Source organism: Hippocampus bargibanti, linkage group LG14 (assembly GCF_051943395.1).
Source record: "Hippocampus bargibanti isolate YZ-2025 linkage group LG14, ASM5194339v1, whole genome shotgun sequence".
Lineage (NCBI taxonomy): Eukaryota > Metazoa > Chordata > Actinopteri > Syngnathiformes > Syngnathidae > Hippocampus > Hippocampus bargibanti.
Genome location: NC_142747.1, coordinates 577336 through 635664, shown reverse-complemented (window position 1 = coordinate 635664; position 58329 = coordinate 577336). Strand labels below are relative to the sequence as shown.

Sequence of the window (58329 nt, the reverse complement as noted above, 5' to 3'; positions counted from 1 at the left end):
TTTTCCCTTACAAAATACAAAATAATCTTACACCGTATTTTTTTCCCAAACGTGTTTCGTTATATCATTCTGTACATATTCCAAATAAATGATGAAATTGCAAGTGTTGCTTAATTACTACATGAACAAAGCGAAAGTAACACCTGTGATCGGAATGATGCAATGGGAAATCCCCAGGCGGCAGACGCATGCGCACAGTAGCATCAAACCGCTAGCTTCGTTTGCTACGAAACAAACGATAGTAAGATAGAGGCTACCGCGGCAAAGTCGTTTGACTTGATTGATTTGCCGTTTGGTGATAGTCGGTGTATGGTACCCATAATTGACAAATTTGCTTTTTTCCGTACAGATTTTCTTGTACGTCGTACATGTCTTAAAAGACAACCGACATCACTTTTTTGTTTCCTAACTGACATCAGACAAACGTTTTATAGCAGGGGTGTCAAAGTCATTTTTTGCCGCGGGCCACATTGTAGTTATGGTTTCCTCTCGAGGGCCGTGTGAATTTCTCCACTGTGAGACTAATAAAGGCATATCCAATCCAATCCAATCCAATATTACATATAGAACACACAGCAAATTAATGAATAACTCATTTTCAAATCCGAAGTCAAGAATAATGACTTTCATTGTGGTTGACATCCAAAAAGATGAAATTTTGGCTCAGATTTTAGCAATCATCATGGAATTTAACAAGTTTGATTTGCATTCGCAGGCCGAAAAAAAATGATGTGGCGGGCCGGATTTGGCCCGCGGGCCTTGACTTTGACACCTGTGTTTTATAGCATCTATATATTTTTAGTGAAATGCAAGACACCAATAAAAATGATTTAAAGTGTGCCGAAACAGCAAAAAATTGAAACAGGAAGTGGCCAGTTTCAGAAGGTCCCGCCCCCTTGTTCGTGGTGTCACGCCAAGACATCTTGCTTTGCTCGAGAATCGAAACAATGGCTTCAGATTCAGAGAACATGATTTCTTGTTACTCATCCAGTTATGAATATGATTCAAATAGTTCTGAAGAGGAAAGCATACATGTTTGCAATCGATTAAAGAATTTATTCTGTGCCATTTTGAGGTATCTGGGAGGGGGAAATGTAGCACCAAAAAGAGGCAGAAAATGGCGACAAAGCTCCGTGGAAACCGACTGATTTGTTTCCTCACAATTTTTGTCAGCGAATATCAAATAGATGCTTGGTGTAACACACAAGGATTCACCATTGCGTTATTTCTGTGTTTTCCTTCTAATCTCGCCATCAACACGAGGTTTTCAGACCAAACAAAGTACCGCAAAATGCAACGACGTGATACAATGTGTCCTTTCTCGGTCAGGGGCGTTCCTTCAGTGACGTGACATGAGGACTCGTCACCAACTCAAAAACAAGACGTCCTGAATATTCAGCGCGAGTCTTAAAAGGTAAAATATAGTAGCTATATGCGGTGGAATCTTTGTAAAATACGCTCAGTAGAAGTCATTTGAAGCCATTTTACAAATTATGGACACAATTTGTCCGGAGACGTCGGTTATCCTTTAAATTGCATAATAAACGTACTTTGTACGGCAAAAACGTGCAGGTTGGCAGGTATGGAACTTGGAGCGGTGATGGAAGCCCTGTAGCAATGTGGTGCCCATCTTTCAAACTTAATTTTTATTCTGTGGCTTTTGACTGCGTGTGATTCGATTTTGAGTTTGACTGTTTTTGTACTTTCTGCTGTCTTTTGTCTGTTGTTGTATTGGGTAGTTTTACTCCAGGTACAAAATGTTGTATACAGTGGCAGGTGTTTTAAAGTGCTCTAGTAGAGTTGAGAATCATTGAAAAAAGTGCATCCTTGCGGTGGCTAAAAAGCCGACACAACTCGTCAAAAAGTTAGCTCGCTTTTTTTCCATTTTGCCTGCAGCTACAACAACAGCCAGCAATGCAACATGGAGAGCAGGCGGCGCACACTTCTACTTCACTGCCAAATCCAAAGAACTCAATTATTTCACGTGACACCTTTCTGTCAAGGTGAACTTCCTTTTATGGCTTTGCAATCGACTGGAACACACTTGGGAGAGAAAATGAATGGCCTCCAAAGACGGAATGAACCAATGAGGTGGCTTCTGATGATACATTTCATTACAGCTGATGGTGACATGGGGAGACATGGCAAATATGGCGCGAGAGCGATTATAGTGGGGAAATGTAACCCAGTGATGAGAGTAGCAGTCTTCTGATTGTTTTTTACGATAAAGACTCCGCCAGTTATAACAGCAACTCGTTCAGTCTCTCTCTGCGTGATGGCAAGAATTCAGACTGGAAATTGTGCAAAAATAATGTCGCAGAGATCACTTTTCTGGCAACAAAATTGCTACTTTTCCCCCCCATTATTAACACGTCATGGCTGTGATGCGTTTGCGGTTATTCACATCTGTGTCACGGTTTGCGAGGTGGTGATGGCGGGTTCGGATCCCAAAAAGCAGGCAGGAGGGAGCAGGAGGTTGTTTGACAAATTGTATTAAAATAAAGTCAGCAGGAACAAAATGTAAAACATCAAAATGATCTGAATGGAAAAAATACAAAGTAGCAAAAGAAAACCAAGTGTAAAAGTCCGCCAAGGTTAAACAAACACGTACACGATGCATGCTGCAACCAAGCAGCAAACAAACAATGAATCGGCACCGGATGATCGTGCCAGGTGTCCTTTTAAGTGTTATTGATTATAACGACCAGCACCTGCGAGGCTGCCGGCAGGGCTGACGTCGCTACCCGCTGGTCGCCAATCTGATCGGGACGACCAGCACCTGTGCAGGTGCAGGCGGGGCCGACAGCGCCCCCCGTTGGTCGCCAACCAGATCATGACAGTACCCCCCCTTCAAGGGGCTGCTTCCAGAAGTCCCAACAGTCTCCCAAAAGGTCCACTCGCCAGGGAACGGTCGGTGGAGTGGGCAACCGCTGCCTCTCCAGCACACGACGGGCGGCGGCCCGATGGGAACGGGACTCGGCCTGGGGTGGACGAAGACGCGGCACGGATCGTCGTGGGCGTGAGTGCGATCCCTCTCGCACGTTCACGCGACGGCGCATGGCTCTGCGTGGACGTCGAACTGCCAGGCGCAGAATGGCACCCCGTACAGCCGTGTGGGACCAGGTCTCGGCCGGACGCCGACGTGGGCGTGAACTGCCCGGCTCCGGGGGAACGAGACCAGTCCAGAGCCGCTCCGGGATCCAGCGGTGAGTGGGGTCTCGGACTGACATTGACGCGGACGTTGCACGGCTCGTCGTGGATGAGACTCAATTCGTCATGCACGACGACAGCGTGTCTGGACGTGGGCGTGCAATGCCAGTCACCCAGGGTCACCATGGACGGCCACCTGGAAGGAGGTCTCGGCCGGACGTTTACGTGGACGTTGCGGCTCGTCGAGTGACGCGATTCAAACGCGACGAGGCTTGCGCTAACGTGGACGTAGCATTGCCAGGCACAGAGTGGAAATGAGACGGGTCCGATGTACCTGCGGGATCCGATGGTTGGCCGATTCATTCTGTCACGGTTTGCGAGGTGGTGATGGCGGGTGCGGATCCCAAAAAGCAGGCAGGAGGGAGCAGGAGGTTGTTTGACAAATTGTATTAAAATAAAGTCAGCAGGAACAAAATGTAAAACATCAAAATGATCTGAATGGAAAAAATACAAAGTAGGAACAGAAAACCAAGTGTAAAAGTCCGCCAAGGTTAAACAAACACGTACACAATGCATGCTGCAACCAAGCAGCAAACAAACAATGAATCGGCACCGGATGATCGTGCCAGGTGTCCTTTTAAGTGTCATTGATTATAACGACCAGCACCTGCGAGGCTGCCGGCAGGGCTACCGTCGCTACCCGCTGGTCGTCAATCTGATCGGGACGACCAGCACCTGTGCAGGTGCAGGCGGGGCCGACAGCGCCCCCCGTTGGTCGCCAACCAGATCATGACAGTTGGGTCTGGAAAAAAAGCCTCAAATTGTATTCAGCAAATATCCAAGCACTTTTTGATGTTTCCCCTCAGGGACATTTGGCCAGGCTGCCATGTGGCGCCTCCGCAGCGCGTCTGCCCAGAAGCCATCCTGATCAAATGGGAAAGCAAACAAACAAGACAAAAAACGTGTAATTCCTTTAAATCCTTTGCTCAGTCATGCTGAAGGAGGCTTTGCATAGTAGTGGTGGTAAAAACAGTGCCATTAAATGTGGAAATCGCAGCGTGTTGCATCACGGGGGAATGCATACAAAATTGCATTTTGCACAGTCCGCTGTGTACAATGCCAGTGAAGCGCGATAGGCTGCATCATCCCTCCCGGAAAGCTTTAAAAGGCGCCACATTCTTATCTTCACCTTGGCTCCCCCCTTTCCACCCTCACTTCCTCCCCCTCTTCCAGGAAGTCACTTGTCATAACGTTACTACCCAATGTATTTTTACTGGTGGTAACTCATAGCAACCATTGATTTTTTTTGTGTTTTGGAAAAGCTAATGAGCATGCACTCATTGCGCTGGAAAATCAAATTGACATGATTTATTTCTGGAGCTGTAGGAGAACAGGAATATTCAGCTCTCGGTATGATGCAGTGCAGTCTGACACCATTGTAAATCACAATAATGATAAGAAGAAGCTTCCAGGTGTCCTTAATATCATTTCTCCTATTGATATGGACCAAAATGGCATGAATCCACCTGACTGCCCAAAGATGGGATCGGCTCCCTCGAAGAGAGGCCGTTCGGATCATGGATGGATGAATAAACACCTATGGAAGGCTGACCTCCTCCCCCCCCCCCCAGAGGGTAGTGAGTCCATGGGGAGAGAGAGTCACATTGACGTTTTGGGCTGGGCGCACCCAGGATTCAGGCGGCGGGATAAACTAGCTGCATGTCTGTGGCCAAGGATGGTGTAGGATTTTCCGGAAGCCAAACAAACAACAGGAGACTGTGGTCGCTCTCCTGAAATGGCCTTGATGGCACATGTTGCCATTCCCGATGCGTATCTTGACTCAAAATGTTTCTCTTTGCTCAGTTTGAAACGTTTTTGCCCGCTTTTTGAAATGTCTTTGTCACGATCTAGTTTACGACCAACGGGTGGCGCTGTCGGCCCCGCCTGCACCTGCACAGGTGGTGGTCATTCCAATCAGTGGCAGACTGTCACGTTCTGGTTGGCGACCAACGGATAGCGCTGTCGGGCCACGATTGCAGCTGCACAGGTGGTGGTCGTTCCAATCAGTGGCAGTTGAAAGGACTCCCGGCACGACCATTCTGTGTCGGGTCATTGTATGTGTTTGCTGCACCCTGTCAGGTTTGTTTCATCTTGGCATATTTTTACTCATGGTTTTCTTAGATACATTGTACTTTTCTGTTTGGATGACTTTGATGTGTTTGACTTTGTTCCGGCTGACTTTATTTTAATCCAATTAGTCAAATACAACCTGCTGTTCCTTCCTGCCTGCTTATTTGAGAACCACAACCATCACCACCTCACAAACCGTGACAGTCATAACTTCCTTTATTGTTAAAACATTCACGATTAATGTTTGAACAGCGTTTTTTGGATGATTCCGACTATTTTTGTGACATTGCATGAAGGAAAAAAATAGAGTAATTTGGTTGTCACGGCACGTTGTTACCAACAAAAAGATGTCATTTTGTGCCTAGCGATGAAGCGACCGAGCTGTGGCCTTAAAACCGATAAACACTTTAAGGCAAAAATTAGAGGTTCAATTTAGATCGTTCGTATAACAGCCTGCTTAGGCATCATAGGATTAGTAATGCTGATGAGGTAATACCGGAGCAAGTGGGGCAATCAGGCCAGTCGTTTAGTCAGCACAATAGGAGACGCAGAGATTAGCCCTCTGCTTGTCACGTTTTGCGAGGTGGTGATGGCGGGTGCGGATCCCAAAAAGCAGGCAGGAGGGAGCAGGAGGTTGTGTTTGACAAATTGTATTAAAATAAAGTCAGCAGGAACAAAATGTAAAACATCAAAATCAACTGAACAGAAAAAATACAAAGTATCAAAAGAAAACCAAGTGTAAAAGTCCGCCAATGTTAAACAAACACATGCACAGCATACAATGCATGCGATTGCAGACAAAGCATGCAACAAACAATGAACCGACACCGGATGGTCGTGCCGGGAGTCCTTTTAAGTGTCACTGATTAAAACGACCAGCACCTGTGCAGGTGCAGGCGGGGCCGACAGCGCCACCCGTTGGTCGCCAACCAGATCATGACACTGGTCCCCACAACCTGAGAGCAGGGACCTGTCAGAGCAGTGTCCGGCATCGCCATGTCTGGACAGTAGGGTTATATATATAAGGCCGATACTACACTACCAGTAAGACTTTAGTTCGCTGAAGAAGCATCTTGGATAAAAAGCGAAACGTCTGACACCTTCAAAGAAGTACAGATGACGGTTGAAGAAACCTTTTCATCCATCGATGGTCCATCGATGAAAAGGTTTCTTCAGCCGTCATCTGTACTTCTTTGAAGGTGTCGGACGTTTCGCGTCTTATCCAAGAAACTCTGCTCCCCCCAACCTGAGCGCAGGGACCTATCAGAGCAGAGTCCGGCACCGCCATGTCTGGACAGTAGGGATGTATATATATATAGGGCCTAAACTACCAGTAAGACTGTAGTTTGCTGACGAAGTTTCTTGGATAAGAAGCAAAACGTCCGACACCTTCAAAGAAGTACAGATGACGGCTGAAGAAACCTTTTCATCGATGGACCACTCCTGTACGACTGAAAGCTTACACAAACGTATCGATGTAGATTGTTCAGTTAGCTTTTGTTTGATGATTAAGAAGCGATTCTAAGGTTTCTAACGCTAGTTTCAATGTTTATGTTGTCCTAAAACTCAATATTCTGTCAGTGGTTATCAATAGAGGAAATGATATTCAGGACACCTGGATGCTCAGTTCAGACCCTCCAGAGGGCGCCCCCGAGCCACGGTGCTCGAGTGACAAAGCCTCCTCCCACCACGAGAGAAGAGAACTGGCTGAGCGAGCGAAAGCTTGCAGAGGTTCTTCCTCTCTCCTCACCTCAATCCCCCGTTTGCTCGTCAAAGTGTTCGAGAGCTGCTGCGACGTCGCGTCTCATGTACCTTGTGGCCGCGCTGAGATAGCCCCCGACACGCCGAGCTTCCCGCGTGGAGCCGGGGCTGGTGTCACCGGGCCTCGACCAACCGAGACCACAATGCTTGGGGATAGGCAGTCGTACGTCGCCGGCTTGCAGTTGCTCTCCCTCGGTGAGTTGTCCGCCTTCACTTTTTTGGGGGAGAAACGATGCTTTTCTCTTTTTGTTTACATCACACCGCAAAAAAGACGTGTAACTTCAACGTAAACGTTCCACAAGTGTTGGCTGACAACTTACCGATGAAGTTTGCAGGATAAATGCCGTAACATTGAAAAACGACCGAAATGCCAGTGGGGGCAAGCAACGGAGTAGGAATACCGTACTTGGAATACCGTACTTGATTGTACAGGAGTAATTTCGTTGAGGTTTTTGTAAATATTTGCCTGATGACATTTGGCTTTTGAATAATAATAATAATAATAATAATAATAATAATAATAATAATACATTTCATTTATAAGCACCTTTCAAAACTCTCCAGGAGACACTGTAAAGTGTCCTTGAAAGTCTTGAAATAGCGTGCAGTTTATAGTTTTTATGCCAGAGTCATTTTGTGAAAGGGTTGCATTTCCATGCCCGACTGTATTTGATTTTGTAGCCCCTGACTTGTCTGTAACATTTCGGGCGAGCTGATGTATTTATTTCCCGCAAATATTCGTGCTTCATATTTCGAGTTTCAATATAGAATAAATAGTAAGGCAATATATATATATATACAGTAGATGAAAGATGTGGCGGTTCTTTACAGAGTGTTTATTTTGTTACAAAACAACATGGCTTTTTTTCAAAGGGAATATCTGCTGAAATAAAAAGAGGCAAAGATTGTGATTGTTTTTAGGGCAATAAAATCATCAACAAAAGAATTGTATTGCAATTCATATCGTGTGTCATATTGAAGTGTACGCAGCAGTAGATAAATTTCCCCATTGTGGGACGAATAAAGGTATTCTGATTCTCCCGATAAACCGATAAACACGTTAAGGCAAAAATTAGTGCATCCAAAAGATAGGCTACCAAATGAAAAACAAAGTCATGTAGTTTATTCCATACATTGTAAGAATGAAAATTGTAAAGAGCAGTACATTGGGGAGACTCAACAAATTCTCCAAAGAAGACTTTATCAACATCGCAGGGATAATACTAGTGGGCCTCAATCGACAGTACATTTGCACCTAAAAGCTAGCAACCACTCATTTGACGACAATGAGGTTAAAATCTTAGCGAAAGAACATTCTAAAAGAATTCTCTGAGGTCCTCACACACCTCTCCACCCTGTCACCGAATATAATTATTCTCGGAGACTTCAACATCCACATGGACAATTCCACTCTTCCCCTCACTAAAGACTTCACCTCCTCACTCGACAGCCTTGGTCTGCACCAATTCTCGGATTTTCCCACCCACATAAAAGGCCACACCCTGGACCTCATCTGCATGTCTGGCCTTACCCCTAAGAATTGCACAGCTAATGAAATCCCTATAACAGACCATTTCCTGGTTTCATTCAATGTTTCCATCACTCTCTCTCTCCCCAAACCACCCCGTGTCATCACATATCGCAACATCAAGGACATCAACGTTGCCACCCTTGCTGAGATGATTGCCACCCTGACTCTGGACCACAACTCTTCTCCTGATGAACTTGTCTCCCGGTACAACGCGGACCTCACGAACACCCTCAACGCCCTTGCTCCTCTAAAGTCCCGGTCTGTTCAATTTACCCGACCTGCACCCTGGTTCACCCCCCATCTCCGCTCCATCAAGACAAAGACTCGCCAACTTGAAAGACTTTACAGAAAGTCCGGGCTCACTATCCACAAGGACATGTATGCAACTCACCTTACCCTTTATAAGGACTCTATCTCACGCGCAAAATCGCTTTATTACTCTGGACTCATTGATTCAAATTCTGGTAACTCTCGGGCCCTCTTTTCCCTCTATCACAAAATCACACAATCTCCTATCTCTCTCCCCTCACACTTTTATTCCTCTGAGACATGCAACACTCTGCTGATGTTTTTTAGCGAAAAGATCAACAAAATCCATCAGCACCTCGGGTCCTCTGTCCGTCCCCCTTCTCCCAGCCTTTCTACTCCTTCCAAACTTTTTTCCGCTTTTGCACTCCCACATCCCTCTATAATCTCAGACATTATCACTAAATCCAAGAACTCCTCCTGTCAACTCGATCCCCTCCCCACTATCCTTATCAAGTCCTGCCTACCCTCTCTTCTCCCATTTATTTCTACTATTATTCACTCCTCATTATCAACTGGAATTGTTCCTATCCCACTCAAAACCGCAGCTGTCACTCCAATCTTGAAAAAACCTGGCTCAGACCCAAACGATTTCAATAACCTACGTCCAATTTCCCACCTTCCATTCATCGCCAAAATTCTTGAAAAGACAGTTGTTTCCCAGCTTCACTCACACCTCACTCACAATAACCTCTACGAACAATTCCAGTCTGGTTTCCGCCCCCGCCACAGTACTGAATCGGCTCTCATAAAAATCACGAATGATCTTTTTATGGCAGCCGATGCCGGTTCACTCTCCATCCTCATTCTTCTCGACCTGACCTCAGCTTTTGACACCATTTCCCACCCTATCCTTCTCGACAGACTTTCCACCCTAGGCATCAGCCACACCCCACTCCGCTGGTTTCACTCCTATCTCTCTGATCGCGCACAATTCATCCAAATCAACTCGTTCACCTCACGGTCCTCTCCGGTGTCCTCTGGTGTGCCTCAAGGGTCTGTCCTGGGGCCACTTCTCTTTATTATCTACCTACTTCCTCTTGGCAATATTTTCCGTAAGTTTGGCATTCACTTTCACTGCTTCGCGGATGACACCCAACTCTACCTCTCCAGCAAACCCGACGCTTCTCTTCCACCTTCATCCCTCTCATGTTGCCTCTCAGAAATTAAATCCTGGCTTTCCCATAACTTTCTCAAGCTCAACAGTGAAAAAACTGAACTTCTTCTTGTCGGTACCAAATCCACCCTCCACAAAACTAACAGTTTCTCCCTCACCATTGACAGTTCTACCGTGTCCCCCTCCCCTCAGGTCAAGAGTCTGGGTGTCATCCTCGATAGCTCACTTTCCTTTCACTCCCATATTAATAACATTACTCGGTCTGCTTATTTCCACCTCCGTAATATTAACCGTCTCCGTCCCTCGCTCACCCCTCACTCCGCTGCTATCCTTATCCACAGTCTTGTCACCTCCCGCATCGATTATTGCAACGCACTCCTCTTCGGTGTCAATCAGAAATTTATCCATAAACTCCAACTCGTCCAAAATTCTTCAGCCCGGATCATCACCAAAACACCCTCCTTTCACCACATCACCCCTGTACTCCAGCAACTCCACTGGCTACCGGTTAAACATCGTATCGAATTCAAAATACTTCTGTTTACTTTCAAAGCCATCCATAACCTTGCTCCTCCCTATCTTTCTGACCTGCTTCAAATCTCTGTTCCCTCTCGGTCCCTCAGATCCTCATCCTCCCTTCACCTCTATGTGCCCTCTGCCCGTCTCACCACGATGGGATGCAGAGCTTTCAGCCGCTCTGCTCCCAAACTCTGGAATTCACTCCCACCCAACATCCGTAATATTGACTCCCTCCCTATTTTCAAGGCTCATCTCAAAACCCATTTGTTTAAAATTGCTTTCAATGTCTAATTCTCTCTATTTTATTATTTATCATTTTACTTATGGTTTTATTGTTATGTGCTGTGTTCTATTGTTTTTATTGTGAAGTGTCCTTGGGTGTTTTGAAAGGCGCTTGAAATAAAATGTATTATTATTATTATTAGATGGTTTGAAAGGGGGGTAAAAGAGGCGATTCTTATAAAACAACAAAATCCTTCATTAAACCGGTCTGGTGGTGTGAGGTTCAATTTGGATCGTTCATACAATAGCCTGCTCAGGCAAAACAGGTTAGGCAACTTTCGCAAGGCTGATGAGGGTCGTTATGCTGATGAGGTGATACCGGGGGGAGTGGGTGTAATAGGCCAATCGTTAGTCAGGAATGTAGGAACAATCAGTGGGGCCACAGGGGGGGGTCCCGCGCCCCCCTCAACCTGAGAGTAGGGACCTATCATAGCTGTGTCCGGCGCCACCAGGTCTGGACATTAGGGATATATAAATGGGGCCGATACGACCAGTCAGACTTTAGTTCGCTGACGAAGCCTCTTGGATAGGAGGCGAAACGTCCGAAACCTTCACTTTTGTACAGATGACGGCTGAAGAAACCTTCTCATCGATCCTCTCGATGTGTTTTTTTTTTAGTTATTTTAAACTCTCCTTCACTTTATTCAAAGTCAATACCCAGGAAGTGTTTAAGTGGACCCATATCTTTCATCTTAAACCTTCTCGTCAACATTTCTTTTTCATCACTCAGTAGGGTATCGTTACTTGCCGCTATGATTAATCCACCCACACTAACAGAATGACTTTCTCATTTTCAGACTCTCTGCTGTAGACACAATGATCAGCATCATTTGGTACAAAAACATTTTCAATCACTTTGTTACTCATATTATCAAATATACTTAGCAGTACAGTGAACCCTCGTTTATCGCGGGAGATATGTCCCAAAAATATCCCGCGATAGGTGAAATCTGCGAAGTACAATGTAGTCAGCTTTTTTTTACACAATGCAAAACTGTACATACTGCAGAATGAAACAAAAAGTAAAACCTCTTTTTAGAGGTTTTATTGCGCCTAGAGTACACTATCTCCCGCACGATGTAGACGGGTCGCAGTCCACCAATCGGGGGGGGGGGGGGGGGGGGGGGGGGGGGGGGGGGGGGGGGGATCCTCATCGTGGGTGGCAGCCGGACCTAGATGGGGAAGGGACCCACGAACCGTGGTCCCAGTTTACCCGATGTCCCGGTCAACCGGAGATCCCCTGTGGACAGCCACCTCCTGCCCGACCTGGTAAGTTGGTGCCTGGCAGCGACGACGATCTTCAATATGTTGGTTCCGGGATGCCGTGCGCGACAGGGCGGCTCTGGTCTCCTTCTACACTCGATGGGACCGTCTCAGGTGGTGTTCGATGGACGGGACCTCCACCTGCCCCTCCTGGGTGGGGAACAGAGGCGGTGGTCTGCAATCCGGTAGTGGAGCCTCCGGTTGCAGTTCGATGGCACAGTCATACGGTCGGTGAGGTGGCAGGGATTGCGCGTTGTCCTTACTGAACGCCTCCCGCTGATCATGGTAACAACGCGACACGCCCTCGAGACATATCTCTTTGAGCACGCCGCCGCGGGAGGGGTCTCGCCCTGCCGTAGCTGACCGTAGGCAATTGGCATAGCAGTAGGGGCCCCAACCCTGTATGGGGGGACCCTCCCACGAGATGGAAGGGTCATGAGTGCTGAGCCAAGGGAGGCCCAGCACGAGTGGCACGTTGCGGGAGGGCATGAGCAGGAATTGGCGGTGTTCGGCATGGTTACCTGCTAACCTGAGTTTAAAGGGTGCAGTGATCCGCTTTACCCTAACAGTCCGGCGGGGTCCTTGAGTGCGGCGACCCCTGGGGTTGGCTCGATCGCCCCCGCTCCCCACCTGCAGCGGCTCGGGGAACTCCTCCTGGCGTCGTGCCTGCTCGTCACCGTCGGGTGTGGTCGTCCGCTGCTCGTTTACGGGTTCGCCGGACCGCTGGGTACTTTGCTCCCGCTGTCGCTCCCGGAGGCGATGGTCCAGGCAGATGACTACATCGATCATCTCGCTGAGGGTGTGGTGCCAGCATCGCGGGTGGTCAACTCTCCTTTGAGAGCGGTGCTCAGTCCGCGACGAAACACTCCTCTCAGCGCGGAAGTCGATGGAGTACTCAGCGGCCGAAGGCGTTCCTTGCACGCAGTCGTGGAGGAGTCCCTCAGACTCGCACTCTGTGACCGGGTGGTGGAACACTTGGCGCAGCTCGGCCACAAAGTCTGGGTAGGAACTGCAAAGTTCGGGCTGGGAGTCCCGGACGGCCAATACCCATGACTCGGCCTGGCTCGTGAGCAGGCTGGTGATGAAGGCCACTTTAGCCTCATCGCTAACGAAGGCGGAGGTTGTTATTCAAAAACCAGCGTGCACTGCATCAAGAATTGAGCACAGCGCCCGGGTTCGCCTTCGTAGCGTGAGGGGTGTGGCAGGGAGAGCTCGCGACTACTCACGGGGGGGAGGAAGAGGCCGTCAGGGTAGCGAGGCGTGTCTCGACCTCCTGTAGGCGTTGAACCAGCGAGGACGCGATGTGGCTCAAACGCTCCGCCTGATGGGCCAGGGCGGATTCGAATTTGTCTCCACCGGCGAGATCCTTGGTTGGCCGGTGTATTACGTCACGTCCGCTCGAGGAGTGGTGACGGGACTCGAGGGACGAAGAGAAAGTAGTGAGGGGTGGATCCGAAATACACGGTGGAGACGGTAAATTCCAGAGCGGTCTTTACTGAGACACATAAGGCAAACGGGCAGAACAGCGTAACAGACCTGCATACTGCCGGGTGACAGGGAATAACGGAGATTATACCGGCGTGGACCGAATGGAATGGGTGGCTTTTTTTTGGCCAGAAGGCACAATTAAGGGAATGAGAAACAGGTGAGTGAGTCCGGAGAGCAGGGAGGGGATGGGAGGGACCCGCTGCTGGCGCAGAGGAGGAATGTGACAGAATCTTTCTCCGAGAGAAGAACATTGTTAATCGGTAGTTGTTGGCACTCTTTCTTTTTTTTAGCAAGAAGATTTTTATAAGCCGGCCCGATTTCTAGAAGCAGAATGCTCCATGAGCTGTTCAAAGCCAGTGCGTTTGATTTTATTGTGCTTTGTTTGTTTGCACATTTGTATGCCACTAATAAATAAACAAACAAATAAATAAATTTCCCCTGAAAAACAATCTGTGATGCACTGAAGCCGCAATAAGTGAACCGCGAAGTAGCGAGGGATCACTGTATTCAATCAACATTTTTATTTGGTTTCGTGCTGTCAGATTTGTACTCATGTATCACGTGCTCCGTGCCTTCATAAAGCTTAGTGAAAGCTGCTTTCGGACATATTGAGTCTGCGGGCACACGTCTTGCTGCGGTTTGATTCCATAACCACAAATTGCCTGTCGCCTTAATGAACCCCCTCCAGACTCGACTCACGCAATACGGGCGGCCGGCCGGCCGGCCATGTGACCGTAAGACATGATGATGGCTCGTGCCTGTGCCAAAAGCTCATTTGTTTGCCACAGTCGTTCGTGTTTCAGTGGCCTCAGGGCATAGTTTCCCATGTGGAATATAAATGGCGGCGACGAATGTATGTGTCCGCTCGGCCCAAATCTGCGGCCACAGTTTTTTGTTTGCCTTTGGGCCCACTTTCTCCACGAGGTACATTTGAGAGGGGAGACTCTGAGAACACAATTAGAAGGAACAGCAGCAGAAGCAAACACCTGGGCCACGTTCCAACTGTGACTTTTCGGACTGCAAAAGTGATTGTGATGCTGCCATAAAAGCAGTTGTGTCAGCACAACATCAGTCTGTCAAGCAGACATAAAAGTCACCCAACAGTCTGCCTATTTTGGAACTCCGTCCATGCATTCATACACAAGAGTTTCTAGTGCGCCTTTTGGTTTTGAAAATACAGTACATTTAATCGAGGTTCGACTGGGTATATATTAACCAATCTGTGATGAATGATATAATAATAATAATAATAAATTTCATTTCTAAGCGCCTTTAAAAATTCTCAAGGTCACTTTTCAGTAACGGGACAAGTTTTTATGTGGGTGAGCAGCGGCAGCCACACGCGGCAGCCACACGCGCAACCCGGAAGTAACTGAAATAGATAGCTAGCTAATAGATAGCTAATAGACAGCTAGCTAGGTACCTGTATAACTACGTAATAGATAACCAGCTAGATAGCTAGCGCGCCAGCCAGATAGCTAATAGATGGCAAATAGATAGCCAGCTAGCTAGATAGCCAGAAAGGTAGAAATCATAATAATAATCATAATAATCATACTACTACTAATAATAATGTTGTTTTTTTTAAGTGCTTACGAACACGTACGTCACAAACAAGTGACTCATGCATGGTATGCATTCAATGCAGGCTTGAGAACCTGGAATGTGACTTGAGTCATGCAACAATTGAATCTCAAACAGCAAAAGATTCACTCAAAGAATCACATTCACGCTACTGTACAGCACATGTATTTGCATGCAAGCTGTAAGAATATATGATGTAATGTGAGAATATATAATGTGTGTCATGACATTATTGTTTGGTGGTAAAATGACATGCTGACTAAAGTTGGCTTGGATGGACAATGCGAAAGGGACTTCGCTTGTGCCCTTTTTTTGTCATTTTTGCACAACTGGCCCGGCCGGTGTGTTAATTCCACTTGGTGTTTCTCTCCATCCGAACGGGTGACTTTACCTCGGGCCTAAGCGCGGACACTCAAAGTGTTTTTTCAAGTCAAATGGAGCCTTTGAAAAATAGATGACATTCCCTCCCAGCGCGAGGAATCACGTCTGACCAGCAGCAAACACTCGCTTATAACAGCCGTCTCGGGCCTCGCAGGGAAATATGTATATCCTTATGAGACATTTTTATTACGAACGGCACGGCTGCATAATGAACATCAGCAGGCTTGTTGCTGGAGAACTGCTGCTTTTATGTCTTCATCAACACTCTCAAGTTCTCCCCTAATGGCGAGCGCAGCACGTTAGCTTTTTCAACATGGACGTCTAATAGAGGTCACCATTTTGTTGAACCAGTGTTGGCATAGAGTTTGATCATGGGGGTCCAATTATTATTATGATAAGTTATAGACGTTTTCTCCCGTGTCATCAAACTGCAAAATTGCCACTGTATATGTGCCGTTCATTTGTTCATTTGCTGTCACATTCGGATTCGGCAGCAGGTGGGGGGGGTCGCGCCTCCCTGCTTGTACACACCTGCTGCCAATCATCTCATCTAGTCACCGTGAACTTAATGGACAACCGACGTCTCCGGACAAGTTGTGTCTGTAATTTGTAAAATGGCTTCAAATGACTTCTACTGGGCGTATTTTACAAAGATTCCACCGCATATAGCTATATTTTACCTTGCGCTGAATATTCCGGAAGTCTTGTTTTTGAGTTGGTGACGAGTCCTCACCCTACGTCACTGAAGGAACACCCCTCACCGAGAAAGGACATACCTTGCATCACCCCAATGCATTTTGTGGTACTTTGTTTGGTCTGAAAACTTCGTGTTGATGGCAAAATTAGAAGGAAAACACAAAAACAATGCGATGGTGAATCGTTGTGTGTTGCGCCAACACTTCTACAGTATATTTGATGTTCGCTCACAAAACGTCCCAGGAGACATTTTCCACGGAGCTTTGTCGCCCTCTTCTGCCTTTTTTGGGTACTGTGAGTACTAAAGAGTTTGTCACTACATTTCTCTCCAGATGCATCAAAATGACCGGAATAAATTCTTTAATCCATTGCAAATGTATGCTTTCCTCTTCAGAACTATTTGAATGCTATTCATAACTGGATGAGTAACAAGAAAGCATCTTTTCCGAATCTGAAGCCATTGTTTTGATTCTCGAGCAAGGCAAGACGTCTTGGCGTTACACAATGAACAAGGGGGTGGGACCATCTGAAACTGTCCACTTCCGGGTTCAATTTGAAGTAGTTTTTGGACACTTTAAGTCATTTTTATTGGTGAAAAAATGGTGCCGGTTGTCCTTCAAAGGACAACCGGCAACATTTCTTTGTTTCCTAACTGACATCAGAAAAATGTTTTATAGCATCTAACATACCCAAAACACTTTAGTCAGATGCAAAACGCCAATAAAAATGACCTCAAGTGTCCAAAAATCTGCCACAAAATGAGCAGGGTAGATTCAGAAAGTCCCGCCCCCTTGTTCGTGCCGTCACTATTGGTCACACACTGCCTTGCTGCAGAATCAAAACAATGGCTTCAGAGACTTCAGATTCAGAGAAGATGCTTTCTTGTTACTCATCCAGTTATGAATAGCATTCAAATAGTTCTGAAGAGGAAAGCACACATTTTTGACATCGATTAAAGAAGTCCTTCCGTATAAATTGGAGCCATCTGGACTCCAATGTAGCGCCCAAAAAATGCACAAGATGCCGCACAAGCTCCGTTGGAAATGGGCTGATTTGTCCGCCGGGAATTTGTGTCAACTTACATCTTATTTATGCGTGTTACCGCAATTGGCTGCGACACACAACGATTCACCATCGCATTATTTATGTCGTTTTCCTTCTAATTTCGTGATCGACACAGTGTTTTCAGATGAAAAAAAGTACACAAACTGCATTGTGTGTCGCTTTCTCGGTCACGGGCGTTGACTCCGTGATGTCACTTCGGGCATCGTCATCTACTCGAAAACAAGACTTCCTGAATATTCAGCGCAAGTCTTAAAACGTAAAATATAGATATATGCGGTGGAATCTTTGTAAAATACGCTCAGTAGACGTTGTGTCCACAATTTGTAAAATGGCTTCAAATGACTTCTACTGAGTGTGTTTTACAAAGATTCCACCGCATATAGCTATATTTTACGTTTTAAGACTTGCGCTGAATATTCCGCAAGTCTTGTTTTTGAGTTGGTGACGAGTCCTCACGTCACGTCACTGAAGGAACGCAAGCATTCATTTGCTGCTGTGAAATGTAAATTTCTCCACTGTGAGACTAATAAAGGCATATCCAATCCAATCCAATTAGCAAGGATGAAGTGAGGAGGGCGCTGAAGAGGATGAAGGGGGGAAAGGCACTCGGGCCTGATGATTTACCAATCGAGGTATGGAAGTGTCTTGGAGAGGTGGCGGTGGTTTCCTGACTGGGTGATTCAACAAGATCTTAGAGGGTGAACAGATGCCTAAACAGTGGACAGTTGACCCCAAGTACTTAAAATCTTCCACCTTCTTTATCTCTTCTCCCCGAGGAAAGCATACGTTTCACTGTCCGAACACATTGAAAACATCATTTTATTTCGTTTCACTCTTAGTTTCATTATATTACGTCCAGATCACGTCACACCCACCAATGTTAATAAATGCTTTCCCAAACAGCGACGCCGCTCACGCCATCTTGGTGTGGGTCACAGGCCCCACTTAGTCCCAAGATTAAACAAAATCCTTGCCTCATTCATCATCTTTGCCTGGTTCTTACATTTCAGACCTTATAACGCCTCCGAATTTAATGTCGCGCGGCAAAACCGGGGCCAGGAACGGCATTTTCCAAATGCGCTGAAACAGCAGTGCGAGAAATTGTTCATTAAAAAAAGACACGATTCTGCTTTGCATGGATTGTCTCCAAAGGTAACCTTTGATCTTTCCCTGTAGGTCTCATCATCGTAGCCGCTGGCAGCTCAGCAGAAGGCTCCCAGGTAAGCGTTTTACTCCAGTGTTCTGCGAACAAATTGAACCACAAGGCTTGTGTTAATGCACCCCCACCCCACCTCCCGCTTGAGTTTAAGGCATCATGATTGGCTCACAAAAAAGCAACATTACCTATTCCTTGCCTTTCTAATTGCTGAATGATGAGCTTTTGGATCAAAAAGTTGCATTTTGCTTTGTGGGCCTTTCTCAAGCTCGGCCCACACCCTCTGTTTTTTGCTTTGCAGCTCAATAAATAATGAATCATGAACGCTTTTCTTCTTGGCCTTGCTGTGAGCGTGTTGACAAGGAGGCTTCTTGCAGGTTTGCTTAGCATGTCAGGACTGGAAAATGACTGCCCAGGCCTTCTCATCTCCCTCTGCCTGAGAGAAAATCTTTTTTTTATTTTATTTTTTCGGCCGGCATGCCAGCAATGTCTAAACGTGTCAACCAAATGTGAGGAAGGCTAGAATATGTTGTCAAATGGCATTGCAGAAGCTTGCGAAGTTTTATTTTCTGTATATGATTGCTGTCCATGTTAAAGAGCTTTGTTACAGCTTCGGCTGTTATTAAAGTGCTCTAGAAATCAATATTTCTTGTATTGTATCTAAACATAGCCAGTTTGTATACTAATCACCAAGGAGCTTTTACGTGAAATTGATGGAAAACGTAGACACTCCCCAATTTATGAACATTCGAGTTGCGTATAACAGTACATACGAATATTTTTGCTGGTACAGTATCTAAAAAAATGTTCGGACGGAGATGGTGTAAGTTATATTTTGTATTGCGCGCCTTTTTCCAGCTGAGCTCGCTTGCGATTGGCTGTGGACTGTGCTTCACGCACACTCACGCAGACAGACACATCAGAGGTGTCAAGGGCTGGATGTTTACGCGACGGATATTAAGGCTGAAGTGTTGCCAATGAGTTCATGCCCCGATCTGCCGAGCTCACATATGATTGGCTTCGTAGAATATGAAGGCGGGGAGGAAATCCCTCTTTCTAGTTGACACTCCTGGAGGACGTGATGCATAACAAAAAAATAATGGCTGTTGGCACGTAATTCAATACATAATTATGTGCCAGCAGCTTCAGTAATGTTACTTAAAGGACAACTGACACCATCTTTTTTGTTTCCTAACTGACATCAGAAAAAGTTTTTCCAGCATCTAAAATACTCAAAACACGCAGGCTGATATTTTTAGTCAAATGCAAAACACCAATCAAAATGACTTAAAGTGTCCCAAAACTACTTCAAAATGACCTCGGTGCGTTTTAGAAGGCCCTGCCCCCTTGTTAGTGACGTCATGCCAGGACGTCTTGCCTTGCTCTAGAATCAAAACAATGGCTTCAGATTGGGAGAAGATGCTTTCTTGTTACTCATCCAGTTATGAATATGATTCAAATAGTTCTGAAGAGGAAAGCATAAATGTTTGACATCGATTAAAGAAGTCCTTCCGTATCTTTTTGAGGCGTCTGGACTCCAATGTAGCTCCCAGAAAATGCACAAGATGGCGCACAAGCTCCGTTGGAAATGGGCTGATTTGTCTGCTGGGAATTTGTGTCAACTAGTATCAAATAGTAGTCTTGGTGCAACACACAACGATTCACCATTGCGTTATTTATGTGTTTTCCTTCTAATTTCGCCATCAACACGGATCAACACCTCCGGACAAGTTGTGTCCATAATTTGTAAAATCACTTCAAATGACTTCAACTGAGCTGATTTTACAAAGATTCGACCGCATATCTATATTTTTTGTTTTAAGACTCGCGCTGAATATTCAGGAAGTCTTGTTTTTGAGTTGATGACGATGCCTGACGTGACGTCACGTCTGGAACGCCCCTGACCGAGGAAAGGAATGGAAAACATATGGACAAACAGATGTATTTTAGATTATACCCGGGAGAGGCCACGCCATATATCTACGGCCTGCCAAAAATACATAAAGAAGGGTTCCCCTTTGTTTGTAGCATTGACTCCTCTACATACAATGTAGCCAAATATTTAAAAACTATCTTAGCTCCGTTGGTTGGTAACACAGAATATCACGTACAGAACACCACAGGGTTTGTAGAGAGGATCAAAGACCTCATATTGGAACCTGAGGAAACTTTGGCATCATACGATGTGACTTCTCTCTTGACATCCGTCCCAACCCCAGCAGCAGTCTCAGTGGTGAGGACGAGACTGCTGGCGGACGTTTCTCTGCATGAAAGAACCAAACAGGCCCTCACATCCTTCCCGGGGACAAAACCTAGACACTGGTTTAGATATGTGGACGATACTTTTGTCATAATTAAAAAACAAGATATTCACTCCTTCACAGATCACCTCAACTCTGTAGACATCAACATTAAATTTACTCGTGAGGACATTCAAGAGAACCAACTAGCCTTCTTGGATTGTAAAGTAATTATAAAAGAGGACAGAGCGCTAAAAACAGAAGTCTTTAGGAAGGCTACGCACACTGACCAATACTCTAACCACCCTTTACAACACAAACTAGGAGTTATCAGAACCCTCCAGCTTAGGGCTAAACTAATACCAACTAGCATTGAAGGTAGAGAAAAGGAGTCAAAACATATCAGGAGAGCACTCACTAACTGTGGGTACACTCAGTGATTGTTTAACAAATGTCAGAATGAATAGGGAATGAAACCAAAAATTCTCAAGATACAAAAAAGAGAGGAGTACCAGTACCTTACATTGCAGGAGTTTCTGAAAAAATTACAAAGAGTCCTTTGGCAACACAAAATTCCTACTTATTTCAAACCGATAAACACGTTAAGGCAAAAATTAGTGCATCCAAAAGATAGGCTACCAAATGAAAAACAAAGTCATGTAGTTTATTCCATCCATTGTAAGAATTGTAAAGAGCAGTACATTGGGGAGACTCAACAAATTCTCAAAAAAAGACTTGATCAACATCGCAGGGATAATACTAGTGGGCCTCAATCGGCAGTACATTTGCACCTAAAAGCTGGCAACCACTCATTTGACGACAATGAGGTTAAAATCTTAGTGAAAGAACATAGATGGTTTGAAAGGGGAGTAAAAGAAGCGATTCTCATAAAACAACTAAATCCTTCATTAAACCGGTCTGGTGGGGTGAGGTTCAATGTGGATCGTTCATACAATAACCTGCTTAGGCAAAACAGGTTAGGCAACATTCATAATGCTGATGAGGTGATACCGGGGGGAGTGGGGGAAATGGGCCAGTCGTTAGTCAGGAATGTAGAAACAATCAGTGGGGCCACAGGGAGTTGTCCTCTGCTCCCCCTAACCTGAGAGTAGGGACCTATCATAGCTGTGTCCGGCGCCGCCATGTCTGGACATTAGGGATGTATAAATAGGGCCGATACGACCAGTAAGACTTTAGTTCGCTGACGAAGCCTCTTGGATAGGAGGCGAAAGGTCCGAAACATTCAAAAGTGTACAGATGACGGCTGAAGAAAACTTCTCATTTCCAGAGCAACAGAGCATGTCTGTTTTAGTCACCGCTTGGTCTCGAGTTGTTCCGATGAAGGTTGCGGCCGAACGAGAAAAAATGAGAAGAGCCGCCTCCAACCAGCTGCACTCATCACCATTAAACTAACAAAAAAACCAAAAACAAAGTAATAACATCAATCAAACCTGATTAAATCCTCACCGTCTGCCGTTATGTGTTGATGCGCTTTGCTGCTATCATTTGGTCCCACAAGCAGATTTCCAGGAACAAGCGCTTCGGGGGCTTTGCTTGCGGCTCGTTAAATTTGTGTAGCGATGTTCCACCGAATGGGCGACGCTTCACAACGGCTCTTTGCAATGACAAAAAGTTCTTTGGAGTCGGTTGGCAACTTGAAAGTTATTGGGCATCGCCGATTGCGCCACCACATTATATGACTCTCGCGGCAAGGGCTACGCCGTGACAGTTTTCCCCACAAGGCCCCTGTGGTTGCCCGCGGCAACAAGGTCGATCGGACCGTCAACGATTTACTCCAGTCTGGTGCGTTTTCTGGCAGCTGAGCCGAGCGCACATCAAGTGACGACCAACATCGTCGACCTGCAGTCCGAGTCCAGGGCGATCCAGAGGGGGCCTTTGGGCCTCCTCTCGGGGTCCTTGGCTTCATTCACGTTCATATTTTTGCGGTTGGCATCCATATTTAGCAACGTGTATTTTGGTCATTTCATGATAGATATTCAACCTTTTTAATGACAGCGGCATGTCAATGTCAAATATAATTGTGTTCTTTGTTTTATGAATGAGCTTTAATTGGGCGGCGCTGGAACCGTTGTTCACCTTTCGGAGCTCGGTCATTTTAATAGCCTCCCTCATTTCACCCCAGGGATGAAAAGAAAGGACAGATTTCGGTTCATTTAAAATGATTATTAAAAAATAGCATGAATATCACCCAAGACCAAAAAGTTAACAGTATTCGATGATCGGGTGAGTTTTCTTGACTTCACTGCCATTCCATATTTATTCAGGAATTGAACATTTGTTCGGTCTTTCATTTGGGGGAGTGCCAATAAAGTGCTGGTCAGACCTCTGGCAATGTTTTCCCCTCCCATGAGGGGGCAGCAGGGATGCATATGGCCCGCAACCTTCCGCCATTGACGCATTTTGACAGCCGCTGGCGCAATTTGGTAACTCCAGTGCGCCGGCACGGGCGCGTGTCGATTACGATTGCCGCATTTTGCGACGTGATCTTCACCGCATCTGACGTACTCCTGTTACAAAAGCCTAATAAACACATTTTGTTAAACAGCAATTGAAAACTGTCCGTTTTTCTTCAGCGGTTTTAACTTTACTCGCCTGCCATCTTGCCTTACCGAGCATTTGTTTCAATGTGTTCCAAAGTCATGTTAGAGGATATTTCGGTCTTGTTTGCGATCCGCCGGAAACTGCCGAAAGGGCTAATCAAATATTAATTTACCCATGGTGCATTGTATTGTTTACATCGAATATGGCGGATGGTTGCTCTATGGAGCGTTCGAACATGAGTAAAACTCTAAAAGACGTTAAAAAGAGGCAGCAAACAAACATATCCTTGTTTTTTTTGAAGAAACAATCAAAGAAGTCTGCGGAGGTCGTGACCTTTTGTTGCAGCAAGCAGTTGTTAATAATTCAAGTTTAGTTGATAAAGGGAATGATTTCAGAGCTATTACAGCCCATTGTAAATTAGTTTCAATAGACATCAGGACAAAAGAGTTAATTCCTAAATTATATGGTGAGTGTAGTTTTGCTTTTTGAATGTTGCTGCGCCGATGACCATTTTGTATTTGGGAGCCTTTTACTGAGCGAGTTGCTTGTCCTGTAGCCACAAAGCGACATAAGTCTTCTTGCGCCGGTCCCAAGCCGGGATAAATACAGAGAGTTGTGTCAGGAAGGGCGTCCGACGTCAAAGCTTGGCCTAAACAAACATGCGGATCAAACCTCTAAAGATGGAGGTCACTGATTTGCTGTGGTGACCCCGTCAAGGGAAAAGCTGAAAGAAAAAGAAGAAGAGACATTAGGAAGAAATATTGTGCTAAGTCTGTTCTCTTTGTCTTCTCTGTCATACCGTACAACAGGGGTGTCAAAGTCATTTTTTGCCGCGGGCCACATTGTAGTTATGGGTTCCTCTCGAGGGCTGTTATGAATTTGGGGAAGCCATTAGAATGTTTAAATCCCTTCAAATATTACATATAGAGCACACAGCAAATTAATGAAGAACTCGTTTTCAAATCTGAAGTCAAGAATAATGCCTTTTATTGTGGTTGACATCCAAAAAGATGACATTTTGGCTCAGATTTTAGCAATCATCGTGGAATTTAACAAGTTTAATTTGCTTTCGCGTGATGATGTGGCGGGCCGGATTTGGCCCGCGGGCCTTGACTTTGACACCTGTGCCGTACAATGTCAAAATGGCGTAGGATTGATTGTGTCGTAACTCAAGAAAATGTAAAAATGTTTGTTTATTTTATGTATGAATACATTATTTGACTTGAATTAAAATTTAGTTTATATAGATTTTACTCAAATAATGGTTTTGCGTTTGTAATGTAGAAATATGCTCCAATCAATGTATTTTGGTTTATTTCAAACTGTTTTGTATACTTTGGCGATGTGGTCAAATGGGGCCCCTCCATTTTAGAAATGTTTAATTGCCCAGATGAATCCCTGGGACATCATTTGCGTTTTGTCCAGCCGCCCCCACTTGGACCTCATTTTATTCCAGACCCATATCATTTGGGAATTAACTTTTTTTTATCTGATGAAGGAAGATAGTCTAAGGTTTCTTACGCTGCGTTGAATGTTTATGTAGTCCTAAAATTCAATATTGTGGATCCTGGAATTTGAGTGACAATGACAAAAACCCTGGCACTGGACTGGACATATTTTTGCACGTCTGGCAGAGAATGAGTTAAAAACTCAAATCTATTGACTAATCAAAAAGAAATGGGGATAATCATCAATGATCCAAACAGTTGTTTATTGCATCGTTCACGTCTCCTTTCAAGTACTTCTCCAAGGCACTTTCAAATCAATAAAAGATGGTGTCTTTCCTTTGCATTTGAGCCCATGTCAAAAGTGGATTGACCTCGCGTAATTTTTCACTGCCCCCCCCCCCTCGCCTCCTTAATTGCATCCTCAATTTACCTTGACGGGATGCGCATAACTACACATGGTGCTTTCAAGCCGCTGCAGTGAAGAAGTGTGACGAATAATACAAGTGCCTCAAGTACATTCTGCTGAGCTGCATGCATAAATGTTCCAGGCCATAATTTGGCAACGCGCAAACGTTTTCAGCAAAAATAAAATGCATGGCGGAATGCTTTGAGCGAAGAACCAGACAATCTACTTGTAGCAATTCGCCAACAAATATGGTACGCGATGAACAAAACGATAACACCACAGATAGCAGTACTCAGACTCTAAAGGGAACCAAATCAACTGATGGTGGCCGGATGTTGTGATGTTGTTACCGCCATCGAGTGGTGGAATGCCTGAAACTCAGTCAAATGTCCAGTTTCTGCTAGCAAAACGAAACACACAACAAAATGGCAAAGAACGCCTCCGTAGTTCCTTCTCTCATCTGGTGCATTCTTCCGATTCTTCATGTCAACTTTTTGGAACGCCGGCGCTGCACAATAATTTCAACGTGTGGGTCATTTTATTCCTTTTAATGTTCTACGATTTTTACGCCACCGTATGGCAAACCTGCACCCTTGAGTTGGTCTCAGCATGATCGTGCACAACGCTAATGCGACCTGTCACATCTGCGGTGCGAGTGTGTCTGGTGTGTTTCCTCGGGGATGGATTGTAGCGCTCGGCATGAGCTTATGTACGAGGCACTTCCAAAGCAAAGGTTCGGCACTGGCCTTTTAGGGCATCTTGGGTGCTTGTGTAACACTTTTTTTTTTTTAAATGGAAGTGGAATATGGAGGAGTTTGCAAATCATCGGGTTGTAATTGCCTAGTCAGACCACACAGAATCGTCTCGAAACACTTGATGAGACGAGGAACGTAAAAGAACACACAGCCGTATTCCGTTTGGAGGGCTTAATTTACCGAAATTCTGAAACTACACAAAGAATACTCGGCAAAGGCTCAACACTAAGTACTATGAACCCACGTTAGTGTTGCGCTCTCCACTATAGTAAGGGAGATACGGTGTTGTGGGATCCAGAAAAAAACCACAAGACAAGCAATGTGATACGTCTTGACTCAACAGTGGTTTACTTCGAATGCCCCGATCTAATGCAAACGTACGCGCACAACAATTTCCGGTCCAACGATCTAAATCGGTCCGACACGAAACATGAACCGAAGCAGGCGTTCCATGTTTAAATAAACATTTTCGATATATATCATTTGTAAACCAATAGAACTACGCGAATGTAACCAAAATAGGAAATACGATAATTTACAACCTGTCACATACTCCCCCTCAAAATAGATGTTGTCCCCAACATATGTACTAGTAAATACATAAATACGCTGGACGACGTGCCCAAAACAATGACGCACGGTATTATGAACTGCATCCAAATATGAACTATAATAATGAACAGTTTACAGACTGGAACTCTTTTCATACATTCTGTTTACATTATAACAATCAACAATTCACAGACTGGAACTCTTTTCATACATTCCGTTTTACTTATACAGGGCTCATCGGGGTCTTCTTGTTTCCATCTCACTGTTCTATTAAACCGAAGTGTCGATTAACCATTTCTGTAGTATTTCGTGGCATAATAGGGGTGTGCGCCATACATCCAAGGCATTGTCTGTTCACCATGATATGGTACTGTCCCTACATTGTAGCAAGATGGCGAACCAAGGCGATCATACGTGAATACCTTGGGTCTCCTGTGTTCTCGTCGTGGCCGTTGATTTCCCCCAATATCAGGATTACTGGGGGGTGGCTGGGGAAAAGGGGGACACACTGTCACCGGTGGATCATTTTCCGGACCAATGTTGCCCTCCTGAGATTGGTCAACTTCCGCAGCTCCCGGCTCCGTCCCCGGCAGTTCATTCCCCAGTTGATTGTCATCATGGTGGGTTGTCTCCACAAAGCTCACGTCCCGCGGTTCTGGTGAGTCTGGTCGGGTGCTCTGGCGATGCAACACTGGATAATACTCATCCTCCTCATCATCCTCTTCCGGATCCATTTCCGGCATCTTGTTCGGTCGTTGCCGAGTGGACTTTTCCTTGGACTGGGACTGTAGTGAAGTCTCTAATGGCAAATGATCACATGGCAGCAAGAGATTGCGGTGGAGTATCCTAGATCTGCCCTTCCCCCTCTCAGGTTTCAGCTCATAAACTGGAATGTCTTGGCTGACTTGACGAACCACTGTATGAACAACATCCTCCCAGTGGTTTCTCAGTTTGCCTGAACCTCCACGTGGGGTTAAGTTTCGAACCAGAACACGATCACCGGGCAACAGGGTAGAATACTTTAGTTTACTGTCATATAGTCTCTTACTCCTGGCAGCAGCTTTGTTGTTATTTTCTTGCGTGATCGCATACGCTTCCTCCATGCCCTGTTTCCACTTCTTCACATAGTCCTTCTGGTTGGTTTCACCCTGGTTCGAGTCTGGATTCAAACTAAACAACATATCAACTGGCAAACGTGGTGAACGTCCATAAAGTAAGTAAAAAGGTGAGAACCCTGTCACCTCACTTTTGGTACAGTTGTAAGCATAAACGAGTTTGTTTAGTGAGTCCTTCCAGTTACTCTTTTGTTTCTCTGTCAGTGTCTTTAACATCTGGATCAGTGTTCGATTAAATCGTTCAACTTGTCCATTTCCCTGTGGATGGTAGGGGGTTGTCCTTGAACCCGCAACCCCACAATATTCCTTCAGTTGAGCAAAAAGTTGATTTTCAAATTCACCACCCTGATCATGGTGAATTCGAAGGGGGAACCCAAACTTTAAAGCATAGTCATTAAAGATTTTGTCTGCCGCTGTTTTGCCAGCTTTGGACGTTGTAGCATAAACTTGAGCGAAACGTGTAAAATGGTCTACTAGCACAAGCACGTATTCATAACCACCCTTACATTTGTCAAGATGCAAAAAGTCAACGGAGACAAGTTCAAAAGGCTGAGTAGTCACAATATTAGTAAGAGGGGCTCTGGTCTCACGGTTGGGCTTTTTGTGTTTTAGGCACACACACTCTCTCAGTACATAGTCCTCTATTTCTTTTTGCATAAAGGGCCAGTAAAAACGATCCCTTACAAGGGAAAGAGTCCTTTCTACACCATGGTGGCCCATTTCATCATGCAGCTCTTTTAACACTGTCACCTTGTGTTTTTCAGGAAGCAGTAGTTGGGTTCTGTTTGCCGTTTTTCTGTACAAAACACCTCTGTCATTAAAGTGTAGCTTGTCCCATTCCCTCACAAGACAAACAACTTGAGGACAATGCTTTCTTACTTCAGTACCTAGCGGTTTCGTCTCCGCCAGTTTGTATCTAATAATATGTCCTATAATGGGGTCAGTCTCTTGATCTAGCTTGATCTGTCCAACAGTCAATGGGGCTATCGGTGTGTTTAGTGACACCTCGGCACACATAGCTGAGATTCCCATAGACCAAGCTGCACTAGACTCGTTCTGTTGGTCAACCGCTTGTACGGCAGCACTCACAGCATCATATGACATTTCTTTTGTACATCCTTCCATATATGTTACCATATCAAGGGGCATCCTAGATAAACTGTCTGCATCAACATTTTCCTTACCGGGACGATATTTAACAGTAAAATTAAAATCAGAAAGTTCTGCGACCCACCTGCACCCAGTTGCATTTAACTTAGCAGTCGACAGTACATACGTGAGTGGATTATTGTCACTATACACAGTGAAGAATGGTGCATAGTACAAATAATCACGAAACTTGTCTGTGATCGCCCACTTAAGCGCCAAAAATTCCAACTTGCCCGAGTGTAAATTATAATTCTTCTCAGCTGCAGTTAATGTCCGAGAGCCATAGGCTATCACGCGAAGTTTGCCATTTTGTCTTTGGTACAACACAGCACCTAAACCCCGGTTAGAGGCATCTGTATGCAAAATGAAAGGATGCGCGAAGTCAGGAAAACCTAAAACTGGTGGTTGAACTAAACAGTCTATTAGCTGCTCTAACACTGACTGATGCTCATCACTCCACTCAACACGTGTGTTGGAAGACACACTGTTATGTCTCACTTTCCATTTTTGTCTTTGATGCTGCTGAGTCTCAACATTCAGAGGGGCTTTAAGCAAAGCATACAAGGGACTAGCGATACAAGAGAAATCTTTGATGTATTGCCTATAATAGCTTAATAGTCCCAAAATGGCTCGAAGCTCACCGACAGTGCCTGGCTGCTTGTTTTTCAGGGCACGCACTGCTGCTGTATCTGCCGGGTCCATTCTGCTCCCCTCAGCAGAGACAATCCTGCCGAGGTACCTCACTTCCGGCTTAAAGAGGTCACACTTTCGGGCTTTGAGTTTTATTCCATTTTCCCTGAGACGTCGCAACACTCGTCTGACGTCCTCAACGTGGTTGTCAAATGTCCCGCTGAAAACAAGAATGTCATCAAGATAGGGGACACATATTTCGTCCCGTAACCCCTCCAGACATTGTTCCATACACCGCTGGAACGCTGCTGGTGCATTCATGAGTCCAAACGGAATTCGAATCCATTCATAAAGGCCCCAAGGGGTCACGAAGGCAGTCAGGTGTCGGCTCCCTTTGGACATGAACCCCTGGTGGTATGCTTTGCCTTGGTCCAGCAGCGAGAAGATGGTGTTACCCCCAAGGCTATCCACCACGTCCTGTACCCGTGGGATGGGGTGCCGGTCAGGGTGTGTTTTCCGGTTCAGCTCTCTGTAATCAATACATAAGCGCAGTGTACCATCTTTTTTCCTGACACAGACGACAGGGGATGAGTAGGAGGAAGTGGACTTTTCCACCCACCCCTGCGCTATCAAGTCCTGTAAATAGTCTTTCACCTCTCTGTACATTGGCTTTGGGACAGACATATATGTCTTTGAAACAGGCTCAGTGTCTTTCAACAAAATGTCCATTTGTAGGTTTTCCACACACCCTATGTCGTCGTCCGATTTTGAAAATGATGCCGATTCCTCTCTCAACATCTGCTGAACGGTCTTTCTTTTATCTTCGTCCAAATGAGAAAGATCTATTGGGGGGTCCCACTGCTCACTGAGAGCGATGGTGGTATTCTGGACATGGACCTCATTGACAACCACTGAAGGAAGGTCCCTTTTAAATATGTTAGCTGGGTAGACAGACCCTTACTGGAAACCTAATATCATGATTAGTAGGGTTCTGGACACTAACAACTATCCTAGGGATGGAACCTGCCTTAACTGAGACCAACGAGTCACAAAGCTCGAGGCCATCTGGCCACTGTGGGTTTTCACTTGGCTCAAAAACCAATGTAACATCTTCCTTAAAGGGCTTAGCCTGTACTTTGCATGGAATAATAAGTGAGCTATGCCTGGCTATAGTGAATCTCTCATTTGTTGTTTTTACACGGTACTCATGTGCTTGTCCCAGACTAACTGCTTTTATGAAAGTGGCAGCTTTATTGCGCTTAAGGTGGGGAAAAGCTAGTCTAACCGATTTCAAGAGCTTTTCTGTATCCCCTGTTTGTGACTCATTAGAGAGGCTATCTAACACAAGACGCTCAATGACATTAAACCCTATGATAGGACACTGTTGCTGGTCACCTTTTAGTACTAATACTGGTACAAGTAGCCCTGGATCATTAGCACCAAGTTTAAATGATATCTCAAGCCATCCTACATAAGGCATATCCGTTCCATTAGCTGCCACAATATTGAGAGTGTTATCAGGGTCAATAAGTTCATTCACATTTTTCAATGACACGTCAGGTAAGTTTGTTTGTTTCCATAACTCATCTACAGCACACACCTGGGACCCCGAGTCCCAGAGTGCTTCAACCCTTTTGTTACCCAAAAAGCACCGAATAAGACATTTCTTTCCCACTAACTCCCTGACCGAAGGTAATTTGCCACACTGGTTCTTATCTGTACGCTCGACAAATGACTGCTTATGTCTCTTCTGAACGGGGCCACGTGTGTGGGGCTTACATTCCATTTTCATAGCACCACTGTAACACTGGGACCTATCTGTCTCTGTGGTCACACCATGTCCCACTGGAGTAACCCTTTCTAGTTTAAAGCATGGTTCCTAGCTGAGTTCTGTGCTTTGCAGCCTGCTCTGAAATGTTCACTACTTCCACATTTAAAACAGTGCTGACAATATTCTTCACCTGTCTGAATACAAGAATAACACCTGGGCTGAGGGCGACGGGGCATGTAGTACTGCGGAGGGGCGAACCGCTGCTGGAACTGTGCTGCCCCCCTCATCGGCCTGGGCCCTGGTGCTGGGTGGTACTGCTGAAGAGCTGATGGGGAGTGCTGGGTGTAGTAGTGCCTGGCTGGTGGATCTACCTGATATTGTGAAGGTGGAGTGAAGGCGACCTGTTCAGGGTAGTGGTCAGGCAGGCGTTCAGGTCCTCCGCTGGTGGGCTGAGAAGTGGCTGTTGGTTTCTGAATAGTCTCTTTGATCTGGGACACTTCTGCACGCAGCTCTTTTAACAGCATCATCTCTGACCTCATCTCTTTGATCTCTGAAAGGAGTTCATTCGGCACAGTAACAGTATTCTGCTTTAAGACTGTCTTCTTCCCAATCGGGACTGGTGTGTCATCTACCTGGACAGTGTTCAGCGTTGTCACCCGTGCAGCAGCATTTTTCTTTTTTTCCTGTCGCTCTTTTTCATTTGCACATGCCATGTTTAATTTTTCTAACAGTACTTCATCTGATGTGGTGGTTAGCAGGAGGAAAGGTTGCATGTCACTCTTTACATTGTCACTCTGTAACCCCGTCAGAACTGTGTGCAGGAATAAACTCTGGACCAACGTGGGATCATACTTCACCCCTGATTCAGCTTCTTGAGATGCAAAAAGAATCCTTTGACGAAGATCCATTGCACGCAGTAGAAATTTCTGTGGGGACTCTTTATTAGTCTGCACTTCCGATGAGAGCTGCTTGTACAACTCAGTGGCTCCTCTCTCTTGATAGTGAGATCGGAGAATCCTTCGTAAAGAAGTTAGGGTAAGATTTTCTTTCCCTTCGAGGTAGCTTCTCAACTGCAGACCTGGTGTTATGGCACGAACCACTGCATCGATGATCTCATCCCCCTGGTAGCCTTTACTGAGCCCACTTTCTATCTGTCTGACCAAATTAGGAAATGTGAGTTTATCTTTTTGTCCGAGTTCACCTATTTGTCCAGATATTTTGAAATCTTTGCGCCAGGGGGCAGTGTCTGGGGGCACTATGCTTCTCTTTCGCACTGCATCCCGACCTTTTTCACTTGGTTTGGCTATTCCTGGTTGAAAATCTTTTATACTTTCAATCAAGTCCTTTATACGTAGCAAATCTGACATTCCTCCATCTTCTAGCTCTAATTCAGCTCTTTCAGTGTAGGTTGACACAATATTAATTAGTTGGCCTCGAGTCTTTCCTGTAAGTTGCTCTCTTTCCAGTCCAGATATTTGGATTTCAGCACATAACTCTGACAACTGTTGAAAATTCAGTCCAAATAACTTGCCTTTGATGTCCAACTGTAATTCCTCTAACGCCATTTTCGAGAGGGTAGACGCAGTTCAGCTGGCCGGATTCACTTCAAAGTCTTCCAGTGCCCTCTAGTGGTGGCTGTACGCACAGAGATGCAACTAGAGCACATGTAGAAACAAACCAGTAAACGGCGACGCCACTCCGACTGGGTTGATTGGGGATATTCGGCGCGAGCTTCTACCCACGGCGAGTAGACAACACTCGAACGCAAATATCCCAGCGGTGCCTCCAAAATGTTGCGCTCTCCACTATAGTAAGGGAGATACGGTGTTGTGGGATCCAGAAAAAAACCACAAGACAAGCAATGTGATACGTCTTGACTCAACAGTGGTTTACTTCGAATGCCCCGATCTAATGCAAACGTACGCGCACAACAATTTCCGGTCCAACGATCTAAATCGGTCCGACACGAAACATGAACCGAAGCAGGCGTTCCATGTTTAAATAAACATTTTCGATATATATCATTTGTAAACCAATAGAACTACGCGAATGTAACCAAAATAGGAAATACGATAATTTACAACCTGTCACATTAGCATCTATTCACTCATGAAATTTCCATCGTGCTCACTCGCGCAGTAGACTCAGTATTTGATGATGGGATATTGGCCTCGGATTGTCATGCATTTTTTTTCTAGTGTTAGATACAAAAAATGAAATAAAAATAGAAATTCTCACGTTTGATGTCCAAAAATATTATGAAACAAATGTTAATATAAGCTACTGCAGCTAATCAGCGCGCCTCAAATGGCTTAACATTACCTTAAGACCTTGTGCGCAAGACAAAATCTCCGATGCCGATTCGTCTGACGTTGTTTCCCGTCCCAATTTGTTCCAGTTGATACGATTTTGTTGACCTGTGCGCACAACGCTTGTCACCTAAACGAAAAAGAGGGAGAAAAAAAATCCCGGTGGACACACGTACTTAGCGCTCCCTTTGCTCTCTCTTCTTCCAATTGCCATCCTCCGAAAACAAGTTGACTTCATGGAAGTCCATCCGCTGGGCCACTCTGAACGTCAACAAAGGTCAAAACGCGCCGACCCGTTCTGCTCCATTGCCGCCACTTGAGTGGATGACAAGAGGAAAAAAAGAAAAAAACATTGGAGTGTGCCCAACGCCGCAATCAGCACCCCTGAAAAAAAATGGAGAACTGTTTTTTTGCTCTTGTGATGTTTAAAAATGCATGACAGATAATTTGGGGCTGGCGCCATGTCGTCCCGGTGGGGAAAAAAAGGCGAAAGGATGAGACCTGCACGAGGCTCGGCTCGGCTCGGCTCGGCTCGCGATTGATTGATTTTGCCCGCAGCCCTTGAGGTGCAACCCGCCCCGAGAGCTCACGGCGCAATTAGCACCGCAACAAACCCACGGTTATTCCTCCGCGTCTTGTCGACCTTAATTATTGAAGCGCTTTTTTCTTGCTGTGTTTTTCAGAGTTGGGAAGATGCGCAGGAGATCCCTGCCAGGCAGCTCGGTGAGTCTAATCACAAAAAAGGAAAGCCCAAAAAAATGTTTGACACTGTGCCAACATGACAGCTGGTGTAGCAATAATAGTACAAGTGTGTACAAATGCGCATCTCTAAATATAAATGCATCTTACTGTAAAGAAACACAATTGGCTCACAGCTTATTAAATAAACATTTAAGCTTGGGTCCTTCATGTTGAGGTGGGACTGCGCCCTGTTTGGCAAATCCTGCATCGACTTGTTTTTCTATCCGTGCAACGATGACAGAAAATCCAAGAAGCCAACATTTTCCGCACCATTTTCCTTCCAAAAGTAAACAAAGAAAGAATGGGAACTCGGCACTCCACCGAGTGCCGATTTCCGCTGAGGTTCAACATTGGGAAATGTGATTTGTCCTCAAATGGGACACACCGTTTCCAGACGGGTCACTCGGTGTTACAAACATCCGTCTTGACGGAGGTGAAGGGGGCTCGGGGGACTCACTTGATTGCCTTTTTTCAGACTTAACAGGGCAATGGAGGACATTGTTTGTGTCGGCAGGCATTATTGCACACAATTTGTTTGATTACAAATGGAACAATTGAGAGGAGTTTTTTGAATCTGGATTGGGGTAAAATAAATAGACGAAGGCAAAGCCGTGAATAAGAGGCCGCTGTGTATCCGGTGTCCTTCCTCCCTTCCTTTTCTTCATTCTTTCCTTCCTTCATTTGTATTAATTCGTTTGTATGCATTCGGCCGTTCATTTGTTTATTTGCTCATTCATTCATTCATTCCTTCATTCATTCCTTCCTTCATTCATTCATTCATTCATTCATTCATTCATTCATTCATTCATTCATCCATCTACATAGTCATTAATAAATGCATGTATTTATTTATCTTTATATATGAAGGTTCATGTCAACGATTCACCATCACGTTATTTATGTAGTTTAACTTCTAATTTCTCACTCAACACAGTATTTTCAGATGAAACAAAGTACCAACACTGCACTCAAAATCTCCTGTGTATCGCTTTCTCGTTCAATCCACGATGTCAACAATCCTGCCTTCCTCAGGTAAAGATACGTCACTTCTGGCATTTTCCTCAACTCGAAAACAAGACCCCTTGAATATTCAGTGTGGATTTCAAAAAATAAAAATATAGCTATATGCAGTGTTTGAAATAGCGTCTGCCCGGTGGCCCGGGGAACACAACTTTTACGTCGGGCGTACAACTTTCAAAACGTCTCAGCCCGGGTGGCCAACAATTTCTTCAAGAAAAAAAAGTGTTTTTTTGTTTTTGTTTTTCAAATCAAACAATATACAGTAAAGTCTCGTTATATCGATATTCAAGGGAGTCCGAAAAAATATCGATATAACCGGGACTATCGATATATCCGACCCTGTTTGCATGTAATTTTCTCCGTGCGTGCATAGAAATAGTATCGATATAACCGGGACTATCGATATATCCGATATCGATATAACGAGACTTTACTGTATGTTATATTCAATGAAGCGAAAGCTACAAACAAACCACTACAAGGTACATCGATGAGAAGGTTTCTTCAGCCGTCATCTGTACTTTTTTGAAGGTGTCGGACGTTTCGCCTCCCATCCAAGAGGCTTCGCTGACAAACAAATGTTCGTTTGGCAATTTGCATACTCGGCACCGGCAGCCAATAAGAAGCCTGCTTCAGACTACACCTTGACTGAAAAGTGTACTTGAGCGTTTTAGAACGCCGCTTAGAAAGTGGAGTCCACGTAACTTTGAGCAGACAACGAAACGCAAACATTGAGTTGTGCACCATGACAACAAACAGCAACTGGAGCAAAATCTTCAGCAAGGCATATTTGCCATAAATTAAGCAAGGGAGCATTTGTGGTAGTCATTTACTAAATTAAAAAAAATCTTTTATAGTTCGCAACAATGTTTTTTTTTTGCGATTAGTCGTCTTATTGTGTTTCAAATTGTGAAAAAGGGGACAGGCAACTTTATGGCCGTGCAGGCAACTTTTCAGAGTTGTCTGCCCCGGTGTCCGCTAACTTTTTGTCATGAGTTTCAGACACTGATAGATGGGGTGGAAAATGCAGTCAGTAGAAGTCATTTGAAGTGATTTTACAAATTACGGACGCAACTATGTCGGGAGGTGTCTGTTGTCCTTTAAATCTACCTCCCCCCCCCCCCCCCCCCCGACTGGGTGCAATCTTGATAAGCCTTCATCCCAAATGTCATTTCGCTCAGTGAACAGGTTGAAGCAGCTGATATTTAAAGAAAAATGTTGCGAGATCAATTCCAGGTGCACAAACCTTTTTTTTTTTGTTCTTTTCCCAATTACAATTTTGTCCCTGCTGACATTTCCAGGTGTTAAATCCATTGCATTTACTTCATTTTAGGCAATTAAAAGTCTGTATTCATCAAAATGTCATCTCTGTGCCTAAGTCGACCACCTCTTGCGATGGGAAGCCCTTTTCAGACGCAGCAAAATATTTGCGGGCTTTCTCATGACTTCCGGGACCTCTTCGGAAATGACGGCGGCGTTCCGAAGATTAACTCGCCACATACAATGTGATGCTGAGCATCTACATTCCATTTCTTTGATCCGTCCTGCCATTTTTTTTCCTTTTCAGATCCTGAGAGAGTTCTTTACCATTGGGTGTCACGGTGAAACTCGGGCGAGCAACATCCTCTTTGCCGCTTTCGGGAACTGTCACAGTTGATTTGCGCTCGTCAGGCTGCAGACTGTTCTACATTCACTTGCAGCATATGTACACAGCGCGCATGCACACGCACGCACACACGCACACACACACACACACACACACACACACACACCACATCTTCAAATGCGTAGCATATTTCATTTTAACACCTTTTTAATCACAGCTGGGCCCCAGGCTAAATCACTTTCCCCTCCTGTGCTTCCACAGTGGAATAGCCAAGTAGAACTTCCGAGATAGTATTTGCACCGGTTGACTTTTCCGGGCGGCAAGCCCGTTGCCTTTGCAGCTTAGCCGTTTGCTCATGTTTGACAGCCACAAGCCGTGTGCATTCAGATCAATGGATTGATTGTGCCATCGCCGTCCGTCACGCTCACTCATGAGTGGCTGGCAGATGCTGATTTTCACCTGAAAGGCAAAGGACACAATGGACGAAGGTGAACGAAGGATGCTCTCCGCAATGTTCCCTTCGTTTTTATTCTTCTTGCTGCAATTTGATGATCAATGGAAAGCCATTAGCATTGAGTCGAAAGCCTACACGTTCACTCTTAATTAGTTTCTCCCCCTCACCCTCCATTTTTACTCTCCTCGACGCGCAGCACTATTTTATCTCCGTAATGGAGGGATTGGGAAACGGTTAATCCGATTCAGCTGTCAATCTGAACTTTCTGGAAACAGATGCAAAGGCAGCCATTTATTGAGCCTGTCACGTTCTGGTTGGCGACCAACGGGTAGTGCTGTCGGCCCCGCCCTCAGTTGCACAGGTGTTGCTTGTCTTCATCAGTGGAAGTTAAAAGGACTCCCGGCACGACCATTCGGTGTCAGGTCATCGTACTGTGTACGTGTTTGCTGCACACTGTCAGGTTTGTTTCATCTCGGCAGACTTTTACTCTTGGTTTTCTTTAATACTTTGTACTTTTTTGTACAGATGACTTTGATGTTTGAGATTTTGTTCCTGCTGACTTTATTTTAATACAATTTGTCAAATACATCCTGCTGCTCCCTCCTCCTGCCTGTTTTTTGGGATCCACCACCACCTTGCAAACCGTGACAGAGCCCAACCGGACATTGAGAGGTGGTGGTGGGAGGATTTGATCTCTCTCAGATTGGACGTATTGACTGACGTCGTTGGGTGATTTTGTAAATCCTTCCTTTGCAACCGACCGTTATTAGTGTTAGCTGTGGCATAGCCTGTTTTATTTTGGGGTATGCCATCCAGATTTTTGGTTTGACCCCTAGTTGCCTATGGTCCAACGACTGTAGCATCTTCGCGCAATATCGATTATCAATACAAACAAATCCCTGAATTTCTTTATTTAACAACTCATTAATTTATTTTTTTTCAGCATTTTTTTTCTCCATTATTGTCTATACACTTTTGTAATCTGTTTCCACATGTAAATGCCTTCCTGTAAGAATTTTGGCACCATGTAATCACTTGCTTCAAAATGATGGCATTTCTCTGAGAACATTTTGACTAACCCTGATCCGGTATTATATGCAACGACAGGGAGAATTTATGGTAAACTCTTAATCCAAGTGCTTCGTCATTTTCTCCACCCTGCGAGCGGTCTTGCCAAGTGTTAGAATCGCAACTGTCAGCTTGTGAGCTTTGGTAGCAATACCCGACCACAGGATACAAAGTAATTGCATACATGTTAGCATACTGACTATATTCCGCATATGAGTAACAGTAGTTGAAGTTTGGGCCATTGTAAAACGTTCCTTTTAGGAGAGCTGAAGCCAAAATTGAAGTGTTGTACAAGGCAAGCAGGACTCACCAAAAGACTTGTTTTGGAGGTGGAAGCCTCCTACAGTTTTCAGAAACTGGATGTGTACAAATCCCAGATTAATTTGGTTTGCAGTCCAGTTGTTTGAGGACATATACTTCTTCTTTTCCTTTTGGCTTTTCCCCGTCAGGCGTTGCCACAGCGAATCAATATCCTCCATCTCACCCTGTTTTGTGCAGCCTCTTCTCCCATGCTGTCACGTTCTGGTTGGTGACCAACGGGTGGTGCTGTCGGCCCCGCCTGCAGCTGCACAGGTGTTGGTCGTTTCAATCAGTGGCAGTTACCGGACTCCCCGCACGACCATTTGGTGTCAGGTCATTGTGTTTGTTTCACGTTTGTTTCGTTTCACGTTCGTTTGTTTCACGGTTTGCTTCATCTTGGCAAATTTTTACTCATGGTTTTCTTTGATACTTTGTACTTTTCTGTTCCGATGACTTTGATGCTTTAGATTTAGTTCCTTCTGACTTTATTTAATGCAATTTGTCAATTACAACCTGCCCCACCCTCCTGCCTGCTTTTTTGGGATCCACAACCATCCACCACAACGCAAAACGTGACACACACTAGCTACGTCCTCTATGGCAACATCCATTAGTAATAATAATAATAATAATAATAATAACAATAATACATGTCATTTATAAGCGCCTTTCAAAACTCTCAAGGACACTTTACAGTCACAGGATAAGTTTTCCTGTGGGTGAGCAGCAGCATTAACCTCCTCTTAGGCCTTCCTTTCGGTCTCCTGCCTGGCTGTTCAAGGCTCAGCATCCCTCTCCCAATATATTCACTCTTTCCTGTGGACATGTCCAAACCACCTCAGTCAGTATACTCATTTCTCATCCATTCCAACCCGCTCACTCCCAAAGAAAATCTCAACATCTTCAGCTCCGCTTCCTGTCTTTTCTTCAGCGGCAATGTCTCCAGTCCAAACATCATGGCTGATCTCACCACCTTCCGTTCATCTTAGCTCAAACTCTTCTATCACACATCACACCTGACATTTTTCTCCAGCCGTTTCAGCCTGCCTGTACGCGCTTCTTTGCCTCTTTTCCTCACTCTTTTCTGTCAAAAGACTTCACTCCAGACTTCCTTTCTGTTCCTTCCACTCTTTTTTTTTTTTTGGGGGGGGGGGGGAGAAAGCCCAAATATTTTATTTCAAACCGCCCCCCCCCCCAACCGCCAACCCCGTTGCATATCCATAGCCTGCAATCTTGATTTGTATGCCCAGTTCTTGTCGACTTTACTGTTTGCTTTTTGTGACGACTGCTCACAGTTTTCAACACCATTTAAGAGACCAAATCTGAGCCACAGGCTTTTGAGAATTTTAATTTCTGACAGGAAGCTCAAACGCATCGATCTGAAGGCCGTTGAACATCAAGGAAATGTGCTCCCTGGGATATCATCGGGATTTCTTCCCAGTTGGTGATGACATTCGCCTCACACACGAGCGCACTGCAGCTTCGATATCCCCGGCTCGCCATTAAAGCGGCAAGCTCGCCCCGCCATTTGTCTTCATGTGACATCCACTTAAAGGTTCGCTTTCATGATAGTGCTCGGTGACGGATGATATTGGCTGCACCAACAAAGTCGAACGGAAAGCACCCCCGGCTCTTGCACGTAACAACCCAACCGCCCAAAAGTGACAAAAATGTCTGATGTCTCTCGGCTGTGTACGCAATTTTGAACGTGAGGAAAAAAAACGATCCCAATGAATGCACTGCTGCACTCTACTGTGCTAAAAGAGATTATTTTCACTGGGGCTTTACAGCAGATTTGTTTTCAAGTCGAAGGAAAAGCATTGGTGAGAAGTAACAAAGTGAAGTGATACCTTGGCTTACGAACGCTTCAACTAACGAACATTTCGGGTTACGAAGGTTAAATTTGCCAGAATATAATCTTGGCATACAAACTATTTTTCAGGAGACACACGGAGCGCTAAAATGATTGATGTGTCGTTCGCAAACGCGCCGGTTCTTGCAGCTCCTGAAATGGCAGGTGCCTTTTTTTCCCTCTATTCCCCGCCCCCAGTCTTCAGTTAAAGCCACATGTGATTGGTCAAGATCCGTGGCAACTTTATTGATAGATAAAAGGCAGAGTGTAGACTGCAAGGTTAACATATCCCATCAATCGGGCTCCACAAATAACCTGCACAAGCCATCTGTACAATATGACGAGAACATACAAGCAAGGGAAGCAGCTATGAATGAAGTTTCTAGTGTGTCTGCCTGCATCTGTAGCTGTCGCAATATCACAACCTCTAAGATGTACAACCCAGAGATCCTTGAAACACTTTATGCAAAAAGCTATCAATTCCATCAAGCCATCAACGACTATCACAAAGTGAAATAAAACTACTTTATTATCTAGTACGGTTTATTTTTTTTTTATTACAATACCATAGCACATTTATTATACATAAAATAAGGTATAGTGTGTGTAGTTTTAAGGCTTATTTAGTTGAAAATGATGTTTTATGGGGACCTGGGAACGGATTATTCTCATTTTAATGGTTTCCTATGGAAAATTAATGTTTGGAATACACACTTTTCGCCGTACACACACTTTCTGGGAACCAATTAAGTTCATAAGCCAAGGTATCACTGTACTAATACTTAGTGGCACTGGAGTCGATTTTATTTCTTCTTGCCGACTTATCTCTATTTCACTATTCTGTAATGACTTTGTACTTTGACATTTGAAAATGAATATCTGTGCTGTTCTTACTTGGTCAATCAAAATGGGTTGGTGATACAACTTCAAGTTGCACACATCCCGAAATGGACAGCTGTAACACTTTGGTGGTGACGAGTGTGTCATATGGTGCTGCCAAAAGTATCTTTGCATTCATTTTTGGAGTGGTTCTAGTCTTCAATTAATTTCACATCCCTTAATATGCCCCATGTAACCTTGAAGTGTGTGATTAATATGCCAGGCAGAGCCCCAGCATTCTGCCGGCAGGGGTGTCGATGAAATGCAAGGGGCATTATTGGATCAGTCTCATTCTGAAAGGTCTTCTTTGGTTGTTCCGGTGCTTTGCAGGAAACCGTGTCCATTTTTCATTCAGCGACAGTTTGGGCCGTGACCTTTCTGCTTCTCCCACCTAATTAAGCTCTTAATGCCTTGCTTGTTATTGCCTGACGGGAGACGGAGATTAGCAAAAGGCACCCCCCCCCCACTCATCTCCCCCACCACTACCAAAGGGATGAAGGTCATCGATCGGCGCTCTTTTCATTCCTCACCCTGCGGGCCTTTTGTTTTGTATTGCGCAGATGTCGGAGAGGTCGTATTCATCATCCGGAGTCAGAGGAACTCCTTCCACGCCGGGCGAGCGGAGAAACAACGAGAGGATTTGATCCAGCAGGCGCATGCTCGCTCAGAGGTGAGATTCATCACCGTGTCGACATTTTCAGATGTGGATGGACTTCTTCAAGTTATCTGTTCACACTTCCACTTCATTTGCGGGAGATAAAAATTCAGACAAAAAACTTGAGAATGGCTTGTTCTGTTGGTAAAAAAGAAGTCATTTGTTCCTTTTTTTTGTGTATTTATTGTCAAGCACGGTGGACGTTACCTGTTATCCTATATTCCGGGCACGATAGCTGTCGCCACAATTTTCCAACAATATTTTTTAGGGGATTTCACCAAGTAAATTGTATTTATGTACAATGCCTGGTGGACTTCGAGTTGCGGGTCTTTCGTGTAGCGTATTGTCTTCGTGTTTGGAGGAGCAGAGAAGTTCGTTACAATGTTACATTGAATCTGGATTTTTTTTCTCGCCCTTTTTCTCAAAATGAGCTCCGAAATGAAAATATATACGCTAGAGAACGCAAATTGAATTTCCTCTTTGGTTATTATACTGAACACATTCAATGGAAAGTACATTTTGCACATGGATGGCATTTATAAAAATAAAAGGTGATTTGGTCTCCCATCAAACTGTCAACGTGTGGTGTTTTGTTGTTTTCTAGAAACCTCCGCTGGTTTTGCTCCTTCACACTTTGTCTGACAACGACGGAGACTGGAGCATCCTTCCTCTGCTGCCTTCGTGAGTCGAATGAACGAGTGAATGAGTGAGTTTTGCTTATGTACTGTCAGCGTCTGAAACTCATGACAAAAAGTTAGCGGACACCGGGGCAGACAACTCTGAAAAGTTGCCTGCCCCATTTTTCACAACTTGAAACACAATCAGACGACTAACCGCAAAAAAACAAAAACAAACAAACATTGTTGTGAAGTATAAATGATTTTTTTTTTAATTAAGGACGTACGTACCTCGCACAAATGCTCCCTTGCTTAATTTATGGTCAATATCCCTTGCTGAAGATTTTGCTCCAGTTGTCGTTTGTCATCATGGTGCACAATGCAATGTTTGCGTTGCGTTGTCTGTAAAAGCCACGAGGACTCCTCTTTCTAAGCGCATTTCAAAACTCTCAAGGACACTTTACAGTGCTCCTGATTGGTTGCCGTGCCGAGTATGCAAATTGCCAAACGAACGTTCGTTTAGCAATTTGCATACTCGGCACGGCAACCGATCAGAAGCCTGTTTCGTGCTACGGACTATACCGTGACTGTAAAGTGTACTTGAGAGTTTTGAAAGGCGCTTAGAAAGGGGAATCCATGTGGCTGAATCTTTAATACTTTGCAACTATGTTTGTTTTTTTTTTGCGATTAGTCGTCTTATTGTGTTTCAAGTTGTGAAAAATGGGGCAGGCAACTTCATGGCCGTGCAGGCAACTTTTCAGAGTTGTCTGCCCCGGTGTCCGCTAACTTTTTCTCATGAGTTTCAGACACTGCTTGTAGCAATGTATTTTTTTTCTGCATCCTCAGTTTGTCTCACACCTTCGGAAAGAATTCCTCGTGGATCGTCTTCCTGGAAGAGGAGACCAGCGTCAAGACGGCGAGGCTCGTCGCAGCGCTCGCAAAGTTTGATGAGAAGAAAGTAAGCCATCTCATCTATCTTTTTACTCCTCTCCCACCAAATCCTTCCATAAAAAAAGAAGAAGCGAGCAGTAAGGTACAAAGTGTCTTCTCAATTAAGAACCCCGCCACCATCTGCTCAGCTCACCGGGACAGTCGACAGACGCGTCAGTCATGTCGCCGTTGCCGTGCTAATTAAAAAGCCGCCTGCCTGGTGCGGTTTGTTCTTTTTTTTTCCCCCTCTCAGGTTTTGCCGCCAATGTGGGTCGAATGTTGATCCTCGGAAAACTTTTAAGTCACACTCACTTTGATTACATTAGAGTTTTTGCCTGCGAAGGCCACATTTCCAACCCATTGTGACCTTTTCAAACATCACCGCCATATTATCTGTCGACTCTCAGACGAGCAGATCAATACCGTCACCGCGCTTCCGTCAACATTCAGTTCATTAGCTAAGTCGCCGCTAGCTTTGTAGTTAGCAAACGTAGCAACATATACAAAAATTAACATGATTCAAAAATTGTCATTCACACGCAAAGAGTCAAAGGAGGACAGTGCGCTATTTTTATTTTCCTATCCGCCTTGCGCAGTATTTGGAGGATTGATGCAACACTTTTCACCAGGAATGGTTCCTAGGGAAGCCACTCCACGACGACGAGTCGACCATCATCCATCACTACGCCTTTTCCGACAACCCTTCCGCCTTTCAATATCCCGACTTCTCCGCCGCGTGGGCTTTAAGCATCCCGCTGGTGGTCCGGTCAGTGAGTTCATTCAGAGTTTTGTTTGAAGATTTGCTGTCAGGTCGTCATTTCGGTTTTTTTTTAAGACTGGCCAACAAAGTCCAAGAGGATCCGCTGAAATCAGACTTCACCATCGATCTGAAACACGAGGTGCGTACCCCGTTGCGTCCGCGGGCGTGTTCTCTCAGCCTAAATCAGCTTTACAACAGTGTCTGAAACTCATGGCACAAAATTAGCGGACAACTTTTCCAGCCATGAAGTTGCCTGCCCCATTCTTCACAATAAGACGACTAATCGCAAAACAAATTATTAAGGATTGCTAATCACAATATATAACAGAACAACACTTTAAAATGTAGTACATAATTGATGTACCTCGCACAAATGCTGCCTTGCTTAGTTTATCGTAAATCTGCCTTGCTGCTGATGTTGCTCCAGTTGTCGTTTTTCCATCCACTGTTTGGCATGTTGCACAATGCAATGTTTGTGTCGCGTCATCTGCTACAAGCCACGTGCACTCCTCTTTCCACCATCATGCGTCATAATGTACGTTTATGTTTTTTAGCGTCATAAATTTGGTTAGCTTCTTTTGAATCTTTCTTCTAGGGCTGAGGTTTTGGCTTGATTTCTCACCACGTATCCATTTTTCTTGCGTTCTCAGTACGTCTACTTTGGAAAATGATATGCAAATGCACCCGGAAGCACAAAGTTATTCGATGCAGGCTTCTGATTGGCTGCCTAGTATGCAAATTGCCAAACGAACTGAAATTCCGAAACTTCCAAACCGAACGAGGATTTCGAAATCGGACTAAAGCAAACGTTTGATTTGGAAAAAAATCTTTCGTTTGTTTTTTTTTTTTCCTTGAAAAAGTTGTCGGCCGCCCGGGCGGGGACGTTCTGTAAGTTGAACGCCCGACGTAAAAGTTGCACGCCCCGGGCATCCGGACAGACGTTTCAGACGACGGAAACACCGTTGGGACGGCCAAAGAAATGAACACTGGCCGGTAAGGGCTTAATTGCGCAAACGGATCCTGCAGGTGGCCTTGTATATTTGGGAAAACGGCAAGGGTCCCCATCTGACCGCCCTGGCCGAGCTGTGCACGGAGCCCCAAGATTCCCCGAGGGCCGAGCCGTGTGCCACCGCGCTCCACCCCGACCCCCCGCCCTGTGTGAGTATCTGCTTCCGCCGGCCGAGCCCAAAATCTGCACAGGTTGCGCCTTTTGAGGCTTTTTCTCAACAAACAACGTGCGGCTAAACTTCCGTCCTTTTTGTTTTTTTTTGTTTTTACGAAAAAGGGAGAGCCGGTCGATCGGGACAACATCTTTGTGGCCGTGAAAACCTGCAAGAAGTTTCACGGTAAAAGAGGTGAGCGTCTTTTGTGGCGCCCTGCCACATCCCAGGGGTTTTGTGGCGCCGCCATGTTCCGCCTGGGTTTGATTGCCAGTGCCGTAAAAGATTTGATTTCCAGCCGCGGACGGACGGACTCGGCTGGAAATGTCACGTCGATTTTGCTCCAAATGTCGCGCCGTTTGAGTGGCGCTGGGCTGCTTTATGGCGCTTTCTCACCACGCAGTTCCCGTCATCAAGAAAACTTGGGAGAGCGACGCCGTCTATCTGGAGTACTACAGCGACCACGCCGACGGTTCAATACCCACCGTGGATCTGGGAATCCCCAACACGGAAAGAGGTGAGCGCCGTCAAACGGAAAAGCTTCCCTCGGGTACCTTTGGGCGAACAAGTTCGCTCTGTTCGCTCGCGAGGCTGAAACTGTGGTTTTGTGGTTGGTTCAAAATTCGCTCAGCAGGGACTTCATTTGTTGGAAATGAAGTCAGAGATGGATGTTGATCACGTCCAACTGAAATCTTTGGTTCGGAGATTACAGGATGACAAGGATAGTTTTTCTTTTTAGGACCATGAATATCTTCTTTTCCTTGTAGGAAGGCGGAGCATACGTTGCTTTCTTTTTAGGGGAGTAGCTTTAGTTATTTATTTATGTCTTTGTTTATTCATTTATTTATCTAACAGTGTTTTTATTATTTGTATTTTTGACAAATGAAAACGTTTTGGGGGACAATGAATACTTTTTTTCTCTTCAGAGTTTGTGAAATATTACTTTGTTTTTCTTTTAGCATCAATAATTGTTTTACTCTTTCCCACAAAATCTTTGCTTTATAATAATAATAATAATAATAATACATTTTACTTCAAGCGCCTTTCAAAGCTCTTAAGGACACTTAACAGTCACAGACAAGCGCAGATACAATTATAAATAGAATACAATAAATAAAATACAATTATAAATAGAAACAAGAGATAGCGCTACACAGAAAATGCCATTTTAAATGTGTGGCTTTTGAGATGGGATTTAAAGGTTGGAAGAGAATCAATATTACGAATGTTGGGAGGAAGTGAGTTCCAGAGTTTGGGGGCAGAGCATCTGAAAGCTCTGTCCCCCATCGTGCTGAGACGGGCAGGGGGGGGGCACACAGAGGTGGAGGGAGGAAGAGGATCTGAGGGAAATTTGAAAAAGCTCATGTAGGAATGGGGGGAGCAAGGTTATGGATAGCTTTAAAGGACAACCGACGTCTCCGGTTGTCCACTTGTGTCCATAATTTGTAAAATGGCTTCAAATGACTTCTACTGAGCGTATTTCAATAAGATTCCACCGCATATAGCTATATTTTACGTTTTAAGACTCGTGCTGAATATTCCGGAAGTCTTGTTTTTGAGTTGGTGACGAGTCCGTACGTGACGTCGCTGAAGAAAGGCCCCTGACCGAAAAAAGGACACATCGTAGCCGTCCTTCCATCACGTCAATGCTTGTTTGGTCTGAAAACCTCGTGTTGCACCAGAAAGAGCCAGAAGAGGGCGTCCAAGCTCCATGTAAGGAATTTATCAGCCTGTGGAAACGGGCTGATTCATTCCTCACAGGAGCTCGTGGCCATTTTCTGCCTCTTTTTGGGTGAGACATTTCCCCTCAATGTTGCCTCAAAATGGCACAGAATAAATTCTTTAATCGATTGTATGCTTTCCTCTTCAGAACTATTTGAATCATATTCATAACTGGATGAGTAACAAGAAAACATCTTCTCCCAATCTGAAGCCATTGTTTTGATTCTCCAGCAATGCAAGACGTTACGAACTGGGGCGGGACTTTCTGAAGATGCCCAATTCGCAGCTCAATTTTTTGCTGATTTTTTTTTTTTTTTTTTACTTATTTGGAGTATCACCTCGCGGTTGCTCAAGATGAGCTTCACTGATGGTAACGCCACTTGGCCGCTTGTCCAAAAGATCCCATTTTTGCTGTGTCACGTGTGTCAAGTTACTGAGTTTCACGGCATTCCCGGCACTTTTCTCTCTGGCTCTAGCGCTTTAGCAGAGGCTACCGACCACTCGGGGGTAAATTATTCCAGACGGCGGATCGCTAGCGGCAACTGAAAGGCTGCCCAAGACCTTCGGGGTCTCATCTTAATGGGTTGATACGGCCACTTTCAAGGGTTTGGGAGAGTTGATTCATGTCCTGAATTCATCTGCAGTTGTGTCTTAACCCATTCTCACTTTGTCCTGATTTGGTCTGGTTGTAACCCGCGGCCTAACGTGTTCTCATTTGGCCCTTTGTTTGCCCTTTTAAAACAAGTTTTGACTTGGTATTCATTTGGCCCCCCTACGAAGCATCTAACACTGGAACTTGATCATGCGAGTCACCGTTGCTGGCTTCCTAGCTAGCTAGCTAGCTATCTATTTGCTATCTATTAGCTGTCTAGCTAGCTAGCTATCTATTAGTTATCTATTACCTAGCTAGCTAACTTGGTCTATTTGATTTATTCCCGGTTGAACGGGGTCACCGTTGCTGGCTAGCTAGCCAGCTATCTAGTTTTGCTATATATTAGCTGGCTAACTAGCTAGATAGCTATCTATTAGTCATCTATTAGCTAGCTAGCTAACTTGATCTATTTGAGTTATTCCCAGTTGAACGGGGTCACCGTTGCTGGCTACCTAGCTAGCTATCTATTTGCTATCTATTTCCCATCTATTAGCTGTCTAACTAGCTAGCTAGCTATTAGTTATCTATTAGATAGCTAGCTAACTTGATCTATTTGAGTTATTCCCGGCTGGCGCGTGTGGCTGCCGCTGCTCACCCACAGAAAAACTGATCCTGTGACTGTAATGTGACCTTGAGTGTTTTGAAAGGCGCTTGGAATTGAAATTTATTATTATTAGTAGTAGTATTATTACTATTTTTCCGCGGGCCACATTGTAGTTACGGTTTCCTCTTGGGGGCCGTTATGAATTTGGAGAAGCCTTTGGAATGTTACATATTACATATAGAGCGTACAACAAATTAATGAAGAACTAGTTTTCAAATTTGAAGTCAAACATATGTTACGTGGTCTACAATTAGAAATTTTGGTTCAGATTTTAGCAAGCATCATGGATCCTGACATGCTTAAATTGCTTTCGGGGGCCGAATAAAATGATATGGCGGGCTAGATTTGGCCCCCGGGCCTTGACTTTGGCACCTGTGCTGTATTGGGTAACAAACACACCCACGTTCACACACAGAAACACCACCTTTTGCCGAGGCATAAATAATGGAGCGAGGCCTCCTCTCTTGCATTGTGTGTGTTGTCGGCCCCTGGAGGTTTTCCGTCAGCGCCTCGACGATGACTACGTTGCTGTGCTCATACTTCCCAATTCTGCTCTTTGTGTGTCAGTCAGCTCTGCCGCCGGCCTGCGTGTTCAACAAAAACCTTTTCCTCCTCTATAGGCAGAATCTGTCAACCTTCAACCGGGTCCGCTTTGATTGTACCTGTCAGTCCATTCCAACAATTAGTTGCCGTGAAACCTCAAAGGTCAGCCATAGTCCAGTCCAGGTACACGGGATCCTGAAGTAGCCCTTGTTTGGTTCCAAATGTCTCCCTCTCCAGTCCTTAAATGGTTCTCAGACTACTGAGCAATCGCGTGAAGAGGATGAGAGGAGTTTTGATTCCCTTTGCGCCATTGTTCTTGTGTCAAAAGTCAAAGTCAGCCTTATTGTTAAATATGCTAATGACATGACATACAGCACAGATGAAATTAATGTCCTCTCGGACCCAGCGTGCAAGGCACTTAGAATGTGGCTAAAAAAGAAGGACAGTTGACAACAGACACTACATGTAATTTGTGAATGTAAAGTGAGGTAGTGTAGTCATGCAAAAACAACAACAAAAAGGTTGAAGTGAGGTGTTGCAGAAAAAAAATAGAGTTCAGGTTGATAGTACAGCGTGTAGCGTGTACTCAGAATTCGGTGAGTGTGGCAGTAGGAAGGAGCAGGGGGGGCAGAGCTGGGAGGGAGTTGAGTCTCCGGACTGCCTGGTGGTAGAAACTGTCCTTGAGCCTGCTGGTCTTGGCTCGGAGACTCCGCAGTCTCTTACCCGATGGCAGCAGGCAGAAGAGGCGGTGGGTGGGATTGCCAGCGATCCTGATGGCTCTGCGGGTGAGGCGGGTGTTGGAAACCATGCCAGCGTTGCTCCTTTCAAAATAAAATCATCTGCAAAAAACACTGTCTTGCCTTTGCAGGCCATTGCGGCAAAACCTTCGCCATCCTCAAGAGATTCGTCAGCGGCGACGTCCCCGACGCAGAGTGGCTCCTTGTCGTGGACGATGACACGCTGATCAGGTTTGCCCACCAAACTCCACCGCCGTCATCGCTGTGGCCGATGCTCAGACGTGATGCGGAGGGGGAAGCTCTTTCACGTCCCTCTGCTGTCACCCGATGCCCGTCAAGTTGCTTCTTGGCGTCGAATGTGGGACATGTGCGATGCAGCCGGAGGAAATTATTGCCACACTTGTGGACGTACGTGCGTGTGTTTGCCTCAGCCTCCCCAGACTGCGATCATTGCTGAGCTGCTACCGAGCGTCAGAAGCTGTGTATCTGGGCGAGCGCTACGGCTATGGCCTCAGCCAGGGAGGCTACAGCTATGTGACAGGAGGTGGCGGGTGAGTTTGAACCGCTAGACGCACGGCGGATATACCACACAAATCCCGTTATCTGTGATTTTGACATAAACCGCTTGTGCTCGCTACAGCCGGCGGGAATTGTCGTTTTTGCGGGCTAAGCTTTTTCGCCTTCGGTGCAGATTGAAATGTGAGCAACCACTCTCGAGTTCGATTGAGCATAAGCAGCTACACTCCACTTCAGAGGATTTTGACATTTGGATTAAAGCGGGACAATTTGGTCCCGCAGGGAAAATGGAACATTTTGGAACCAAAACTCAGGGATGAGAATCCTCTGCCAATCAACGGATTTCCCACAGAGACACAGGTCCGTGCATGATGATTTATTAAGCTACAACACAAAGCACTGGTCCTAAAAAGAGGACCACGACAAGAATACAAAAAACGACGAGTGGGGTGGGGCAATGGGAACCCCGACAATGGCGAGAAGCAACTCGCACACGGTGGTGCAGGAACAGAACAATCCCAAAAGGATTACGGGATGTGAGGGGGGGGGGGTTCGGACCGAGCGCCGAAGACAAATTCCAGGGTAATACAAAGTACAAATACAAGTTGACAGCGTACCGTTTTCGTACTCGCTGTCCTGAAGAAGGACGGTGGGAGGCGTGGCCCCGCCCCCAGCTGTCAATCCGAACGTGACAATATCGATCTCTCTTTGAGACAGGTGACCTCTTCTGGCTTCTCCGTTAGCAGGGAGAGCCATTTTTGGACAGTTTTTTTGGGGGGGGACGGCTCGCATGTGTGGGGAAGCCGTGTGGATTTTTCCATAAGGACTGTAATTAAAGAAATAAACTGGACTGTAAAATAAAGTTTTATTTACCTTTGTGAGGCACCCACGTGCCTCAAAGCCACCACCATTATCCCAGTCCCGAAGAAGTCGTCCCCCACCTGCCACAATGACTACCGCCCGGTCGCACTCACTCCCATCCTCATGAAGTGCTTCGAGCGGCTCGCTTTGAACCACATCAAGGCTGCCCTCCCTCCCAACCATGACCCTTTCCAGATTTCATATCGGCCCAACCGCTCTACCGATGATGCCATCTCCACTGCTCTCCACACAGCGCTCACCCACCTGGACACCAGAGACTCCTACATCAGAATGCTGCTCATCGACTTCAGCTCAGCATTCAACACAATCATCCCCCAACAGCTCATCAACAAACTGAGCAAACTGGGGATCAGCACCTCCCTGTGCAACTGGCTGCTGGACTTCCTGACGGGGAGACCGCAGGCAGTCAGAGTTGGCGACAACACTTCCAGCACCATCACGCTGAACACAGGGGCCCCCCAGGGGTGTGTGCTGAGCCCCCTCCTCTTCACTCTGCTCACGCACGACTGCTCACCATCATCACCCAGCTCCACCCTCTTCATAAAGTTTGCGGATGACACGACTGTTGTGTGCCTCATCAACAACGACGAGGAGACAGCCTACAGGGACGAGGTCAGCCGCCTGGCCACGTGGTGCAAGGACAACAATCTCCGTCTGAATGTGGAGAAGACGAAGGAGATTGTTGAGGACTTTAGGAGAGTGCGCCCCCAGCATGCTCCACTAACCATTGACGGTGCTGCAGTGGAGAGAGTGAGCAGCACCAAGTTCCTGGAAGTGCACATATCCGAAGACCTGTCCTGGAGCCACAACACGGCATCACTGGCCAAGAGATCCACCAGCGCATGTACTTCAGAATCAGAATCAGAATCAGAATCAGAATCAGAATCATCTTTATTGCCAAGTATGTAGAACACACAAGGAATTTGTTTCCGGTAGAACACGCTGCACTAGTAACTTCCTCCGCAAGCTTAAAAGAGTTGAAGCCCCGACCCCCATCACGACCTCCTTCTACCGCGGTACCATCGAGAGCATCCTGACCAGCTGTATCACCGTGTGGTACGGCGCCTGCACCGTGTCCTGCCGTAAGACTCTGCAGCGCATCGTGAGGACAGCTGAGAAGATCATCCCCCCCCCCCCCCCCCCCCTTCAGGACATTTACAGCACTTGCCTCACCTGCAGAGCCATCAGGATCGCCATCGATCCTGATGGCTCTGCATATATATACAGTAAAGTCTCGTTATATCGATATATATATATAGTCCCGGTTATATCGATATATTTCTATATATGCAAACATATATATATATATATATACTCCCGAGAATATATATATATATATATATATAGTATATATACTGTATATCCGTGTGCCCCCCCCACCCCACCTTTTTTTCCGATTTGTCATTCCCATCCCTGAAAAGTAGTTGATAGGCTTCCATTTTGCACGAGCGGTTAATGTTGTCCTTGCGCATGTGTCTGCAGCATGGTGTTCAGTCGCGAGGCAGTGGCGCGCCTCCTGCAAAGTGGCTGCAAGTGTTACAGCAACGATGCTCCGGACGACATGGTGCTTGGAATGTGCCTCAACGCTCTGGGTATCCCCGCCACCCACAGTCCACTTTTCCATCAGGTGACCACTCTTCATATCCGCTCACAATCTGTCCATGCTGTGATTTGGGAATGAGACGAGGGATTCTGCTGGTTCCCTCGTTTGCATTTCAACGTTTTTTTTCCCTCCAGCAGCGAACATTCAATCTATTCTCGCGTTTAACTCTTAATTTACTTTTTAGTTTGTAAGAACTGTCAACAATTCTTTCCAAAGAATACTTTTACCTGCAGTCCCCGTTGAGGCAATTCACCATACAAACACATTTTAAACATCTTTTTGACTTCCTTTCACATCGTTTTATTTTCTTGGACTTCCTGTCATTTCACATTCTGCCCGGGCGCCTTTACATGACGTTACATCCTGTCCGTCTTTCGAAAAGCTCACCCAACAAGCCCCACCTTTCTCTTCCCCCCTGCCCGCCCCTCGGGGTGGCCAGTCACAATTTGTACCGTCCCTAAATTAAAGAATTGTTTTGTTTTTACTTTAGATTGAAAGGCGCTTATAAATGGATAATTATTATTATTATTATTATTATTGTTGTTGTTGTTGTTGTTCCTGCTTCATTAATAATGACCTGAACATTCCCTTCACCGGAACCACTAAATTAAAGAATGAATAAGCAAATGCTAACACTTGTATTGCACATGGAATGTTTGCATTTGTGAAAAATGGCTTTGAAAATGCTTCAAAACATAAAGAAAGAAAGAAAGAAAGAAAGAACGAAATAACGGCGCCTTCTGACCTCCACATCATCATAAAAGTACTTTGCTTCTTTTAGCTTTTTTTTTTTTTTTTGTATTCCTCCAGCAGACTACTGCAATGATCAATCTTCACAAAATAGTTTTCTTTTGTGTGGCATCGCAGTGGAGTTTGCAATGATAACACTTCCCTTCCAGGCCCGCCCAGAGGACTACTCGGCAGACTTGCTTGCCCACCAGGTGCCCATTTCTTTCCACAAACACTGGAACATCGACCCTGTGGTCGTTTTTAACAAATGGCTGCGGGACGGCCATCGTAAAAGCACGCCTGATAATGAAAGCACCAAGACGGAGCTGTGAAATCCAAACCTGAACATCAGACGAACGTGGATGTGAGCAGCCACGTTTTGTTCAAGCAAAGCAACGACACAATCGACTTGTCAGGATATAAAATACACAGCGCGTGGCTCGATCTTATGTATGACGCTCCCTCGATGAATTTACAAGATGCCACTCATACTGTCAAATCTATTTTTCAATAAAAGTGTACATTTTTAACAATGAGCTTTTGAATCCCGTTTGACTTGATGTGAGCTATTTGAATGCATACGTGGGGCTTTGATATGTGCGTAAGCGTTGTCGGGTAAAAATTGCCCATTTTAGTTACAGTAAAGTCTCGTTATATCGATATTCTTGGAAGTCGGAAAAAATGTCGATATAACCGGACTATCGATATATCCGTCCTGCGCCGAACTACATTAGAAGGGAGCGGGCGCCCATACGTAAATGGGGGATCTTTGATATGGCATGTCATTTTGTCATTGGGTTCATGGATTGTGTATCTAGCATGCTTTTTGTACAGTTGGGAAGTGAAAAATAAACTTGTGCATAAAATAAAAATGTCTTTACACTTTTTTAATGATGAGAAGTTTTCTTCAGCCGTCATCTGTACTTTTTTGAAGGTTTCGGACGTTTCGCCTCCTATCCAAGAGGCTTCGTCAACGAACTAAAGTCTGACCGGTCTTATCGGCCCTATTTATAAATCCCTAATGTCCAGCCATGGCGGCGACGGACACAGCTATGATAGGTCCCTACTCTCAGGTTGGGGGGAGCAGAGGACCACTCCCTGCGGCCCCACTGATTGTTTCTACATTCCTGACTAACGACTGGCCTGTTTGCCCCACTCCCTCCGGTATCACCTCATCAGCATTACGAATGTTGCCTAACCTGTTTTGCTTAAGCAGGCTATTGTATGAACGATCCAAATTGAACCTCACCCCACCAGACCGGTGGGGTGTTTTTATAAGGATCGCTTCTTTTACCCCCCTTTCAAATCATCTACGTTCTTTCGCTAAGATTTTAACCTCATTGTCGTCAAATGAGTGGTTGCTAGCTTTTAGGTGCAAATGTACTGCCGATTGAGGCCCACTTATATTATCCCTGCGATGTTGATAAAGTCTTTTTTTTTGAGAAATTGTTTAGTCTCCCCAATGTACTGCTCTTTACAATTTTCATTCTTACAATCTATGGAATAAACTACATTACTTTGTTTTTCATTTGGCAGCCTATCTTTTGGATGCACTAATTTTTGCCTTAACGTGTTTATCGGTTTGAAATAAGTAGGAATTTTGTGTTGCCAAAGGACTCTTTGTAATTTTTCCGAAACTCCTGCAATGTAAGGTACTGCTACTCCTCTCCTTTTTGTATCATGAGAATCATTGGTTTCATTCCCTATTCTTTCTTTCTGACATTTGTTGAATGACCACTGAGGGTACCCACAGTTAGTGAGTGCTCAACATATCTTTTCACTCCTTTTCTCTACCTTCAATGCTAGTTGGTATTAGTTTAGCCCTATGCTGGAGGGGTCTGATAACTCCTAGTTGGTGTTGTAAAGGGTGGTTAGAATCGAAAAGTAAGTATTGGTCAGTGTGCGTAGCCTTCCTAAAGACTTGTGTTTTTAGCGCTCTGTCCTCTTTTATAATTACTTTACAATCCAAGAAGGCTAGTTGGTTCTCTTTAATGTCCTCACGAGTAAATTTAATGTTGATGTCTACAGAGTTGAGGTGATCTGTGAAGGATTGAATTCCTTGTTTTTTAATTATGACAAAAGTATCGTCAACATGTCTAAACCAGTGTCTAGGTTTTGTCCCCGGGAAGGATGTGAGGGCCTGTTTCTCCATCTCTTCATTAGGGATATATAAATAGGGCCGATACGACCATTAAGACTTTAGTTCGCTGATGAAACCTCTTGGATAGGAGGCGAAACGTCCGACACCTTCAAAAAAGTACAGATGACGGCTGAAGAAAGCTTCTCATCGATGGACCACTCCTGTACGACTGAGAGCTTACACAGACTTTTTTAAGGACTATTTCCTTTCAAAAATGCAACCAATGCAAAATCCTCACGTTGTTCAATATACACGAAACCACAAACGGCAGCATGTACAAACATATGAAAAACGGTGATTGTTGCAAGCGATAAATATATCTGAATACAGCACAATTAAATACATGTATGGAAAACGAAAACTGCAACGTTTACATTACTTACGTTGATGAAGTATTCTGCGGCACGTTGAACTCTTTCGCGATGAAGGATTTGCTCCTTGTTGGATTGTCCTCCACAGCCACGATTGCCTTGTACGTTGTTCGGATATCACAATTTTTACCCATGGTTGAAATTGGTGTCAAGCAACAGTACCGTATATATATATATATATATATATATATATATATATATATATATATATATATATATATATATATATATATATATATATATATATATATATATATATATATACAGTAAAGTCTCGTTATATCGATATTCAAGGGAGTCCGAAAAATATCGATATAACCGGGACTATCGATATATCCGACCATGTTTGCATGTAATTTTCTCCGTGCGTGCATAGAAATAGTATCGATATAACCGGGACTATCGATATATCCGATATCGATATAACGAGACTTTACTGTATATATATATATCGTTGTACTAAGTTCGTCCTGTCTACTTGATATCTAATTTGAAGCAGATTCTTTACTTCCAGACAGTGTATTGTAGGTGTTCAAATAGCTGACATGTTTCGGCGACTACTTCCGCCTTCGTCAGAGTGTCACGGATGTTGTTGTGACGCGCCATTTTCAGCTGGTGTTGCTATGAGGGCGTGACCTACCTGTCAGATCTGACAGGCATGCCACGCCCCCCGCTGTCCGTCCGTCCGTCCGTCCCTCCAAGATACTGCTCCAGGTAGTAGAGAGCATGTAAGCTCCCTCATCCCTGTTGATGGTCCTTGGTCCTCGCTTCCGGATTTCAATGGCCTCCCTGATCCAGCGCCGATGTTTGCTTTCTTCGGTGCGGATGACTCTGGCCTTCTCCCAGTCCAGGATGTGATTTTCTCTTTTGCAGTGGTCCGTGATGGCTGATTTATGGTGTTTTGTTCTTTTATTGCTCTTGTTTGTATTGTTGCTGTCTCCTTCTCGCGCTCCTTCTTGTGCTCTTTTGTTCTTGTATTGAAACTCCTTCCTGTCTCCCCGATGGATGATTTATTGCACGACTTGCGTGGGATTTCATATATTGAGTTGCATTTATTTTACGGGTGTATTTTGTCCTTTGGGTGTACCAAGATCTGTCGGAGAGTTGCGTGTGCTTTGACCGGTGTGTTTCCTCAGTGCTCTTTGTATGCGTTCCATGATCCCTCTCATGTATGGCAATGTTACCATTGCTATGTGCTCTTGTTTGTTTGTTTGCTTTTTCTTTCTCCCCTGTCTTGTGTTGTTTTTGTTTTTGACCTGCTCTGCCCCTTTAGGTTATTGCCCACTGAGGATATTGGCATTTTTCATTCGGTTGTCCTTTAAGGATTGATAATGAGAATATATAACAGAACAACACTAATTGATGTATCTCGCACAAATGCTCTCTTGCTTAATTGATGGAAAATCTCCCTTGCTGATGACTTTGCTCCAGTTGTCGTTTGTCCATCCACTGTTTGGCATGTTGCACAATGCAATGTTTGTGTTGCGTCGTCTGCTTCAAGCCACGTCAACTCATCTTGCCGCGATGCTTTTAATGTACGTTTACATTTTGGAGCGTGATCCATTTTGTTAACTTCTTTTGAGTCTCTCTTCTGGGGCTGCGGTTTTGGCTTGATTCCTAACCACGTATAAAAACGAAGGAATATTTCGAAATTGGAATAAAGCAAACATTTGATTTGAAAAAAAAAAAGGTTTTTTTTTTTGGAAAAAGTTGTCGGCCACCCGGGCAAAGAGGTTCTGGAAGTTGTACGCCTGGCGTAAAAGTTACACACCTCGGGCATCTGAGCAGACACTATTTCAAACACTGCATATAGCTATATTTTACGTTTTAAGACTCGCGCTGAATCTTCAGGAAGTCTTGTTTTTGAGTTAGTGACGAGTCCTCAACCTACGTCACTGAAGGAACACCCCTCACCGAGAAAGCAACACACAGTGCATTTTCGGGACTTTGTTTGGTCTGAAAACTTCGTGTTGATGGCGAAATTAGAAGGAAAACACATAAATAATGTGATGGTGAATCGCTGTGTGTTGCACCAAGACTACTATTTGATACTAGTTGACACAAAATCCCAGCAGACAAATCAGCCCATTTCCAACGGAGCTTGGGCACCGTCTTGTGCATTTTCTGAGATGCTACATTGGAGTCCAGACGCCGCAAAATGAGACGGAAGGACTTCTTTCATCGATGTCAAACATTTATGCTTTCCTCTTCCTCTTCAGAACTATTTGAGTCATATTCAGAACTGGATGAGTAACACGAAAGCATCTTCTCAGAATCTGAACTCTCTGAAGCCATTGTTTGGATTCTGGAGCAAGGCTAGACGTCCTGTCATGATGTCACGAACAAGGGGGCGGGACCTTCTGAAACTGAAACTTTCTGAGGTCATTTTGAAGTAGTTTTGGGACACTTTGAATCATTTGTG

At 45.0% G+C, this 58329-nt stretch overlaps 1 protein-coding gene across 2 annotated transcripts; it reads left to right on the top strand.

Moving 5' to 3' along the window:
* The first annotated feature begins 6986 nt into the window (after positions 1-6986).
* On the top strand, positions 6987-54268 carry b3glcta (beta 3-glucosyltransferase a). Of its 2 annotated transcripts, XM_089014219.1 has the most exons (15): positions 6987-7236; positions 18450-18493; positions 34050-34089; positions 41847-41956; positions 42546-42622; positions 43405-43516; positions 44118-44254; positions 44324-44387; positions 45275-45406; positions 45534-45603; positions 45812-45925; positions 49798-49897; positions 50098-50217; positions 52547-52691; positions 53567-54268. In XM_089014219.1, exons 1-15 carry the CDS (start codon positions 7185-7187, stop codon positions 53726-53728), a joined length of 1479 nt encoding a protein of 492 aa, XP_088870345.1. In that variant the 5' UTR covers positions 6987-7184; the 3' UTR covers positions 53729-54268. The 2 variants fall into 2 exon arrangements, with proteins under 2 accessions (XP_088870345.1, XP_088870346.1); XM_089014220.1 differs by lacking the exons at positions 6987-7236; positions 18450-18493 and having other exon boundaries at positions 34047-34089; positions 42546-42647.
* Positions 54269-58329: the final 4061 nt, after the last annotated feature.

Bases quoted from the DNA above. Each gene is read 5' to 3' on its own strand.
- b3glcta (XM_089014219.1), top strand. From the start codon at position 7,185: ATGCTTGGGGATAGGCAGTCGTACGTCGCCGGCTTGCAGTTGCTCTCC. The intron at 44,255-44,323 runs GTCAGTGAGTTC...TTTTTTTTTAAG, and splicing joins AGCATCCCGCTGGTGGTCCG to ACTGGCCAACAAAGTCCAAG. The intron at 45,604-45,811 runs GTGAGCGTCTTT...CTCACCACGCAG, and splicing joins GAAGTTTCACGGTAAAAGAG to TTCCCGTCATCAAGAAAACT.